Source organism: Phodopus roborovskii, unplaced genomic scaffold (genome assembly GCF_943737965.1).
Source record: "Phodopus roborovskii unplaced genomic scaffold, PHOROB, whole genome shotgun sequence".
Lineage (NCBI taxonomy): Eukaryota > Metazoa > Chordata > Mammalia > Rodentia > Cricetidae > Phodopus > Phodopus roborovskii.
Window position 1 is genome coordinate 15,473,922 of NW_026126571.1, and position 72,089 is coordinate 15,546,010.

The 72,089-nt window shown below is 35.8% G+C and overlaps 1 pseudogene; it reads right to left on the reverse strand.

Moving 5' to 3' along the window:
* Positions 1-6,486: 6,486 nt before the first annotated feature.
* Positions 6,487-29,501, reverse strand: LOC127235875 (E3 ubiquitin-protein ligase Praja-1-like; annotated as a pseudogene).
* Between the last annotated feature and the right edge of the window lie 42,588 nt (positions 29,502-72,089).

Sequence of the window (72,089 nt, forward strand, 5' to 3'; positions counted from 1 at the left end):
AAACAGAAGAGGGGGAAAGGAAAACTGTGGCAAAAATAAATGAAAAAAAAATTAATAAAAACAAAACATGTAAAAAAGTTAATTTCAGAGACATTTACGGTAGTAATTTACTGTGTTAGTTAAATTCTGATATTAATTCTGTGTTCTCATTAAATTCTCTTGAAAAAACAGTTTGAGATATAAAGTACAGAGAAAAGACATTTACTTTGAATAAAATTATTTAATCCATTCACAGAAAAGCTAATCTGCATCCTAGTCATTCGTATTCTTCTTCAAAGGTCCCTTACTCTTTGTTTCTGAAACTGGGTCTCTTAATTTTGAATTAATGAAATAATGCTTCAAGAAACTTGCAAAATACTTATCACCAATTACATCATTACTATAGATTTCAGAATTCCTTCTAAGACCCTTTCAGGCTCTCTAACCCATTGAATTGATATAGAATAGAAGAATTTGATCTTTCAAATTAAATAATTAGTTCACTGTATCTTATAATTACTATAAAATGTTTACATATGTTTACATATTTTTCTTCTGTTTCTTTCAAATCATGACAATTTTTTCTAAGCAAATAGAATTATTTACTACTTTGGTAGCATATTTTGAGAAATAATATTTAACCCCTAATTAATATTTCCAATTACCCTAAATTTACTAGAACACTGTTCTTTTTGAGCAGTTTGTTTTGGTGACATGTAAAGTGTTATTTATTCATTTAAATATTCTTTTCCTCATTAATTATATACTGAGCATTTTTACATTTTCTGATGTTAAATTAGTCATCCACAAATATTGTTAATAATTCCACTTACTCTGAAGGTATCAAAAATGGTTAAAATATATATGTGTATAACTTCATAAATGGAACATGGGTATTAGGATAACACAAATATTGCTTGAATGTATTGGCAGAAATTTTTATGAATCATGAACTTAAAGACTTCTCTAAAGGAGAATACAACTTGTAAAGTGATTTAAGAACAATTGTTTTTATTCCTTTGTTTTTTTTGGGAAATAGTAGAACAAATTAACCATTCCAATGTATAAAAGACTATTAATACCATGCTTAAGTTCATTTAAATAATGGGGATATAAGTGGAGTTTTGCAGTATAGTAAGTCATCTCATCCTTATGTCTGAATTATAGGGAAGGTTAGAGAAAAGAATATAATTACTGCCTTATTGTTTTCTAGTGGTGCTTGATCTCTTTCATATTAGGCATGTATTCTACCATTTAGGCATACTCCCAGCCTAGTTTGACATTATTAATAATGAGTTTGTCATGTTCAGATGTTCACTGTGCAGATGTTAGCTATATCACACAATTATTTTTCTTATTTTACATATTTAGCCTATAATCACAATTTTAAAAGTATCATAACACTCTTTTGTCAATGATGATATTTTAGACTACAATAACTAGTATTTTAATCAAAATAATAAATATTTGATATATTAAAAATTTTGAAGACAATGAAAACTGGAAACATAGTTGAACTGAAGAACATTCAAACAAGTCAAAGTCACATTTTTCTAGTTGTTTTCTTGTGGAACTAATTTTAGTCTTAGAACCCAGGGATCTAGGAACTAAAAAAAAATCATAGTATTAACTTGAAGACAGTATATAGAAGTTAATAATATTCAAGTGTCTATAATGTAGACAAAGCCATAGAACAAAAGATGGACCCCCTAAAAAAGAGGGCTGTCAAACATCCATGTGCAATTTCCATCTAAGCTTGCCTTATTTGTTCTACATGCATCTATATATCCTTGCCCTATGGTTTATTGTGACTAATTATTAGCAGAAAGCATTGGTTAGAATTTGTATGAGACTACTGTTGTGAAATGTCTTTACTAATAAAAATAATACACTTTAGATAAAAATACAAAATACAGATATTACTAATCATATCTTTCACAGAAACTAGTATACAATTAAAATGATTTATTATATAAAAAAGGAAAATCTGTAGTGCTGAAAATTTGCTGTTGATGGATACAGAGCAGGACCTATATTGATTAATGTCATTTTGATTAGAAGTCGTGAGCATTAGTTCAGCTGATAGCCAGAATTGATAAGCTCAGTTCATATAATGTGTTTCCCAGTGATATCTATCACTGATGCTCACAGAAGTCACATAATTGTATTTGGCATCAATGTTTCAGTTAAACATTGGAGCTGTTTTTTGTTTTGTTTTGTTTTTCTGTTGAATAGTATTTTGTCTGGAAATAAAGCTATGCCTCAATTTAAAACAGAAACAATAAAACAAGATATGTAAGAATTCTGTTTAAGACACAGATATCTACACCACAGAAGACTGAGAGGTGATCTGCTGTCCATCCAGAACACACATCCATCAGTCCATGGGTCCCTGGGCAAAACCCCAGGCCCTTCACCCAGCCATATAGGCAGGATATACAAACAGCCCCTTGCAGGACCCTGTAACCTATAAATACCAGTCAGCACCCAATTTCACCCATCCCAGGCGACTTCAGCTGTTCCCTGGGACACAAACATCTACTGTACAAAGAGGGCAAAGAAATGGCGAAATGGGTTGCAAAGAAATGGCTAAATGGGTTGCAAAGAAATAGCTAAATGGGTCGATTCAAGAAGTAAGACAGAGCCTGTACCAAGTGGAAGAATAGATGGGTAGATATCAATACAAGAACAAAATCAACAACCTAAAGAGCAAAATCACAACACCAGAATCTACCTGTATTACATCAGGAAGACCTGAACTTCCCAATGCAGAAGAAGGAGGAGGAGATAGAGAGGAAGAAGGAAAAGGAGTGGGAGGAGAAAAAGAAGAAGAAGAAGAAGAAGAAGAAGAAGAAGAAGAAGAAGAAGAAGAAGAAGAAGAAGAAGAAGAAGAAGAAGAAGAAAAAGAAGAAGAAGAAGAAAATCATCTTAAAAATATTTGGTCAGGATGACAGAGACTTTAAAAAAGAAATAAAGAATTCCCTTAAAGAAATAGAGAAAAAGACAAACAAAAAATTGGAAGAAATCAATAAAGCCCTTAAAGAAAACAAAGAAAAAGAAAACAACAAAGACTTGAAAGTTGAATGGAGGAAATAAAGAAAACACAAATAGAGGGAATTCTATAAATGAAAAATCTGGAGAAATGAACAAGAACTACAGATGCAAACATAACCAACAGATTGCAAAAGATGGAAGAGAAAATATCAGGCAATTAAGATACAATAGAGGAAATAGATTCATCAGTCAAAGAAAACATTAAAGCCAACAAAGTAATAACACAAATCGTCCAGGAAATCTGGAACAATGAAAAGATATATATATATAATATTATAATAAATTATAGTGCAGAAAGAAATGAAGTTAGGAATCCAGAGAAAGAACTGTCAATGGATAATCTTTCTGGCACTGGAATGAAATTTTCCAGTCAGCTTTTATTACTTTTGTTTCATTTTGTTTTGTTTCTAATTTGGCACTGACCTAATTGGGTTAGGATTCTATATGTACACATGATTATGGTCAGGCTAAAACAAAGCTAAATATCATCTGTACTCCCTCCCAAAGTAAAATATTGTGTCTCTTCATTGTTAAAACTCTGCTTAAATTCATGTATAAAGCTTACCTCCCTAGCATCATGTGCCAAATTCAGAATGATCACATTAACCCTTTACATACTATACCTTTTTTTAAAAAAAAAATGATGTTTTAAATGTTGTTAAAGAAATAGTAGTGAAATGCAAGGTTTGTGCTTGTCACATGAGGTGTTAGTGCTTTTCTGAATAATTTCCAGTCTTCTCGATTGATGCTCTGACATCATTTTTCACATGCCAGGAACTTCCTGACATATGTGAGGCCAGAGGAAGCATGTGAAATATTTTTTTGTCCACTTCTTTGTACACTGTCATGAGGACATGAGTGTAAAGCTAGAAGGTTCCCAGTTCTACCAGTACCTACATCAGTGGCACATTCTTTAATGTGGGAGCAAAGTTACCAAAGGTGATGACTATCCTATCTTGTGAGGTAGTTTGTGATAAGGCACAAGTTTCCAAATGTGACAAAAAGGAATTGTGGGTTTCAGCCTAAAGTCTTCTCTGGTTATCTATAGCTTCTGCACCTCATCTCTATATCAGTCCCTTCAGTGTGAACTTCACTGTAATGGTTCTGCTCTCCTCTAAGTTTCTTTGCCTTCTGTTGGAGTAACTTCTTTTCATTACCTAATAGATTCTATTTAATATCCAAGTAATATGCTGATACTGTTTCATTTGGAAATAACTTGCTTACAACAAAGTATAACAACTTTTCATATCTTAATTTGCTTTCCTCCCTGTGCTGTTATCAAACAAATTGCATCTTTGTGTTATATGCCAAATGATATGGAGTTTTGCTTAGCTTGTGAGGTTGGGGTTAGTGTATGTGAACTTGTCCTATAAACCATCTGGGAAATAAAAGTAGTTTCTAATAAAATACAGCAACATTCAATTTCATATTTGTCTATGCATTAACTTAGTAGATAAATCAGTGTCTTCAAACAACTTTGATCATTATCTGGTATCATTTAATTTCAATATGTCAGATTCTTTTTGGAATGTTTTTTTAATTTAAATTAGAAACAATCTTATTTTGTATATCAATTCCAGATTCCTTTTGAAATGTTTGGTCAGAGCTATAGTTAGCAAATACATTCAGACTATGTTTACTTATGACTATATACTTTTTCTTTATCTAAAGAATATTTGTCAGGTGATAACTCATTCTTTGTTAAATGTTGCATCCATTCAAGGTTTGCTCAGATACGCCTACTATTTCAAAACATTGCGGGTAGAGGAAAAACTTCTCTATAAGCTTGAGGCCAACTTGTTCTATTTAGTAAGTTTCAGCAAGACAGGGCTACTGAAAGGAAAGGCATATGTATATTATCTATCAAAATAGTTTATCAGAGACTAATTCAACTCTATTAAATTCTATTCACTGGGAAGGAATAGTTTTGGCTGACTTACCTTCAAATTCCTTGTTCGACCTGCTTAACTCTACTAATAAGCCCCTCTAGTAAATACTTCATTTTAAATGTTCTAATTTTCATCTATAAAATTATGTTTCCTTTTGGGCATTTTTGTTGCTTTCTGTTTGTAATTTTAAAAATACTGGGCTGGCTCAAACTCATAGTTATCCTCCAACATCAGCTACCCAGATCCTGGTGTTTTGAATATACAGTATGCCAATTAGCTAGTATTAATTTTTTGAACAGACAAACTCTGAAGTTCTTGGTTAATGCTGAGGACTTCACAAATCATACACAAAGACACTACTAGAAAAGTTGACTTTTCCCTAAATGTTGAGCCTCAGAAAATTTTAGCAGCATTAACAACCATCCATTTATTTCAAGTGAGAAAATTATTACTAGGTGTGAATGTTGGAAATTTTTTAAGGTCTTTGTTATTAAACAAAGAATGAAGAAGAGGATTTTCAGTTCTAAGCATAAGTGTTTCCTTTTAAGTAAATTTTCAAAGGGTCTGTAATTTTTTTTCATGGATTTTATTTCTCCTTGGTTATAATCAGTTCTTTAATTCTATGTAATGAATGCTAGTTAGTTACATAAAGGATTTGCTTAGTAAGAATAGTGTCTGTGCTTTACTCAAGCCAGTGTCTATTTACTTTTATAAAAGTATTTCTTTTCTCTTTGCAAATTTAGTACAATAACTTTTTCATCACTGGGAGAAGTAATTAAAACAAGTGGGTGTATGAAAACATGGAAGTATGGGTATCAGAACTATTTCATCATCAGATCAACCGTGTTCTCTTCTAATAAAGTCACATGGACAATTTAAAAAGGAAAGAAGTAAAAATGACAAAGGAAACTGTAACATAACCTAACATATTATGGAGACAAACTAACGTACAACAATGAAAAGCACCAATGAGTGAGAACTGAGAGAAAATATATCTGTTACATCTGATAAGAAAATAAAAACAGTATGATCTTGTGGCATGGCCATTCTATTAAAGACCCTGCAAAAGAGTGGGGAAATGATCTCTGAGGAGCCAGCATCTTAAGCTGCATTCAGTGTTTCCCTTTTCCAGGAAAGAGAAGAATCTAAAGTATTGATAAGGTAAGCTCTGGCATAGATGGCTCATTGTCGCAAATGTGTACTTTTTATTTTTTCAAATCAAAAGAAGAACTTTAATAAGCTTTTACACCATTGAATTCAGGAACATTAACCCATAACATGCAACACAAGTGATTTTTATCTTTCCAACATATTTAACAAATAAACTTGCTTGGCATTAACAAAGAAGAACAACATAGTCTACAGAACAAATACAATTTGTTTCAACTTTCATGTTAGAAAATGTATATTCTTGCTGCAATCTCAAGTAGTATTTGGAAAGTTTAGTTTCCCCTTTCTACCTTCTAAAAGAAAGGATAATTTTTAAATGTAATTGACACAACCATTTTCACATGGAAATAATCATAAGGAATCAACACGTTTAGTCTAATTGACTGAATGATTTCATTGCCAATGTTAATTTTGAAAGAGGGCTCCTGTGGTATTGTGGGTTTCAGATAGGGAAAAAAGCCAGGCTGAGTAAAGAGCCTTGGCCTTTAGAGTGGGGGAGGGAACATGCAGGGGCACACGGGGCAGGTGCCGGACTTCTGCAGCCAGATGGACACACATGGCTTGTGGAAATAGTGGTGGCACGGGAGCTCAGTTGCCACCTCTCCCTTCACATATTCACTGCAGCAGATGGGACAGCACATTTCCTGGCCCACTGATCGGTGACCAGGATCTCGGGAAGCGCATCGATGCTCTCCTTGCTTGCAGGTGGTTTAGCCACCTCGACATCAACAGTGAGAGACTCCAGGTGTGCAAGGGCAGTCTCCATCGCCTGGGCCAGGCGCACTTCGAGAGCCATGTAGGTGTGACTTTTGGTCTCACCACCAGTTCCTCTGCACTCTTTGGGGTGTTTACCACCACCCCCCAACCACCACAAATACTCACAGGAGCCCTGCTAGGACGCGCTGGTAAATTCTGCCTTTTCCTCTCCATGCTGTTGTTGCTGGCCTGCCTTGAGCAGATGATATCTGAGAGGCCATGCCACTTTGCTTCAAAAACTCAGCTCTGCTAGCAGAGCACCTTGTGGCAGGAGGGGGTTCTACCTTGCCAAGCTCCTCTTTCACATCATGGTTAACACTAGAGAAGCGGGTAGATCTTGCCCCCTTCTCTGGATCATCCTTAAACTTGCCAGTTTTTCCTCTTACTGGCAGTCTGTCAACAGGCCCAGCCCCTCCTCCTCACTATCACGTGCCCCCAAAGTGTCCGTATGTCTATAAGCCAATCCTCTTCAGCTCCCGGAGGCCCTGTACTCTCTTGCAGAATACCTGGGATAATCCTCATTCTCAACATTCAGGCTGGTTCCAGAGCTCTCACTGTCATCCCAACGACGACGTGTGCTGGCAAATGGTGACCGGCTCCTCTTGGTTTGACTGGGGGGTGGGGGGGCTGATCTGTGCATCGGGACTTCTGATGTTGTCTTCCTCTGGCTGGCAATCCTTTCCTGCTGGCTCGTGGATGGCCTGAAACTTCCTGGCCAGCCGCGTGCTCAGAGCTGCAGAGCTGTTGGACCTTCGGTCGCCACCACCACCGCTGCTGCTCCGGGTCCGTAAGTGTGTACTTTTATACTGGGAGTTTCCAAACTGCTATCTTCATTACAAGAGCTCTCACACTATGGTGCCAGTATTGGTTTCTGCGAAACTCCACATCCTTATCTCTACATTGAGAGGATCCAAGTGGAACTATTTTTTTTTTAATTCTCTCATATAATACATCCCAGCTGCACTATATCCTCCCCACAATTCTCCCATTTCACCCCAACCTTCCCTCTCCCCATATCCACCACCTCTCCGTTTCTCTCCAGAAAACAGCAGGCTTTCCTGGGATGTCAATCAAATGTGGCATAACAAGTTATAATAAAATTAGACGCACATCCTCATATTAAGACTGGACAAGGCAACCCAGAAGGATGAAAGGGAGTCAGGGACAAGCCCTACTCCCTATAGGAGTCCCACAAGAACACCAAGTCACACAATTATAAGATACACAGAAGACTTAGTATACAGACTCATTCAGGCTTCATGATTATCTCTTGAGTCTGTCTGAGCCCGGACTACAGCTCTGCTTTGTTGATTCTATGGGCCGTGTTCTCCTGACAAGGCTTCCAGTGGTGGGAATGGGACATCAAACCGGCCACAAACGCTTCAACCTACACTATGCACTGCCTGTAAGAAGTGCTAGGGTAGTAGTGCTGAACTTGTGTAAATGGCCAACCCATTACTGATCTAACTTGAGACTTGCAAGATGGAGCTCATGCTTCAAACTGCCTGGAGCAATAAGAGCTGCACCCTTGATAGCCCAGTGACCTAGGATGGAATCAAACACAATACTACTGGGGAAAAAAGTCAATGAATGTATTCTTACTGATGTTCTGATAATACTCATAGATTGGTGCCTAGCCCAGTCCGCATCAGGGAGACTTCATCCAGAAACTAATGGGAACAGATACAGAACCGCACAGCCAAACTGTGTGTACATGGAGCTCAGGGAATGCTATGGAAGAGGAAAGGGAAGTGTAGGAGCCAGGTGAATTGATGACACAGGCCATGTGTCATTCAAAAAGAAGAGGTCTCTGAGCGACACCATTCATGTAGGATTCTGTCTGATGGTTGATAGGTAGGACTATGGTTTATTTAGAGATTTAGAAGTATTTCTCAAGGAGGGTTCTGATACTGAAGAATAAATATCTTTCCAGGATGGCATGATGGACAAATATGTGGGGTACAATAATGCAGTTTTCCCTAAATGTATTTTAACATATAAAATGTTTTCTCTAATGGTGCTTGCCTTCAAGATGCAGTGAAAATGGAGGTCCAAAAACTAGGGGGGGAAATGGAAACTTCCAGCCGATATCGATAGGAAAAAAGCCAGAGATTACATACTCTATATAACTTTATTTAGCCGGAATGTATCATCTCACTTTGTCTCATAGGCATTACTGTTTTGTGAGTTATTTTTTGTTTGTTTGTTTCTTTGTTTCTTAGAATTTAGAATGCACTTCGAACTGACTTTGTGGTTAATTATTCTCTTCTCTGTATGTTAGCAACCACTCTGTATGACCTGTTTTGCTATATTGAAAGGTTTTTGGTGACCTTATAACTCATCAACAACAACACAATGCTCTCAGTGGTAGACAGTGGGGTTTCTGAATTGGTTGATCATTTTTTCACAACAGAGATATGGTTTATGAAACAAGCAATTTTGTTGAATGGAGAATTTTTGTAAAGAAAAGATTATTGGGTTGTTGGGGTTCTTGTAAATGTTCTGCACTGGTATCTTTCTATATATAAAAATTAAATTTTCAATATCAAATGAGGCTATTTGATCTTTGAACTAACTGCTCCCTGAAGTACCATGGGCTATGGAGTATAGTCATCTGTTTGGTGATATCAAAATAACAAAGAAGTAAATAAGCTATTATGTTGGTGGGGATTGTTATTCAAGTTATTATTGTGACATTTCATCTTAACAAATTAGATTATGGAATGAGAAATACTTCCATGCCCAGAGTTTAAATTTATGAAGATAACATAATAATACAGAAATCATCAGTAATTAAATAAAACAAAAGATTGTGAGGATATGACATCAGTTTAGTTAATTTCTGATTAGTAAATACAATGCCCAGAATATATATATATATATATATAAACTTGTAAACTGTGCTATCATGCTGATAGAACTAGAATGAGCTGTTCATATTTTGATCATTTAATTAGTTTAATATTTCTTTACTTTCTTTATTAATTTCCCCATTTCCCACTCTTATATTATTTTTATATGTTTGTTGTACTTGTGAGATACTGGGGACAATTGTGACTAAATACAATCCAGGTGTATGGGATAGGTGATATTTTGGGTCTTAGGAGAAGGTGAGAATACACAATAATTGTTTGTATTGTGCTAGTTGTTAACCACCTGTTGCTATTGAAACTGTTGTTCAGTGTCTATAAGAAAAAAAGTGTACTATACCATGTGGTTGTGGAATAGACATTAACTTGCCTAGCTCATAATTCATTCAACCAACATTGATTCCTACAAGCTCTCAGGGGTTAATTACAGAGGTATAAAAGTACATAATCAACATCTATTCACATCTACTGTATTGAATATAATTTAGTTCATAGAAATCATATACTTTTATTTACTATGTAAAGAGGTAAGATAAAGGCTGGAGTATAGGACATGGATTTTATAGCACATATGTGTGTATTGAACACGCATTTCCCCCCCACCATACCTTGATATGTATCTTTTCCTTTTATTCATTTTAGTACACATTTGTATAAAATATGGATTCATTATTGTTGCTATATGGTATCTTAGAATCATAAATGATTGAGAGAAATTGTAGATATATACAACTGAAGATTTTGTTTCAGCCATGAAGAATAAATATATATCATTTGCAATTAAAATGATGGACTGCAAATGATTGTATTAAAGAGACAAGAAAATCTCAGAAAATTAAACATTACATATTTCCTTGTGAATTTTCTTCTCCTGAAATTTACTTTTGCCTTTTTGTTAAGTATGTGTTACTTTTCCATCTGTAACAACTCTTTGTTGGTCAATCCCAGAAACATCTTGAACCTTCTTAAGTCACCCTCATCTATATCCAACTTCAATTTTTTTCTATTTAAACTACACTTTTGGTGATTTTTACAACTTTTTTTTCTTGGAGAATCCTTTGAAAATGTGAATGAATCTCTGAAGTTTCTTTGCTCAAATGGTATTATTTCACTGACTTTGACATTACTTAATAAAAGGGTCTTACAATGACCCATCAGATTGTAATCTCACTTGAGTTACACCAGTCTCTTTGTATTTTTCTCTGTTGCAAGAGTGGCCTGAGAAACTATTAGGGATGCAGGTAGCTTACATTTGCAGCTATACTTGAAATTTTGCATTTCTAACTGTAGCAGATGACAGAGGTCTTCTATTTGCAGCATGACACACTGCCCACAAATAAGACAATTATCCTGTCCTTAAAGACCTTCGAATTTGCCATTGACTTGGCTTCTTTTTATAAGTGAAAACATTTTAAGGCATCAGTTTCCACAAAAGATAGAATTCTTCTGTGTTATAGATTTGTTCTTGAAAGTGATTTTCTCCTCAAATGGGCTGATCAGAGTTTATTCAATCTCTGTCACATCAGCACTGCAAACTCACAGTACTTTCCCATTATGTGATTATTAAGACCTCCCATGGTTTTATTTCACACAGAAGGGACAGTAAATTCACAAACATGCAAAACCTTTACCTGAGTTTGAGTGTTCAAGTACTAAAAAAGATAGCTAAGTTAACTTCATTCCCATTCACTGGAACTTTTATCATATATAAAACTGGTCTTTCTAGAAATGTTTACCTCCTCACCTTCAGTGAAGCTATTCCTTTGCTTGTGTTTTACAGAATTGTATCTGTTGTAGGATGTGCTGTGCCTCACTCACCATCAATAATCATTATAGCTTTTCCACCTTTATTGTTTTCAATCACTTTTCATTTAATTTCTAGGTTAGTCCCTCAATGTGACATACATACTATTGGCAATTTTCACAGTGCATTTTTATACTTAGAATTCATTCTCATAAATCAACTAAGATTAAATGATACACAATAGGAAATGATAAAATCATGAATGTGATGAGCATAGATGTTAGAGGCCTTTGTGGTTCAACACTTTGGTAAACACTTTTATAAGTACAACTCCGCTCAAAAATAATAAAAGTATTCTGTAGTAAAACCAGTGAAGTCCTGCTTATTGTTGCCATCAAGTACTTCTGAGTGTTCTTTTTATAGATCAAGTTGTGAAGGTGTAACTAGATGTAGAAGAAGTAACATTGCATAACTAGCTCTATCACTTCTAGTCTGATAGGAAAGTGAGATTATGTTCAATTCATCTGAGAATACTCAGTTTATACTACGATTTGATATCCTGCCATTGGAAAAAGTTAATTTTTTTCAGATGGACGATATTAACATTTTTAATACCCCTATATATGATTTACTATTTCCACCATAGTTATATACTTTAATACCATGCAAAGTGAATTCTTTTCATTCATATTATCTAATAATTCATAATATTTAGTTCAGTGATGGAAATAAGAATATGTAGAAAAATGCTCAACAAATTTTGCATTAATTCAATGAGAATGAAAATACACATGTAAGTATGAGGAGAAGATACTTGCAAAATAATTTCAATTACTTAATAAAATTCAGTTTAATTATCTAGTTACATAGATTTTAAATATATATATATATATATATATATTTCAGACACCATTTTAGATTATAAATAAAGTAAGAATACTGTTGTGATTGATTTAAAATTATCTTAATGTCTCGAAATATTGTTTCAAAAGATGTTGAATAAAACATACCATATAGATGCCCTGTATTCTATGTTAATGCTCTGCAGAGCTAAATACAACAAGTGGAAAATGCCTATGTACACAATAAAAGCAAACAGATCTAGAGCTGTACAGAATGCCTTTATCAGGGATGCAGGCCTAGAAAAAGTTGATGGATCCTCAAAATGCATCAAGGGATGGGGCATATGTAGCAGTCCAGACAAAAATAACTTAATCTACATTTCAGTGTCTGGCCTGTATGAGCCAAGTATCAAAGCTTTAAGATGTGTTTCTAGTGTTGATAGCTCTTGGCTGTGGTCAAAATGTCCCATGAACCACAGTAATTTTCATCATTTTGGCCAGGAAAATGTGTGAGGAAAATAAGCTGTGGTAACTCCAGGATGATTATGGTTGTTATGTATCAAGATGCTGCATAAGGCCAAATTCATCTCAGTGGTGTCATCATTAAAGAGACAGGAAGATACAGAGGGACTCTGAAGGCAAGAATGGTAAATCACATACAGTTTGAAGTGTCAGATCTAGCAACTGCAGGTCTTATGTCAAGTACTGTAAAGTCTCTCAATTGGTGATTTGGTGCCCAATTCCCCTCCCAAAGTGTCACATGAGAAATAAAACATGAGAGGTTCAGCATGAAGAACTCTGAGTTTTATACTCAGAAAGGCAAAGTGAAAATGACTGATATGTTAATATAAAGAATCAAGGAATTGATGTTTGATACTACCAACAATTAATTTCTTACAGTAAGTATTAAAAATCACTTTATTTTTCCATTTCGACTTAAAGAGCTCACCAATGCAGTAATTTACATGAATAAAAATAATTGAATGTCCAAAAACAGTAGAAGAATAAATATGGACAGACTACTTATACTTGGATAAAACTAGTAATTTGGATGAACAAAGATCTCATTAATAATAACTAATGAGATAATAAGCCTAAAAAATATGGTCTTAGAGTTGTATAAGAAAGGTCACCAGCATTTTTGTATAAAAAGGCAATAATATGTAAAGCAATGTATTACCTAAACAGACAGTTTTACAGACTGTTATCAGGAAGTGCAGGAAGTAATATTCCAGGAGAAATAGAGAATATGTAATCACTGCAAAAATGTAACAAGAGTGGAAAACCTGGTTGTGAACATGAATTAAATCCAATATGATTTTGTCAGAGATTAACACCAAATTTTCAAGTGGCAAAAGAAAGATTTATTAAGAAAATTTCCAAGTTATAATAATATTAGAAAGTATATCTTGAATGCATCTTATGGAGCTGAACTAATTTTGATTTTCAAAGTCTCTTGTAACTCCAAAATGCAGAAGAAATAAAGTAGTCCATACACTCTATCCTAGCGTTTGTCAACCTTTTTAATGCTATGACAGTTTAATATTGTTCCTTGCGTTGTAGTGACCCTAACCCTAAATTTAGTTTCATTGCTATCTTGTAACATTAATTGTGTTACTGTTGTGAAACAAAATGTAAATAGTTTTGGAGACAGAGGCTTGTCAAAGGGGCTAAAATCTAAAGCTTGAGAAACATTACTTTGTGCAACCATGTCCTCAATGATTTAATTTTACTCCCTAAGTCTCTGTTACAGATTCCAGCCAATAACACTGTGGCATTTAGAGGAGATTCAAGAGATATTCAAAAGGAATTTTAAATATAAAAGCTACTTTCACAGTTTTACTGAATATGATAAGATTGTATGCTAAAATTTTGATTGTGATTTTACTCTTACAGATAATTTTATGTGTCACTTGGCTGAGACACAGAACATTCATCTGATCAAATAGTGTCTCAAGTATGTCTGTGAAAACTGTTCCAGGAAAACCTTGAAATTTAAATTGGTGGCCTTGCATACATCAGTTACTCTCTTGGATGTGAACAGGCACATGCCAGTGCATTATACAAAGCAGAAAGCAGAGCAGTGGTTGGGATACACAATGCCCACCTGACTGGTTTAGCTACGACATTTGGTTCTTCTCATCCCTGCTGTGGTGCACTCCAGTCTTGCAGAGCGATACCCACACCATGAACCCTTAATGTCACAGGGTGTTCATTTACAAAACTTATGTTCCTGTTTGCTGCATATGTCAGACTTAACTTCCATAAGAGTTTGAGTCAATGATTCATCATAAATCTCCATTTCACATGTCTTCTCTTGACTCTGAAGAACTTGAGACTCTACAGTTCCACATTAATAATAATCACTGAGTAAATATAATGAAAAATGCTTAGCAGTCAATAGAATAATATATGTGGGCTCTGAGAATCATTCCAATTATAGATATGTTTCAATTTTAGTAGCACAATTTAGCATTTTTTGTGAAAGAAATAAAAGAAATTCAGTTAAATGGAATAAGTTTTTTGGATAGAAATAGTCAATCCTATAAAGAAGTCAATTTACCAAATTTAATTTATATTGCCAATAAATTTTCAAATTATACTTCCAACCATGTTCATCACAAAATGTACCTATGTGATTTGGTTTGTTCATTTATTTCTCAACTCAGAGTTTCTGTGTGTAGTTCTAGATGTCCAAGAACTTGCTCTGTAGACCAGGTTGGCCTTGTACTCAGAGACCCACCTTTATCTGCCTTCCAAGTGTTGGGATTAAAGGTGTGTGTCACCACTCCCTGGTTAGCAAAGCAATTTTTATGTTAATAAAGAAAACTAAAAGTTTGAGTACACTGTACTTAATTCTAAAGCACATTTAACACTTGTGATGAGACTGTCTTCCAGACACCACAACTTAAAGTCCTCAGGAAACAAGGATCTATGGATTGTGTTGCACATACGTGTACAGTAACATGAAACAATGCCAACACTCTGAACAATACTCATAGGTACATGAAAACTGGGAATACATCAGGGTGGCATTAGCAGAACAGGCAAATTAATGCAGACATAAACACCAAAACAAATAGTTTTCAGAGATTTTATTATACTGATATCAGTATATTGGATCTTACTTTTGACTGTGCAGAAAATGAGTTTCAGATGGGCAGGAACTGATGAAATCTGTGTAACTTCAAAGTAGAGATGTGTGCTTAATTCCAGATGACAGAAATTTTCATTGTAGTATTTTTAATTAATTTTTATTTTATGTAGATGATGTTTTGCCTACAGGTATGTCTGTGTAGCATGTGTATGCACTTCCTACAGAGTCCAGGTCCCCTAAAACTGCAGTAATAGTCAATTGTTAGCTGCCATGTGGATGCTGGGAATTGAACCAGTGTCCTCTGGAAGATAACCAATTCTTTAAGCCATCTCTACAGCCATCCCTCTCACCCCCATTATAGTATTTTATTGAATTGTAGTGCACCACTTACATTTTCATGGATAACATACTGCTATATTATTCATACATAATAACAATTATTGTTATTTTTGGATTGCAGAATAAAGTTAGTATGGGAAATCTATGGACATGCTTGATTTTGACTGACCATCTTTCTGCTTTTTCTGAAAGCTGGCAGCAGTGTTAGGTTTCCCCAGTTTAGAACCATCTTGGACAGATGAATGGGCTCTGCCCATACAATTCCCACCATCTTTAAGTATCCAACAGTTTGTATTCATTGCAAAGGTGGAAAGGTTCTTAGATTCAAAGCCTGATATAGCAAATGACACACTTTTATCTCTCCATAGTAGCTTGTATAAAACAAGTCAAAAAGATAGTCTGATGTGTTCACCCCACCTCCTAGGGAAGCATGAAGCCAAACATAAAACAATAACATTGCCTAAAATATTATGAGATTAATCTTTGGTGGTAATTTCTTTTAACTAGCTGTGCAGTTTTAAGCATGAATTGTGCAAATGGCAATGAGACATACAGCGATGTAAAAAAGTTGAACATGTATGGAGGAGCTGTAATATGAAATCTAATACATGGTGTTAAGCAGAAAAGTAAAAATGCTAAACTGGAAAATTTAAAGAAAGTTGAGAGTTCATTTCTGCAACTCTTTTGTTACTGATGGTAACATTAATTTATTTTAATAGCATTTGCATTTGTTAACATTTACTCTAAAGTAACTGTACAAAGCATTTTTAAAAATATGGTGTCCTTTGTCTTTTCAATATTAGGCAGTAATGCCATTTCTACTTTACTAAAACTCGTATGACCTTTTAACCTAGAAATCCTCACAATTTTTTACTTTAAAGAAATAATTTGTCATGTAGAATTTACTGTGAACAAAACTAAAACATCACAGGAACAGTTTTGTTTATTTTATTGATAATAAATTTTTAGAATATATTATGATTATGGTTTCCCCTCATTTACTACTTTCAATGTCTCTCCTCTTCCCCTCATATCCAGATCTGTCTTTTTTGCCTCTTGACAGGTAGCTAAGGGATAACAATAAGCTAAAATCAGGATGGGCAAAATAAATGCAAGGCATATAAATTAGCCCAATAAAAGGCACAAGAAACATATATTTCCAGAGACCCATTCATTAGTGTACTCCAGAATCACATAGGAGTATAAAACCAGATGCCACAAGATATTTTTAAAAAATGTAAGATAAATTAATTTTTTTAAAAAAGTCTGACAGATGTTGTGGGACAAGGAACCCCCAAAATACCATTGAGTTTCTTTTTTGCTGACCATCTACTGACAACAGGATAATAGTTTCATTCCACAGGGAGACTCTTGGAGAAAGCTATTTTTACTTTTCAAGTGGTTGTACATTGGAGATAGTCTCTAGGTTAGGGACAGGGACATGTGCTTCCTTCTGTTTTCAACTCTAGGACCCCACATGTTAAAGACACTCACAGGCCCTGTGCATGCAGCCTCTAGAAACTCATATATGTTTGGTACTGCAATGCTTAGAGGGCCCTATTTCCTTGGTGTCCTCCATCCTAGCTCTTATTCTCTTCTTTCTCTTCTTCAGCACCCTAAGGAGAGGGATTTGGTGGAGACTTTCTGTTTAGGATTTGGTATTCTGAGGTCTCTCATTATCTGCATGTGGTCTGGCTCTAGGTCTCAGTAATTATTCTCATGTGCTAGAGAAGGAAGCTTATTTGATGATGCCTGAGCAAGGCACTGCTCTGTGACTACAGAAGATTGTAATTACAAGTAAGTTTATTGTCAAGTACCTTTTGTAGAACAGGAATATTTAGTTTTACTCTAGATCTCTGGTCTCTCTAGTCTTGGTCACTCAGGAAGAGTCAGGTATGGAGTTGTCCTTAACTCAAACAATATCTTGGTTGGTTATTTCCATAACCGTTGTGCTACCATTCCAGTAGTGTACTTTCAGGGAGGACACCAATAGTAGATCATAGCACTTATAGTTGGGTTTGTGTTTATGATTTTCCTTTTGTATTGAGTACATTCCAGGACCAAGAACATTAGCCAGTAAGGACAAAGAGAATAGGCACCAGATCAACTTCTCCGTGTTTACAGAGTTGTGTCAGTGATATTTTCAGCAATAGGACTTTGCCATCAGTTTGGAGAGAACAACCTATAAACTTTGCAATAGCCTGGGTTGTTTGAGAGTTCTCTGGGATCCATTTGCCACACAACTTGATTATATGTAACCTAGTCCCTATACTAAACCTTCATGAAGTGATGAGAGATGCCTAGTTGGGGCTCTGTTTACCCCAGTGATTGGCAATTTCATTCAGATTGATATCATTTAGGAAGCATATACTAAACTAGGGCTTCATATTCTTCTTCAAATGACCCATTATTATAGCTGTCCACCCCAAGATTCCCTTCCTCACACCTATTTTTCATTTCCTCCCAGTTTGATTTTCCCATTTTAGCACTCCCACCCCTATCAAATATTCATAACTCTGGGTTGTATTTCCTTTTCCTAGGAATATCTGCCTGCCTTCTTTAATGTTTACTTTATACATAGCTTTGGAGATTCTATAGATTATAACTTGCTTATCAATGCCTTAGCAGCTAACACCAACATGTAAGCATATACATATCACATTTGTCTCTCTTAGTCTTTCTTGATTCACAATGGATGATTTGCTCTCTTAGTTCCATCTATTTATCTGCAAATTTTATGATTTAATTTTTTAACAGAAGAATAATATTCTGTTGTACAAACATCCCATGTTTTTGTTAGCTATTCATCTACTGACAGCCATCTAGGATGTTTCTAATTTCTGGCTATTTTTAATAGATCAATAATGAACGTTATTGAATAAGTGTTTTAGGTATATAAACAATCTTTTGTTATTTTTCTTTGGGTATATGGCTTTGGGTTATTTGAGTGAACTTTGGGTATTTGTCCAAAAGATGTATAGCCATATCTTGAGGTAGATTTATTCTCACCTTCCTGAGGAGTCACCACACTGCGTTCTACAGTGGCTGTACAAGTTTGCAGTCCCGCCAATAATGAATGAGTGTTTCCCCCACTCCATATTCTCTCCTACATGAGCTGCCATTTGTTGTTTTGACGATGGTTGTTCTGATAGGTGTAAGATAAAATATCAAAGAAGTTTATATTTGCATTTCTCTGATGACTAAGGATGTTGAAAATTTCTTAAGTGTTTCTCAGGTGATTGAGTTTCCTCTTTTGAAAATTTTCTGTTTAGATTTATACCCAATATTTTTACTTGAGGATTTGTTTTCATGGCATCCAGTTTTTTGTCCTTTATATATTTTTGTTGTTATTAGCCCTCTATCTATTGTGCGGTATGGAAAAATATTTCCCATTTGTAGGCTGTTACTTTTTTAATGATGGTGTCCTTTGCTGTTTAGAAGTATCTCAGTTTTATGAGGTTCCATTTGTTCTTGTTGTTGTTGATGGTTAGGATTATAATGGCTGTGTACTGTTGATGTTACAGCTAGAAAATCTTTTCCTGTAGAATGAGTTCAAGGCTCTTCCCTATTTTCTGTTCTATTAGGTGAAGTGTACCAGGTGTTGTATTGAGTTCTTTCATACATTTGGAGTTAATTTACATGCAGGGGGATAAGTAAGGATCTATTTGAATTCCTCTACAGCTATCCAGTACCTAGTTTGACCAGCACCATTTGTTTAAGATTTTTTTTTCCTGTATGTACTTTTAGCATTTTTTAAAAATAAAAAGTCAGAATCTCAGGAACATAGTGATGTTATAGCCCTGAAGAAAAAGAACAATTTATACTTTCTCCATTTACACATTCAATTCAATTCAATTGTCAACTTGTCCTTGTCAGTTTTGTGTCAATTAGACACAGCTAGAATCATCTTAAAGCAGGCTACCTCAATTGAGAAAATGCCTCCATAAGATCCAGATGTATGGCATTATTTTAATTGATGATTGATGGGGAAGAGTCAAGCAAATTGTGGATGATGCTATCACTACAGTGGTAGTCCTAGGTTATATAAGATGGATAAGTAATCCATGAGTACAAAGCCAGTAAGCAACACCCCTCCATGGCTTTTGCCTCAGCTCCTGCCCCCAGGTGCTTTCCATGTTTGAGTTCCTTTCATGACTTCCTTCAGTGTCTGCAACCAGTGTGAAAATATGAGCCAAATAGGACCTTTCTTCACCAACTTGCTTTTGGTCATAGTGCAATCACAGCAATAGAAACCTTAAGACAAAACTGTTAGATAATAATAGACATTGTATAAATGTGTGACTCAAGAAAATGTCATAAATGTCTTTAGATTATATATTTTAATAAATGTTTGCTTGATCTCAGCAAAAGAAATTAATAAAAATTAATTTGAGACTCAGTAAAACACTTGTGGTATTGTAAAACCTTAAAACTTAAAAATTGTGTAAAGATAATTTTTTTTAACTGCGAAATCAGGTCTATGATATGTTGTATTATATTAAAAACACTTTGTTTCATTGGGTTATATTATACTTTATTGTAAATTACTTGAGAAGAAAATGCCATTATTAGTTCTCTGTGTGAAACAGACACTATAAACTTCCACATTTTACTATGCTCTTACACAAATTACATAAATCAGCTCAGGCATTTGACAATAGTAGTTGGAAAAAGAGGCAAAGGCAAACCATCTCATGAGCTGCTCAAAAATTAATTGCTTTTTATTACTAACTTCACAATATGTGCCATCCTATGTTAATTTATTTCTCATAAATCTTGTTATGAACTGATAAAAAGCTGTAAAACATTCTTCTTTGGTTATTACTGAAAATCCACACTAGAAAATGGCAAAAAGGGCCAGTGAAAATCTTCCACAGATCAAATCTTTTACAAGCAAACTTGATGAACTCAGTTCAACATCTCTCTCTCCATATATATATATATGTATATATATATATATATATCATATCTCCACATATGTATATATATCATATCATATATCACTATGTTATTAAGAACAATTCATTTAGTCTGTATAGTGTAACTTCTGTTTGTATTTTCAGGGCTGACCATTTAATATTAGAAAACCAGCTGGTATTCTCTTCCCTGGGAAAGACTATTTTTTTAAAAAAAATACCAATTGTAGAATATATATATATATATATATATATATATATATATAATATATATATATATATATATAATATATGCATATATGTGTGTGTATGAGTATGTAATCTATTGAAATAATCTATATTCCAAATTGCAATAACAACCTTATTAAGTTTGACAACTGATAGAAAATTTCATATCTTTTACTAGGATGTCTCAATGTGAATTTTTAAATTGCCTTTTAAAAACTATATTTTTAAGAAAAAGTAATGAACTGTTTTCAGAGTTATACTAGAAACCAAAGTCCAGAAATTAAAATAATATAATTTTAAATATATTAATACTAATAACTTTCATGGGAAAAGAGAAGCATTAGTCATTGATTGTTTTTTTTTATTTTTATTTATTTTTATAACCAAGTCCATTTAAATGAAAACAAACATTTATAGACAATATTTTGGAATTTGGGCATCGTTCTTTCCCAACTACTTCCTGCTGGTAAGGGGCACTGTCATGGGGGATTCTAAGAAGATACAGAAATCCTGGCTGTAGTCTGCAAGGCTGCTTTGTCCAGCTGTTTTGAGTGTAGGATCACCTGGTACTCTGTTTCAGGCAGTATGGCTTGATCAAACCACATTAGTCTGGAAGGAATCCACCGTTTTTCATTTTCTGTGGAAACAAAAATAGAAATCCTTTTCCCCAGTAACTTGTCCTTCAACTTAAATTTTTGAGTCAAATCATTTTTTTTTATTTAATTTATTATTTTACATGTGGATCCGAGTTCCCTCTCCCTCCCTCTCTCTATCCCTCCCTCCCTTTTACCTTCTCTGCCCTCTCACATGCACCCTAACCACCCTCCACTCCCATCCCCCCACCCCAATTCCATATGTAGGGGAATGCCATCCAGTTGGAGTCATGTAGATCTGACAGGTCATGTGAAGTAGGGACTAGGGCTTCTCTCCTGTCTCTAGATTAAGGCAGTTATACATCCATGGGGGATGTGTTCGCAAAGTCCTTTTGTGCACCAGGGATACATCCTGGCTCCACTGTCTGAGGTCCCTTAGACTGCTCAGTCCTTCTGGCTGAGACACAGGGGGGCCTGAGTCAGTCCCATGCTGGCTTCCCAGCTATTAGTCTGGTGGCCCGTTAGCTCCTCCTTGTTCAGGTAAGCTTTCTGTATGTGTTTCTGCAGCCTGGTCTAGTCCTCTCCCTCTGCATCTGAGTTCTACTTCGACTCAGTGTTTATGTATGGGTGTTTGCTCCTGTTTCCAGCAGGTATTAGATGAGGGCTCCATGGATAAGTTAGTTGTTGATCTCACTATCCTGGAAGGACATTTATGACAGCCTTTCCATGGAAGCTCAAATTGTTAGTTGGCAGCAGCTTGTAGTTCTCTAGATCATTCTTTGTGTTCAATTTTATCTTCAAACCAATATTGGCTCCCTCTTTTATGTTCTCTCTCTCTCTCTCTGTGTCTCTGTCTCTGTCTCTGTCTCTGTCTCTCTCTTTCTCTCTCTCTCTCTCTCTCTCTCTCTCTCTCTTGTCTTCTATTCCTAACTGGACTCAATCTTCCTAGTTGCATGTGTTTTCCTTTCCTCCACCTAGTTTTCTCCTACTTCTCTGTCCACTCGCTGCCCCCCACTTCCCCTGTGCTCTGGGGGACTTTTCCCTTCCTGGTTCTGTGAGGGACTTTGTATGAATCTCTTAGAAGTTTGTTGTAATGTAAATTAGTGAGGCCTTTATGGAAATAAATATGTACAATTCTTTACAACTTAAAAAATAGAACTATTATATAACTTGACATTACTACTATTGAGAATTTACCAAGAGGGCTATATACTACTGTAGAGGTATGTATACATTGAAAGTTAATATCACTCTATTTAAAAAAGTAAGTAGAGTTGGCTATAACTCTAACAAGAGATATATTCATAGTGAAAATATGATACATACACATAATACAGTAGATTTTTCTTCAGCCACAAAGAAAAATGAAACTAGGAAGATGGAGAAATCTGGAAATCACCTTAACTTTCAAGATACATTCAGAAAGTCAAGTTCTGTGAGGGATTTTTTAAATATATGTTTGTATATATGTGGATCCTAGCTTTTAATATTCATGGTTTTTAAATATATATTTATTTTTAAAATTAAAATATAAACTGCATTCACCTCTCTCTGATTTTCCATTCAACTACTTGAATTTAACTTCCCCTCTCATTCAAATTCATGGCATTTTTAATTGTTATTGATATATATATATATATATATATATATGCATAAACATATATACAGCCTTCTGAATGCATTTCCTATTACTTGTATAAACAGGATTTCAAGACTACCCTTGACATTGGAAAACCAATAAGGAGCACAGCCCTAGTGTGAATAACTTACCCTGTCTCAGTATTTTCCAGTAGTTCTTTGTCGTAGAAAGGGTCTCAGGAGATTTCCTCTTTCCCCATTAGCTTATCTACCTACCTACCTACCTACCTACCTACCTACCTATCTATCTATCTATCTATCTATCTATCTATCTATTTATCTGTCATCTATCTATCTATCTATCAGTATTGATGCTTTTCAGGTACTATTTAGGCAGCCTTAATTATAGATATAGTATCACTGGTGTATCTTTTTAGTCTTTTCTGGGAGACATGAGCTCACAGCACACTTTCTGAATCTTTGGCACTTAAATTTTTTTCTGCCACTTCTTCCATGATATTCTCTGAGCCTTGATACCGGAGTTATGTTTTTTTGTAGATGTATCCACTGGTCTTAGGCACCCTATAATCATTCTTTTTCTCTTCATTTTGATAAGTTGTGACTTTCTGTAATATTCTGCGTCAATGGCTCTCAACCTTCCTAATGCTATAACTCTTTACTACAGTTCCCCATGTTGCAGTAATGACTTAAGCATAAAATTATTTCATTGTTACTTCATAATTGTAAATTTGTTACTGCTCTGGGTCATAATGTAAATATCTCATATACAGGATATCTGATATTTGACCCTGTGACAGATCATTCCACCCCCAAATGGATCATAGTCCACAGTGCACAGTACACTACTCTACTTCATTCAGTGTTGATATAATTGCAAACTGGTATAGCCACTCTAGAAACCAGTATGGGGATTTCTCACAAAGGTAAAACTAATTCTATCCAATATGACCCAGCCATACCACTCATTGACAAATGCCCATAAGACCCAACATCCTACTCAGCTGTTATTTGCTAAATGTTTTCCAACTGATAAGTGTATTGTGAAGAATATACATAATAGAATACGATTTAGCTGTAAGGAAGAAATAAAATTATGAAATTTGTAGGTAAATAGATGGAATTGGGAAGTAGTACATTGAGTTAGGTAACCCATAAAGAGGAACACAAATGCTACATGTTCTCTCTCATTTGTGGATCCTTGCTCTAAAAATTTCTATGTGAGCATATATGCTGGAATAACTTCAGAAACAATGAAAGCAAAAGGTAGTATGCTTTTATGGGATGAGACTGCTAGAGAAAGTAAATATCAACATACAATAAAACAAAGGTACTAATTGGAAACCTTAGAGAACATTAAATGTAACAGGAGGGAGGAAGAAAACTAAACTCAGGGTTTGTCAGAATGCCATAATATACTGTATTATTTTATTTACATGAAATTATATTGTATTACCTTATATGTACAGACTTTATGAAATTAGGTACACAGGTGTTTGTTGCATATATGTTTATGAGTGTACAATCTTCTTGATTAATAGTTCCCTCTACTAAATGTGATGTCCATCTTTATGTTTTATGCTTAGTTTTAGTTTGAAGTCAATCAAAAGGAAAACCCATCAGAATAATAGAAGATATCTCAGTGAAAACATGGAAATCCAGAAGAACACACAGGAATGTACTACAGGTTTGAAAAGGCCATGACTGTTTACATAGACCACTATACCCAGAAAAATTATCTGCCATTATTGAAGGAAAAATAAAAACATTCATAACAAAAAGCTTAATAACAACAAAAACCTATCTTCCATACAGTCCTAAAAAGAATACTAGAAGGCATATTTCAGACTAAAGAGAAAAATAAACATAGCTCAGAGACTCTAGAAATAAAATAAATGAAGCTATAATTACCAGCACACAAATTATGAGTAAGAACAAAAACATAAAAACGACTATGAAAACATGCATTTTAAAATATCTCTGAATATTAATGGTTTCGACTTTCCAATTAAAACATACAGGGAAGAAGAATGTTTTAAAAAATAAAATATGTCTTTCTGTTGCCTAGAAGAATCTCATTTAAGCAACTATATTTTACTTTTAGATTTCATTTTAGATTCCAACTACAGTTCTCCCTCATACTGCAACTCCAACCACCCCCTGCTTCCCCCCTGCCCACACCCCCTCCCATACCTCCCAAAGAACAAGGGCTCCCATGGAGATTCAACAAAATATGTCAGATTAAGTTGGGGTAGGACCAAGCCCCTACTCCCTTCAATAAGGCTCAGCATGGCATCCCACCATAGGGAATGAATGGGCTCCAATAAATTACCTTATGCCAGGAAGAGATCCTGGTCCTACTGCCCCAGTTCCCCTCACATGGTCAAAGCTTCACTACTGTCTCCCACACACGAGGATCTAGTTTGTTGCCATGGAGGCTCCACAGCTGTTGGTCTAGAGTTGATGAGTTTCCACAGGCCGTGTCCACCTGTATCTGTAGATGTCTCCATCATGATCTTGGCCTCCCTTGCTCATATATTCCATCCTCTCTCTCTGTCCACTGCATTCCTGGAGTTCAGCCAGGTGCTTGGTTGTGAATAGCTGCATTTGGTTCTATCCTTTATTGGAGAAAGGCTCTACGATGATGGTTGCAGTATTGACAGGTCTTATTACAGGGTTAGGCCAATTCAGGAACCCTCTACACTATTGATAGGAGTATTTGCTCTGGAGTCATCCTAGTGGATTTCTGGGAATTTCCCAAGTACCAGGCTTCTCCCTAATCCAATAGTATCTCTCTATATCAAGGTATCTCTTAAAATGCCCTCCAACTTTGTCTGCCCTTTACAAACACCCCATTCCCTCTTGTTTCATCCCCCTTACCCTTCCCTTTACTGTCTTCCCACCATTGCCCCCAATTTACCCAGGAGATTTCTTTAAATACCCTTCATTGAATGATCTTTGTGTTCCATTTAGGGTCCTTCTTGTTACCTAGCTTCTCTGGAGCTGTGGATTATAGTCTGGTTATGCTGTGTTTTACACCTTATGAGTGTAAAACACTTAAGCGTGAGGATATACCACGTTTCTATTTCTGAATCTGGTTTAACTCACTCAGGATGGTCTTTTTTCTAGTTCCATCCATGTGCCTAAAAATATCATGATGTCATGTTTTTTCATAACTGAGAAATACTCCGTTTTATAAATGTACCCCATTTTCTTTAGCCATTCTTTGATTGTGGGGAAATCTATGTTGTTTCCAGGTCTAAGTGTTACAAATAATGCCACTATGAACAAAGTTGAGCAGGTGTTTTTATGGAATGATTGAGTGCCCTTTGGGTATGTATCCAAGAGTGGTATAACTGGGTCTTGAGATAGCATGATTCCCAATTTTCTGAGAAAACACCATACTGGTTTCCAAAGAGGCTGTGCAAAATTTCACTCCCTCTAGAAATGGAGGAGTGTTCACCTGATGTCAAGTCCTCTGCAAAATAAACTGTCCTCAGTAATTTTTTTCTTATCTTAGCCTATTTGACAGGTGAAAGAAGCTATCTCAGAGTCATTTTTACTTGCATTTCCTTGTTGATTAAGAATTTAGAACAATTCCTTAAATGTCCTTTGGCTATTTGAGATTATTCTGATGAGAATTCTATTTAACTCTGTAACCCATTTTTAAATTGAATTGTATTGTATTTTGAGATATATATATATATATAAAATAAGCTTCAGATGTGGGTTGGTGTAAAATGAATAAATGAAAGACCCAGTGACAGATATTGGGGTACAACCTTCAAGCTGAATATCAAGAAAGAAAGAAAGAAAGAAAGAAAGAAAGGAAGGAAGGAAGGAAGGAAGGAAGGAAGGAAGGAAGAAAGAAAGAAAGAAAGAAAGAAAGAAAGAAAGAAAGAAAGAAAGAAAGAGAAAAGCAGCTGGCCACTAGCTCTTTTGTCTAGCTCAGGCTGAATGGGAAGATCCTGTCTCCATGAACTCTCACTAAGCTTCAGAGTGTAAACTCTCCTCAGTGTGGCTGGATAATGAATTCCTTACTGAGACATTGCTTCTGTCTTATATACTTCCCTAATGTTGGGATTAAAGGTGTTAGCCTTAACTCTCTTTTAGACTGAGTCAATCTTGTATAGATCTGGATGGCCTTGGACTCACAGAGGTCCATCTATCTCTTAATCCTAAATCCTAGGATTAAAGGTATATACCACTACCTCCTAGCATCTGCCCACTAGGATTAAAGGTGTGCCTGGCTTCTATGGCTTGTGGTTGAGTTTTTTTTTTCTGAATCCTCAGGTAAGCTTTAAAAGATCATAAATAATATAACACTACAAATGCCTTTACCCATTCTTAAGGCTGTCATTTTTGTTATTTACCATGTCCTTTGTCTTATTAAAGCTTTTCAGTTTCAGGAAGTTCCATATATTGATTGTTGCCCTCGGTGTCCATACTACTAGTATTCTATCATCGAAACTCTGAAAAAGAGGTGTTTTATTAGAATTTCTACTGCTACCCAAAAACACCATGATCAAAAATTCATAACACTCAGGTAGCACTCCATCACTTAGGAAAGTCATTGTCAGAAGTCTAGGCAGGAACCTACATATAGGAATTAAAATTAGCAGAAGTTGTGTTTATGAGGGGAAGCTACTCCCTGACTTGTCCCGTAAGGTTTTCTCAGTCTACATTTTTATGCCACCCATAACAACATCTGCAGACACCCCCCCCCAAGTGACCTGGATTTATGCACATCAATGAAAATCAAGAAAATATGCTATGTACTTACTCTTGCTGTAGCTGGTAACTAATGCAGAGATACACAGTTGGAAAGAGTACAAAGAGTGAGACTTTGGCACACTTAGTGCTACATGGGATGTTTAATTTAACAGTACAGGGCCTGTACAGGTTCAAGCCACAAGGGGCTTCCACTGCTGAGAGAGAGAACTAGACAAGAGCTCCCATCCTAAACGTAGAAGCTCTTTCAAATTGAGAGCTGCTTGCAAAGGAAATGTTTTTGCCAATGGAGTCTAACTGAGTATGCCTATGCCCCGCAGTTGATGATCACACAAAAAGATCTCAAAGGCATTTTTGATTGGGCACATTATTTTTCATCTTCCTGGTCTTTACATTTTACATACTTTCCCATTTGTTATTGCTGGTTTTGATTCTCTGTGTGTCCTTGCACTTTTTTTATTTATTTTCCCTTCCTTCCTTCCTTCTTTCTTTCCTTCCTTCCTTTCTCTTTCTTTTCTGCCTGCCTGTATGTCTGAGAGGTTGTCAGACCCCTCGAACTGGAGCTATAGCCAGTTGTGAGCTGGCATGTGGATGTTGGCAATATCTGTGAGAGGGTGAAGAACTGGTGTGGTAGAGGTATACAGATGATCTAGGAGGAGGTGAGGAAAGAGAAAACCAATCAGAATACAGTGCATAAAGAAGTTAATTTCTTTTTTAATTAAAAAAAATCTTTTAAACATAGTTCTTCCCCCTGTCCCCTCCCAACTCCCACCAACCTAATGTCATCCACTCCTCAGAAAGGAGGAGGCCTCCCATGGGGAGAGAATAAAGCCTAACACATTCAGTTGAGGCAGGACCAAGAAAACCCTCCCATCCCCAACCCTTCCTCACGGTTAAATAAGGCATCCCACCATATGGAATAGGCTTCAAAAAGCCATCCATGTACTACAGATCGATCGTGGTTCCACTGTTAGGAGATCCACAAAGAGACAAGGCTACAAACCTGTGACCCACAGGCAGAATGCCTGGTTCTGGTTCAATCCCATGCAATCTCCCCAGGTGTCATTTCTGAGTGTGGGAACCCAGACCCAGAAAGACAAAGTATCTACTCACTAATAAGGGAACACTGGGTATAAAGCAAAGAATAACCAGATCACAATCCACAGATCCAGAGAAGACAAGTAAGAAGGAAAACATTATTTTTAACAAAAAATTCAGTCCCTTTAAATATACAAAGCCTCTCTAAAACTGCTTTCTATAAAATATCTGAGTCAAATAACTAAGTATTCCTCTACAGTCAAAATAAGCTAAGTAAGTTCTTATTCTAAGAGGGAATAACCAGGGCATAGCAACAATCAAAGCAAAACCAAAATGCAACAGTTGAAAGCAGTCAGACTTCTGAGATTTACTCATTGTTCTTTAGGCAACAAAGGACTTAGGCAGGTCCCCTTCACCAGCTCTGCTCTTCACAGTGTACTCAGCTGGTCTCATAGGTTCAGACTGGCTCCACTATACACAGTCGCCTTCAGTGGTTCTATCATCTTCAAAATGCTAGGGTATCCACTCCCATCTGGCTGCAGCTTCAGCCTTAGCCGCTCCTCAGCTCTTTTCAGGGATACTGGCCCTCTCAGAGTGTCAGGTTTGAGCTTTTCTCCATGACACATTACCAAATTTGGATACCAGCTCAATATAACCATGGTCTCCTCTGAACCACAGCTTCCACATTTCCCTGTGAAAATGCTACCAGAAGATTATGAATGAAACCTGTTCTTTTAAATCATCACAAACTTCTTAACCAGAAACAGATGGTCAGAACCAAATAAAGGTTCCCATATCCAATTAATCACAGCCAACTCTTCAGGCCCAGTACACTAGAAACACAGATTTTTAATCCAAGATATCATTCAGATGGTTGCAACAGAGTCCTTACTTCCCCAGAAACTTTGAAAATCAGGCTTCCATTACATTACAGGCTTCCCTTACATTACAGGTCATTGTTCGCAATGGTTCTTTTCTTCCAAAGTCTCACAGAACAGCCCATTCACATCTGAACACTTGTTTTCCTAGTCCAAATTTCAAATGCCGCGACAAACCTCCCCAAAATATACTGTTTTATCTGTCATGACCTGGTACTAAAATCTGTGTTTCTTTGGGATTCTAATACTGTGATAAAACACCAGGTCACAAAGCTTACAACACTCATGACCTAGACTCCATTGCAGAGGGAATTCTGGGACAGAGCTCGACAGGAACAAAAGCAGAAAGCAGGAAATATTGCTGCTAACTAGCTTAAATCTCAAGGCTTATTTAGTCTTTTTTACACCATCCAGAACCACCTGCCCACAGGTGGCATCACTGCCAGTAAACTTGGTCTATGTACATCAATCATTAATTAAAAAAAAAAACAAAAAAAAACAAATGCACTACAGTCTATAGACTTTCCTATAGGCCAGTGTTATAGAGGCCTTTTTCTTCTTTCTTTCCTTCCTTCCTTTCATTCTTTCATCCTTTCTTTTTGCTCTCTCTCTCTCTCTCTCTCTCTCTCTCTCTCTGTCTCTCTCTCTCTTGTGTACTACTTGAGGCAGGGTTTCTCTGTGATGCCTTGGATGTCCTAGAATCTTTCTCAAAATGACATTAACTTGTGTGAACTTGAAGCTGACATAAATCTAGCATAATAGACATCACCTTGAAGTAGGTGAGTGGGAAAAAATAATCTTGACTGTATGAAACGATGAACAAAGAGGCATTGCTATCCTAATATTTGAAAAATTAGACTTCCAATGAAAACAAAACAGAAGAAATAAAGAAAGGCAATTCATTTTGATCACGTGAACACTTGACCAAGAAGCTATTAAAATCTCAGACTATGTGTACCAAAAAATGTTCTACTAAAATTAAGTCCACAGTGGAACACCAAATCCATAATAGTAAGCTACTCCAATATCCTATTTTCTCTAAGACAAGTCTTCTTGAATAAAAATAAATGTATAAACAGAGAAGTTTCAGAATTAAATGGTAGCATATATCAAATAGATCTAACAGATAACTATAAAATACTCTACCTGAATACCAAATAATATGTACTCTAGTCAGATATCCCTGGAAGCTACTCTAAAAATGACCACATTTTAGACCACAAAACAAATATAAATAAATTCAGGAAAATTAAAATAATTCTGTATCCTATCTCACCACAATGTAACAAAGCTTTAAATTTACAGCAAGAAATTTTTTATCAAGCACACAAACTTGAGAAGTTGGAATAGTTCTTTGCTAAATAATGAATGAAGGAATCATAACTATTTTTTTAAACACAGAGACTAAATGGTATAACACAACCAAACACTTGAGGATATTAGATGATCTCCTACAAAGGAAATGTATACCCCTAAGACCCTACATATAAAATTCAGAAGGAGCACAAATAAGTATATTTAGAAAAATAAATGAAAATTCAATGGTCAACAAAAAATAACTTTTGACACATTAAGTATTGGACCTGTTTACTTATAGGTCACTGTAAAAAAATAACAGATTCATTCTTTAATTTTCCTCTTTCTACTTCTTTTAGTTTTTGCATAATGCAGTAGTTAAAAAAAAGAAAAGTACAAAATAATACTAATTGTAAACATAGCCAGAAATAGAGTGACATTTTTTGCCTTGTCAAACAGATACTGCGGAAACGTAAAATTACTACTGTCTTTTTCTTAATGGACACACATTGAAGAAAACTAATTTCAGGACTTAATATTCCTACTTTATCTAATAGAAAAAATGAACACAGTTAATTTTTTTTTGCTCTAAGGGAAAGGGAATCAGGATAAGGAAGAGAGACTACACACACCAAAGCCTCACTTTCAACTACATTCCTTTTGTAATTTACAATGTGGTTAATGGCGGTGCAAATACATTAGATTCATTTTTCTAAGATGTTATTACTCAGAATGAACTATTGACCAACAATAAAACACCTTTTATTTGTCAAATCACCCGTAACAATTTAAGGGTTGACAGAATTTTGAGTGGTAGGCAAAATAGAAGTACCAGTGAAAGCAAACAACTGAATTATAAGGCAGAATGTTGAGGAGGAACATGGGACAGTTATAGTAAATGTTTGATTCATTCCCATCTTAGAAATATTCCCACTCCAGTCATTCTGTATGGATTGGCTCTTCTCTGTCTGCCCTCTTCACTCTCCTACACAGGTTTTAGTTATCACTCCATTAGATTCTTCGGAATTCTCTTTTGTAATGCCCCTTTGTAAAGTATTGCAGGCATTTAATGTAAGTCCTGCCTTAGGAATCATGGTGCTGTCATGTTGCTTGTTGTCCTGGTTGAAATTTCTGCTAGTACACACCCATAGTTTTTACCTCAGGTTTAATCTGTTCTTTATAACGGTTCCATTCATCTAATATAGTCACTTATACTATACAGATAAGGAAATTGAGATTTAGAACTTGACAATAGCAGTTACTGGTGTACACATTAATGAAGACAAGAATCAAGACAAAAAACAAGTAAATAAATATTGAATATTTTAATTGAATGAAAATAAATTATTCCTAGGGCAACATGGCAGCCTCCTTTGAAGACATCACATTTATCAATAAAATATTCTAGGAATTAAAAATTGGAATCCAATAGTCCCAACTGAGCTTTTCCTTCAACATGTCTCTAAAATTCTTCACTAATGAAGTACAAACTTTCATTATTAATATTTTCATAAGTTATACATATGAAAATTATTTTTATATTGGTTTAGAGCTAAAAGAAACAAGAAAATGATTTGTTAAATTAAAAGACAGACTTTTTTTTTAGTTCTTTAATATCCCTGACATACATTTCTTAGAACTTACAGATTTCCCTTATGGTTTCTTTTAATCAAAAGATATGGCTTTAGTACTCCATGAGGACTTTCATGCATATAATACTGTAATTTTAAGAGATAGACACCAACATTTTATATGTTATTTAATCATTAAATATACACTGATCCTCATGGAAGAAGCAATTTGAATAAAGGCTATGAATAATGCAATATCCAATATGTTCCTTTTGCATTTTAACAAGGTGTGTTTCCAGAATGTTTCTGAATAGTATCCTTACACTTTGACATAACCTACATTGGTTGCTACTTTTCCCTCCATTTATTTTTCTCCATGCGAAGAATGATTGTTGATTGTTGTTTTTGATTCTTGTTGTTGGGTTTTTTTTTTAATTTGAGACCACCAAGTTGTGAAAATGTGTGCTTTTTAATTAATTATTCATTTATTTAACATTCAGGCACGGTTTCCCCCTTCCTCTTCTCCTCCTTGTTCCTTCTCTCCATATCTCTGTGTTCCAAGTTTAACAATTCTTTAAGTGTGTCTCCAGCATTTGAGATGCTTCTATTGAAAATTCTGCTTAGATCTGTACCCCATTTTAAATGGATTGTTTGGCTTGTTGATATATAGTTGTTTGAGTTATTTATATTTTGGAAATCAGCACTCTATTGGGTGTGGGGTTGGAGGAAGATCATTTCCCATTCTGTATGATGTTGTTTTGTCCTATTGATGGTGTAATTTGCTTTACAATAAACTTTTCAGTTTCATGAGGTCCCATTTATTAATTGTTGATCTTAGTGTCTGTGTTCTTGATGTGCTGATCAGAAGTTATCTCCTGTGTCAATTCATTCAAGGCTACTTCCCACTTTCTCCTCTCAAAGGTTCAGTGTGTCTGGATTTATGTTGAGGTCTTTGATCCACTTTGTGCAGGATGATAGATATGGATCTACTTGGTGACATCCAGTTAGACCACAACCATTTCTTGAAGATACTTTCTTTTTTCATTGTATAGTTTTTGACTTCTATGTAGATAATCAGGTATCCATAGGTGCATAGATTTATGTGTGCGCTTTTTATTTTATTCCATTGATTCACCTGTCTTTTTTTTTTTTTTTTTTTTTTTTTTTTTGCCAAAACTGTGGGGGTTTAGTAGAGTTTGAAATCAGGAATGGTAATACCTCTGAATACCTCTGGAAATTCTTTTATTATACAGGATAGTTTTAGCTATGTTGGATATTTTTGTTTTTCCATATGAAATTGAAATTTGTTATTGAATTGTCTTGGGGTTTCTTTGAATCTTGAGATTGCTTGGTAAGATGGCCATTCATCCATATATTCTTTTATAGTCCATATGAAGTCAAAAGTTATCTTTCTCTTTGGAACAGTGTCTACTTCCTTTAAAGCAATCCCTCAAAGTAATAAGTTTTGTGGCTTTGCATGCTTATTTTCAGCAATTACAAATACTTTCTTTTAGCTTCACCAACTTTTTTAACATTTCCAGTAAAAGCATGTGAAATTGTGAAAACCACTCTTGTGTGTGTGTGTGTGTGTGTGTGTGTGTGTGTGTGTGAACAATTTTATTTTCCCCTTATCTGGCTGATAGTTTTGTTGAGTAAACGATTTTCAGTTGTTAATTCTTAGGAGTTTGATATTGCCTTGTTTGTTTGTTTTTATTTTGTCAGCATTTTCATTTTATCTTCCCACTTCCTCCTGGCCTGCAGAATCTCTTCTGTACCTCCTCATAATATAGTTTTCTTCTTTCCTCTTAGTGCTTTTGTAAATATCTTTTGTGTAGTATTTGATATTTTGAATCCTGTATGCCATGGCAAGCTCATCTATGGGTTGAATTGAATTTATACTTTGGATGTCAACATTTATGTTTGACCTAGGAAAATCTTCATTTATCGTTATTTTTAAATTATCTCCCTGGTTCTTCTAATTTTATTCTGATGCAACTCATATATATTTTCAGTAAATATAATCTGTTGTCCATTTAATGTTGTTTGTATGTATGTTTTCAGGGAGGGGTGACTGTTTGTCACTGGATAACCACTTACTATACTCTTTTCTCCTCTCTATTGCCAGTTTTATCCAGGTGCCTGTAGCTCTGTCTGTGCAGTTGAGCCCTTCAAAGCTTTCCCGCTCCCATTTTGACCTGTTAGTTGTTGTCACTTTTATAGAGTTCAGGATTGTGTTGACATGTTAGTGAGACTTCACTGGTATTTCGCTGGTGTAACTTCTCTCTCTCTCTCTCTCTCCCCCCCCCCTTTAAGAGATACAGTTTCACAGCAAACTCCAGATTCTCTGATTCTTAAAATATTTTTGCCTCCTTTTCTTCAGTCTTCCCTAAGCTCTAGGTGTAGGTATGTTTTGTAGTCGTCTCTATTAGGACTGGGCAGAACAACTCTGCATTTTCATTGGTTATGGCTCTCTTCCATGGTCGATACATGTTGCAAAGTAAAGTCTGATGTAGGAAAACAGACCATACATTTTAGGAGGAGCAGATAGTAGTATATGAGAGGATTCAGAGTTAGGAAAGGGAAGGGAGAAATATTGTGATTAAATTAAATTAAATTTCATAAATAGAAACTTAAGAGATGAACATAAACTATGAACACAAATTTAATGTCTTAACAAATTTTTATATTCTAACATGTTTCTTTCTATTGTTTTGCATTTTTTGCATCTCTGGCTGATTAATATAAAAGTTTCATCTTTCTATAATTGATTTCTTAATGAACTACAGTTTAATTTTGATCATTTTATTTTCATCACATATATTATACTATGGATTGAGGTTTTTTGGTTTTGGGTTTTATTTGTTTGTTTGTTTTGTTTTGTTTTTATTTTTCATTAGTTCTGTTCCATTCTCAGGTCAAGTTTCTTACTATGTATGTTTTCTATACTTCAATCAATTTTCTATTACTATATTCTTACAATTCACTAAACAGATTTTTCTGAATTAGAGTCACTCAATGAATCTTCTTTCTATGTAAATTATTGCTGTCTCTTTCTTTCTTTCTTATTTCCTTTAGGTGATATCACAAGTGCTCCATTTTTCATAATGTTATGGCCTTCCATTTTGGTCTGAATGTTTAAGGGAATATTTTCTCTCTGGTGGATATAGAGTTCTGTGTTATGGATGTTTGTCAGCTGTTTAGCCTATGACTATTCTAGAAGAAACAACTTTTGTTATCCTTGAAAGTAAGATCTTGTGGTTGGGTCTATCTTTGAGTAAATATTAAGTTCTGCCTGGTGTTAAACCCTGAAAAGTTAATCCTTAAGATCTGGGAGGCTTGTAACCTGGTGATTTAATTAGCTTTCGGTGGTAGTATAGATTCACTGGCCTGCAAATATGATATTTGAAATCCACTAGTAGATGGAGATGCAGACTATTCACAAAGGTTAGGTGAAGTAATTTCTCAGGACCAAAATGTCCTGAAGCTATAAATGTTTAAATGAATCATTGAGAGGTCCTTTGCCTGAACAGAGCGGTGCTTTTCCATTCAGAGACAGAAGAGTCTTGTCCAGAGACTTAATATCACTGCAAAAAGGTGTACGTTTTTCTAGGTGTGGTAGTTCATTTGTTAGAGTAAAATCAAGGTTTGACTGCCTATGTAAAAATAAAACCCTTAGACTCATATCAAGTCATTTATCTGCTACATGGTATCCTTGACATTGGTATTTAAGGGTGAGTATGGCCACTAGCTGAATCGGATTCAATATGAGTTGAAGTTGTCACTATTATTGTGGAAGAGACTACCTCAGGTTTATGAAAAAGTAATGGGTTTTATTCAGCAACACAGTTGCAGGAGTCAAGAGGCACAAAAATGTCCACATAGTGATCATGCTTATTTTGTTAATTTCTCCACCATGAAGCTTACTTATACTCTTAGTCCTTAGTGAGGAATTGATAGGAGTCAGCTTCTTCCAGTGACTTAAGAATGCTATGGAAGAAGCGTTACTATTTCTTGTTCTCAGTTTTTCATCCTGTAGAAATTATTATTCAGGAAAATCCTCTCTGCCTGTTGCTATGTCAGTTTAGAAAGCGAGGATGGATGAAACTGTTGAAACAACCAGCTTTCTTAACCTTCTAATGCATTTCCACTTTTGCAAAGCATATGGGTACCTCAGGCTTTCTTCCAAATGTGAATATTGAAAAACAGGCTCACATCAGTAGATAACTCTGTCGAGTTTCTGCGTAGGTAGATGAGAAAGTGCAGCTTCGGGCTTCTTAATGAATCAACCTTTTGACAAGAAAATAATCTCAGGATGATCTTGTCTGGATTTAAGTTGATTGCAACCCTAGATTTTGTTGTTTGGAGAAACTCTTTGTTCCATAGAGAGATGGTTCTGCGTCGCCTGCCCTATTACATGATCAAGAAGAGATTAGGAACTATACATGTGAGGGAAAATGCAGTGAAGCAAAAGCAAAGTAAGAATTTGTACTACTGGTCTCATCGGTTCCTGTTGATTCGTTGGACAAGATTTCCTGTATACGACAGCAAACTTCCTCCACAGGCAGGCCTTAATACTGGTATCTTTATTCTAATACATATATAATTTTCCCCAACAAATATTTCAGTGACACATTTTGATCCTTTTTAGGGGACAGAAATGAAGTATTAAGGGTATCTTTTTGCAAATTAATGCTGACATTGAAGGTAAATGACTGTGGGGGAGAACACCCACTTTCCCACAGCGACAGACATAACATTCCTAATGAGGACAAACCTCATGGATGACTAACATAGACAAAACAAAACATAAGCTTGAGAAGAAAAGGGAAAGCTGAAACCGATATGAGTATCATTACAACAGATGGGTTAAGACTTTATCACCCACCAACAAAATAATGTGAAGCAACATACATACCAAAATTCTTCACCAATGCCACAACTCTTTAAAGATAAAAATGAAACACACCTAGATAGGTAAAATGTTACAAAAGGAGTTCAAAGTACTATAGAGAAAATGTCCATGAATAAAATAAGGGATATTTCATATTTACACAAAATCATTAGTAAAATGAATGAGACATTTTTAAGGTTGAAAACATTCACCAAGAAAACTGAAATATTGATTTTTTTGCTTTGCTAGTAGGAATCAACTGTAGCTGTCTTCTTATTTAGGGATGGAACCCCTGTCCACTTCCATTTCCATGTGCTGAGTGCCCTTCTATGTGCTCCACCTGGTTGTAATCAGTTCATGTGTTGTGCTATAGTCTCTGTGAGCCCATAAACCTATCAGTACTATTGTGTCTGAGAGACACTGTACCCTTGGAGTCATGCATCAGCTCCTGTCATCACAGATTTGTCTCTTGCTCTTCAACAAGGATACCTCAGCCTTGAAGAAACAGGTTTGATGGAGACATTCACATTTAGAAGTAATTGCTTTAAGCACTCAGGGGTGGCACACTCCTTTAATCTCAGCATTTGGGAGACAGAAGCAGATGGATCACTATGAGTTCAAGGCCAGCCTGATCTACAGAGCCAGTTCCAGTACAGGAACCCTGCCCTGAAAAAAAAAAATGAGTAAGGGCTTCAGTTTCGGCACCTTAAAATTGTCCCATTGTTAGTCTCTGTGTTAATTCCCATATACAGTACGGAGAGGTTTCCTTCGAGTGAGACACTAATCTCTGGGTAAAGCAATATGTCATTAGGCATCACTTTATGCCTCTGTTCCTTTAGTAGAAAAATAGTAGTAGGTTTATTCCTGGATCTCATAAACTATCTAATCTCATATTCTTAGCCACTGCAGCCGAGTTGGGCATGGGTTCTAAATCATGGAGTAGTCCATAATCTAGTCAAATAGTGGTAGGATATTCCCATAATATTGTGTTACTACTGCATCAGTATATTTTACAGATAGATTACTGTTGTAGGTCACAGCATATTATATATATATATATATATACATATATATATATATATATATATTCATGGTTACATTTATCCTTTTGTAGTATTGTTACAGATGGTTCTTCCTGCTATCCAGGTCCCACAGACATGCTATACCCAAATGGACACATAAATGCTATGTTAGTTATTAAGCTGTTCACTGATCTCTAGAGCTTCTTAATGGCCAATTCTCTCTTAATTATTAACCCATAACTACTAATCTATGATTTTTGTTTGTTAGTTTCTTTGTTTTTTGAGACATAGTTTCTCTGTATTGCTTTGCAGTCTGTCCCGGAACTAGCTCTGTAGAACAGGCTGGCCTCGAACTCACATAGATTCACCTGCCTCTGCCTACCGAGTGTGGGGATTAAAGGAATGTACCACCAACACCCAACTAATCTATGTATTTCTATACAGTCTTATATGCCAGAGAATGTCTGACTCAAGTCATATGGCAACTCTGCCTCTGCCTAAACCTCCCAGAATTTTGCTCATCTCCTAGCCCTGACGATTCTTCCTGCCTGGTCACAAGGTAAACAGTGATATATTCATTAACCAATAAGAGAAACTTATGTACAGAAAGACATCCCCGCCTTCATAGTATACGGTGTCTTCCAGCACCATGAATACTAGTCAGTATGGGTGAAGTTTCTAGTTAGACACCAGCTTGAATTTTTTGTGTTCTGCTCCAATAGAGTATCACTGGATATAATGACGACACTTCAGGGCAGGCTGTATTACTTAGTCCATATGGTTTTGTTTTGGGTAGATTTTAATTTCTTTTCTTTCAGAGATTATACTACATTTTTATCATTGACCTCTTCCCTCCAAACTCTTTTAAGTATCAATATTTACTGTGTCTTTCAAATTAATGGCCACTATTATACTAACTGTTGTTCCATGCACAGATGCATATGTGTATACATATATATATATTACTATATATGACCTGTGATATATATATATGTATACATACATACATACATACATACATACATATATATATATATATAGTGTTAAATGTCTTTATGTCTTCCGCAATGACAATTTTGTATTGGGTAACAATTTAGTGTGTTCTTCCCTCAGTGTTTTCTCCCACTCTCAGAACTCTTTAGGTGCCTGTAGTCTTGGTATAGGATTGAGGCTATATGGACTTTCCCCTATCCACTTAGGCACATCTACTGTTGTTGTGCTTGTAAAACTAGTGTTTAGGAACTCATGTTGGCATGACTTTATGGACATTGCTTCTGACATTACTAGGCTCTTGCAGTCTTGCATTAACCTCGGCACAATGTTCCATGGTACTTAGGTACAAGAGTTGTTTTGCAGATTTATTGGTTATACTTTTTGTAATGGTCCCTATCTGTTGCAAAGAAAAGTTTCTTGGATGAAGGTTTACTATTACACTTACAGTAATATTAAGAAGTCTCTGGGGGATAGGATGGAGGGAAGTTGGGAGGTATGGGAGGATGGGAGGGAAAGAAGACTGGGATTGATATGTAAATAAAAAATTTTAATAATTATGAAGTCTCTGATATTTTTTAGGGAATGTGGGTTTTTTGATATCTTTAATCTTACTGTTCTTTTGGTTTATTGATTAATATTCTTGTGGTTTTGTGGTTTTTTTACTATGTTAGAGAAAGAAAGAACTTAAAGTTAGTTAGCTAGGTAGGTGAGGAGAGGAATTGAGGGAAAGGAAAACATGATCAATATATTTTGTATTAAAATTTGTTTTAAATCCATATATTTTTAACAGACATATATTTAATATATAAATATACATAAATACATACATATATCATATTTAATTCAGAAATAATGAAAAAGATTGCACAAAATTCAACAGTTAAAACATTTGATCAATCAAAGAACATAACATAAATCATCAGACATTACCAATGGGGGATATCAGAGAAAGAATTATAACATATAAGATCATATTAATGGAAAATAAATAACACAAAAAAATGAATCAAACCAAAAAAATGGTTTTTTGAAAATGTAAACAAAATTTGCAATCAGGTAGCCAAACTATGCAAGCAAAGACAAAAATTTATGCTAGAAAGGAAGTGATTATTACAATAACAATGAAATTCAGAAAATTACTACAAATACCTTAAAACTTATATTCAACTAATCTAGAAAATTAAGGGAAATAAGGGTACAATACCTAGATGTCTATGATCTATCAATATCAAATCAAAGTGAAATAAACAATTTGAAAAAATTATATACAGTTAGTAATAAGAAAAATCTCCTACTTCAAAAGATACCAGACACAGATGGAGTAACTGTTTGAATTCTAGTAGATATTAAAGAGGAAGATCGATGCTTCTCAAACTATTCTATATCATAGGAATTTAAGTCCTCCTTATGATGCAACCAAACAATTACAGACCAGTATCCACACACAGAGATGAAAATTTTATCAATACAATATCAGCAAAACAAGTTAAAGATCAGATAAAACTACAATTTAATTTTAGATAGTTGACTTCATTCCAGGGATGCAGGAATGTTTCTACAAATATTAGTGGTGGAACATATTACATCACTCAGATAGACTAGGATGGATACACATAATGACTTTGATAGATACTGATGAGGTTTTTAAAAAGTTGATATTCCTCAATGAAATTCCTGAATGATCTATGAATAGAAGGAACATATGTCAACATAATGAAGACTTGCAATAACAGAATCAATTTCAAAATATTATGCTAAATAGGGTAAATTCATAACATTTCTGCTTCCATCAGTTGCTGGATGAAGGTTCTATGATGATAATTAGGGTAGTCATTAAATCATTAAGGTGAAAGCCAGTCAGGCATCCTCTCTACTAATGTTTAGGGTCTTAGCTAGGATCATCCTTGTGGATTCCTGGGAATTTCCCTAGTGCCAGTTTTATATAAATAAATCATTCCTCTTCAGACTAACATTATGAAACGTTTGGGGCTGTTGTTTCCAAAAATACCTTAATAACAAAATCTTCAACAATTAACAAAGTAGGTTTAATAATTTCTTATGGGAATTCTGAATTTTCCCAACTATGAAAAAATGGATTAGCAACTATTTAAAGTTATCACATATTTATTTACTTTTATAGTATTATATAAATAAAATGTATTTTTGATAGTGGTTATCATCTTAGAATTCAGAAATTGAAAACTGGTGGATCACAAATTCAACTGCCTGTAATACACAAAGAAATCTGGTCTTAAAGACTATAAGAAATAAAGAAAAGAAAATTAAATTCTGAAGTTTTGATAAACACATCTTTAAGACATTTTCAGAATTTTAAATATGTTTTCAATATATATTGAATACAATGTAATGGTTCATAAAGGTTTACATCATGGAATGAATAAAATAAGCTTATTTGCATACCTATTACCAATGCATCTCTTTTTAGTTGAGAACATTTAAAATACAGCCTTCTTGCTATTTTAAGGTATATATTATCATTAATTACAGTCACATGCTGTGCAAAACATTTCTAAAGCTCATTCCTCCTTTCAAACTGAAATTTTTACCCTTTTCAGAGTACCATTCTGTTCCAATTCTGAATTCCCCTAGTATATGCCTCCTTGTTATTTTATATCTCTATCCATTCACTTTGAAATTTCATGCATAATTGTGCACAGTGATTGGGTTATAAAGCACCCATCCACCAAATTTTATATGTTGATGAAACTCTAACAGATCAGTCATTAAGATGTGCCTGGACAGGAAGAATGACAGTGCTTAAGAACATTCATTGTCCTTGTGCAGGATCCGAGTTTAATTCACAGCACCCAAAACTGATGCCTCCAAATGTCCAATAGTTATAGGGTTTGGTGGTTTGACTGCAAATGGTTCCCATAGTCTCACGGGGACTGGCACTCTTAGAGGTGTGGCTTTATTGGAGAAAGTGTGCCACTGGGTGTAGCCTTTGTGGTTTCAGAAACCCAAGCCAGCCTAGTGGCTTACTCCCTCTTTCTGCTGACTGATGATTCAGATATAGAACCCTTGGCTCCCTCTCCAGCCCATGTCTGCCAGGTCACCACCATGTTTTCTGTCATGATGATAATGAACTAAACTTCTGAACCTGTAAGCCTGTTCCAGTGAAATGTTTTCACTTGTAAGAGTTGCCATGGTCATTTCACTGTGTCTCTTCATAGCAATAGAAATTCTAAAACACTGAAGGCACTTGCGATCACACAGACACAAAGAAACAAACATATACTCATAATTAAAAGTAAGTTTTTTTTTTTTTTTTTTTTTTTTTTTTTTTTTTGCTGGAGAAGGAGCTGCAGGTCTACTGCTGGCTTACTTTAGTGCAGACTATGAGCAATTCAAAAGTCTGGTTTACCTGCACTGATTTATCCTTATCCAGGATTCTTGTTGGTAACTTTCCCTTTTAGTTAGGCTCTGATAGCCAACTCACTTATTTATACAAGTACTAAAAGAAATATAGGATTCTGTCTGGAGAGAAAACTGAGCACACAGAAAATGTATTTCCTTAGCAGAGGATCCAGATTCAATTTCCAGCACCACATGGTGGTTCACAACCACCTGTACCTCCAGTTCCAGGTGACTCAATGCTTCTTACCTATGTAGGTGCCAAGAACCTACATGACATACATTCAGGCAAAAGGTTCACATGTACAATAAAATGAACAAATCTAAATGTATCTTAATAAACAGGAATCAAAGCAAGCAAAGGTTTATCTAGATCTTGATAAACTAGATTATTTCTCCTTAGCATGGACTACAACTAGGCAGATCATTTAATTAGTAATTTATTCAGTTTTGCTTGTTGGAACTCTTAATGCAGTTGAGACCATTCTGGAACCCCTAGCCCATTTTCGTCAGCTTCACAAGTGCTGATACTGAAGGTACGTGTCATCAGGTTTGTCATTACTTTATGATCATGTGAGGTGTACTCATTACATTTCAATAGAGAAAGAAGTTCAGTCTGTCTTCATACACGACTTGTAGTTTTTTTTCCTACACTGCTTCCAGTGTTTTCACTTTGTTTATCTAATAATTTAGCCAATGTCAGTTCAACTTCTTTTATTAACAAATGCTCAGATTCATATCATGAAATGAAACCTTATATGATCTAGTCATATACCAGTTATCCCCTGGCTGTGTAGAAAAAGCCAGAGTTACAACCCTACAACAAAGTTGGTTTTGTTTGCTGTGAAATTTATAAATATGATTTATTATAAATAAAAACCCAAATCTTTCAAAATAGAGAGTTGGAGATGGAAATATCTGTAAAACAACTTTTGCATCTAAGGCTTGGAGAACCTTGTGAAAGTGGAGGAAAATAAGTTGTAGGAGCTAGAGGATTAGAAAATTTGCTTTGAGACTGTGTCTCCTTGTAATGTCAGAAGACATATCCATAAAGTGTCATAAAAATAACTTCCTAAATATGAGATAAACAAGGACAACAATAGTCATACCAAAATGTATGAGGGGAAAAAATTACACAAAGAATGACAGACAACTAAAAAATATTATCCTCTCTAAGGAATAGCACAATAATATGGTTATTCAATACTAAATTATTAGCCAGGAAAACATATTTACTGGTAATGTTATAAAGACTGTCCTGCTTATATTTATGAATATATATGTACATATATATGTATATATACTAATGTATCAACAGTTAATGGAAAGAGTTAATGAAAACGGAGGCTATAACTTTGAAAGAGAACAAGTGAACAATAGAGTTATGGGTTATATGGGGGTAGACTGGGGGGTATGAAAAAGAAATTATCTAATTATAATCTCAAAGAGAAAAGAATAAAATAAGAGCAAAAAGCAAATGTATCATAATTAGAGTTATAACTTGGTGGTATTATTAATTAATTATTGTGTTATTATTATTCATTAATATAAAATATTGGTAGACAATAGAGAATCTGTGGGTGGTACCCAGTGGAGAAAGTAGGTCAATAGAAAGATAGATTAGAGGAGTATTTCTTGCCTCAGGAGTCTTTCTGGCTTTACTGTTGATGCTTCTTTGCTGCCATGATGTGAGTAGCTTCCCTGGCCATACACTGCTGCTACAGTGACTTCCTTATATACCATTGGCTCAAAATCAATGAATCCTATTGCGAATGGGCTGCAATGTGTGAAAATGTGAGATAAAATCCTTTCTCACTCACATTGTTCCATTGTAACAAAATCTGACTAGTACACTCTAGCCATACAGTATTCTCTACCTGGCTTACTTGCTTATCACTGTGCAGGTTAGCTTCTGATATTATTAATGATAGTGTATTTGTTTGGAAGCTGCTCAGTACTCTGCTGGGTATGAGTATCATATTTCCTTTATCTACTGCTGTTGGCAGAAGAGTAGGTTTTATGATAAGATAGTAGAAATGTCTCTTCCACAAAACGTCTCTGATGACGGCTCATTTGTGTATGATTTCTCTTGGTGTTGAAGTGATTTGCACAGTGTAAGTGTTGGTGGCACCTCTGCCGTGTATACACCAGATGTCAGAGACGCATATCTTCTCTGCCTCACATGACTTGTTCATTTGCGTCTCTGTTATTCCAATGTTTTGGACCTTATTTCAGATCAGATAGTTGTTATTTACTTGCACAATTTTTGTGCACTCTTGTATCTATGTGCACAAAGGAGGTCACCATATGGTCTTCAGTGACAGGGCATTACCATTAGTTTGTGGTGGTAAACCAATTGTCTTGGCAATAGCCTGTCTTGTTTGGTGTTTTCCATAGAATGCCTTTGGCCAAAACTCATTTTACTTTTGTCTTTACACTATCAGATCAAACAGTATTGGGCTAAGGTTTATCAGCTTGTTGCAAACTCTTATGAAAGTATTATACAAAATTATTAAAATCATCTTTACTAGAGAGTCATCATGATATAAATAAGGAGAAACATGGAAAATCTAAGAATCTGAGAATATGTCTGATATAATAACTGGGAATTAACAAAAAGATGAAAAATAAGTGAAGAATGGAAGGAAATGAATGCCCCCTCCCACACACGCGCATTTAGCTTTGAAACATAAGCTGTTATAAAAATCAGGAAACAGCTATTGTTCAGAGATAAAGAGATTGATAGAGTGTTAGAATGGAGTAAAGAAACAAAAACTTAATAAGAAGTGTGGAAGAATTACAACCTCAGCGAAACTGTCTATCACTGATGAAATTCTAGAAAGAAGTTCTAACAACAGATGGGTCTAGCAGCAATTATTAGTACTGAGTTAAGTGGACTTGCTTTGGTCATGAATAACGGCAGCAAATAAAGACTCTGAAAACAAGGGGCAAAGACTTGACGGGTGACTTACCATCTGTGTGCAAACATAGTTGAAATGCTTCTAATTTTAGTTATTCGTTTTGTACACGAAAATGCCCTTATTAATTTCCCCCTTGAATACTCCTGACAAATTAGGTCAAACAAAATAGAACATATGTCTGTTTTAAATGGTTGCATGGTTTGTCATTTACTGTCTCAATCTGTTGCAGTGTTAAGCACTGAGATAAAAATAATTTGAAAATGTCTTTTCTATACCAACTACACTGTAATTAACATTACTGGTAATATTGTTTCATTTTCTTCTCACTGGCCACACAAAGCTTCCTTTGTTTTATATATCATAATAATTCATTAAAATTTGAAATAGAAATATATACAAAAATTGACAAGCAGATAATATATACTTAATTATTAAATGCACCTATAGAGAGCTATGTTTGTCAAATTCTTGCAGCTGTGACACAGTATCTGAGACAAACATGTAGATAAATACACTTTAATTTGAATTACTGTTGAAGAGGATTCTGTGTGTGGTAGACTTGCTCTCTTCCTGTGAACCCTGTAGTGAAGAAGAACATTAAGACGTCAGGGACGTGTGAGTCAGAGCTGCTCACTTTGGGACAGCCAGTAAGGAGAGTAAATGAATAAATCTCAAAGTAAACCCTGAAAAGTTATACACACTCTCACTTATTTTCTCCAACTAGGTCCCATCTCTTATTTGCCCACCTTGCTATGGATAGGCTTATTAGAAATACTTTATTGATGAGGCAAGCATACTCGTAGTCCCATTATCTGCCAATAGCACCAGTAGCTGAAGAAAAGCATTTTAACATGTGATATGAGCCATCGTGAGATACTTAGATTCAAACCTAATAGACTTTTAAAAGAGCTCAGGAAATTATATAAACTAACTATTGCGGTTCAATTGTAGCATACTGCAATCTATTTTCAGGTCATGTGATTTTATAATATATAATAGAACACTAATCTTAGTAAGTAAGAAAATTTACAAAGCACACTGTCTTAAGATGAATAATAATTTTAAATCCTTGGTAGAAAATAAAACACAGAGGAATACCAATGGAATGTAATCACAATGTGAATTGTTCCAAGAATACATGTTACATGCCTACATTATTCCCCCATCAATATCAGAATTATGATAATCTTTGCCTCTAGAGTAGACAATAAATGCACATGCCAGCATATTACCTAAAGCTGTAGAATACAGTGGGACAAGCCTATGCACCAAGAAAAGAAATCCAAGCTTTAAGAATAGTACTCACTGTGAAATCAGATTGGTAAGGACAAAGCAGCTGTAAATTGGTTTGTCAACATGGAGTACCTATGTAATCCAGGAAACAAAATCAAACAAAAATTAGAAAAGGGATATTTTGAGAGAGTGGGGAGAGTAGAACATAGTAAAAAAGAAATGTGAATGGTTACTACTATACATAGAAAGGTTCAGGTAGAGGAGGAGGAGATGGTATTATGGAGTTGAGGGTACAGGATTGATGGAAGGTTTACTTAGATAAAGAATTGATTTGTAAAGCAAGAACATCACCTAAGCAATTACTCTTTGGTATTTGACCCTGGATGGAGGGTGAGTTGGTAATTAAGAATCCTACATGGGGGACAAAAGAACTAATTCTTGGTACTATAACCCTAGCTAACCACCTAGGTCTTGGGACGTCATAGAATCATGCATGGAGCATATTTCTATAAGTTAACTAACCTGGTATTTTGCATTCTTTTTGGTTATTATACCAAAAGCAACTTTGGTAGAAAATGGTTTATTTCACCTTACAGTTTAAAGTCTGTCATTGAGGAAAGCCAAGAGAGATAACCAAGGCAAAAACTTGAACCAGAAGCCACAGAAAAAAAAATGCTAGATATTGGCTGGCTTCTTCCAGCTTATGTATAGACCTGCCCAGGGGTGACCCCATCCATGGTGGCCTTGCCTATCCCACCTCTTCAGAAGTCATAAAAACAAGCTCCCTGACATGCATACAATACAACCTGATGAAGGCAATTTCTCAGCTGTAGTTCTCTCTTCTCAGGCGTTCTAGTTTGATCAAGTGACTCAGCAATACATTACTTTGAACATAGTACACTTGTATCCATATTTAAGCCTAGCTCCCAGTCTTAACTGGATAAACACCTTTATAAAAGAACAACTGTAATGCAGAGACACATTGTTGTTCAAGACACAGAAAATAAGCAATGAATGTGTGCCCAATCCTAGACAAGTTACTTTTAACACTCCTTGTTATATTGTGATGGTGGGTGTTCTTCTGTATATATGTTTCTCTTATTGGTTGATGTGTGAAAAACAGATTGGCGAGTTTGTCCCTCTGCCTAGGTCACCCTCACCTGCCCATGTAATCTGCTTTGAACAACCTTCATTTGAAAAGAAAGAAAATGTCCTTTAAAAATAAAGAGATATTACCTACCTTGCACAAATTTTGGCAACGCTGGAAGACAATCATTCCTCTCATTAATTTTTTTTTCAGTTACCAGAGTTAGTATCATTATTTCATGAAGTAAAATATCAAATTAGTCCATACCATGCTAATGGTGTTGACTTGATCACTTTTTTTTTAATTTATTTTATATAACCAAGTTCATTTAAATGAAAACAAACATTTATAGACAATATTTGGGAATTTGGGCATTGCTCTTTCCAAACTACTTCCTGCTGGTAAGGGGCACTGTCATGGGGGATTCTAAGAAGATACAGAAATCCTGGCTGTAGTCTGCAAGGCTGCTTTGTCCAGCTGTTTCGAATGTAGGATCACCTGGTACTCTGTTTCAGGCAGTATGGCTTGATCAAACCACATTAGCCTGGAAGGAATCCACCGTTTTTCATTTTCTGTGGAAACAAAAATAGAAATCCTTTTCCCCAGTAACTTGTCCTTGAACTTAAATTTTGGAGTCAAAGCAATTTTTTTATTTAATTTATTATTTTACATGTGGATCCCAGTTCCCTCTCCCTCCCTCTCTCCATCGCTCCCTCCCTTTTACCTTCTCTGCCCTCTCACATTCACCCTAACCACCCTCCACTCCCATCCCCCCACCCCAATTCCATATGTAGGGGAATGCCATCCAGTTGGGGTCATGTAGATCTGACAGGTCATGTGAAGTAGGGACTAGGGCTTCTCTCCTGTCTCTAGATTAAGGCAGTTATCCATCCATGGGGGATGTGTTCGCAAAGTCCTTTTGTGCACCAGGGATACATCCTGGCTCCACTGTCTGAGGTCCCTTAGACTGCTCAGTCCTTCTGGCTGAGACCCATATTCAGGGGGGCCTGAGTCAGTCCCATGCTGGCTTCCCAGCTATCAGTCTGGTGGCCTGTTAGCTCCTCCTTGTTCAGGTAAGCTGATCACTTTAACTGTAATAAGCTATCAGATGTCACTTTATTGTCAGGGAAAGAATTGTGTCATAGTCATTTTTACATATTTTGAAATTGCTGCTTCAGGTACTAAAGCTGCTTGATTACAAACAATTCTTCTCTTATACTTACTGCTGTGAAATTCATATATATATATATAGATAAGTAACTAAATAAAATATGCTGTTAAATTCATTCTAGGTCTATAATAATATATCAGGTCTATAGTACTATTAAAAATATAATTCTTTTATAATAATGATATTAGAAAATTCTGTTAAGTCATGGGCTTTCTTATCTGAATGTGATTGATAAAGAAACATAAAAATCTCATTTCAGTAAGTCTTATGTTTCCTTTCTCATTTTCTGGTTAAGAAATGGTATGGATAGAAAGGTTTTGCTACATTAGTGGATTATGGATTATGACACCATATCACCATTAGTTTCTAAGTGACAGTTTCCTATTTAGCTTATAAATGAATGCTAATTATGTCCTATTTAGTAATTCCTGTTGAGAAAAAATAAATTCTGAGCAAAGATGTACTTCTTAAATTTATAGTTCGGTTATTAAATGTGAACATTGAGTATCACTTTACATGGTCATAGTATATTTTGAAAATAGTGTAATTTATTTAAACTTAGAGCTTGCATAAAACCTTCTTTTGGAAAAAAAATGACTCCTTATAAGGGTCTGTGCAAATTCTTCAGTAAGATAGTTGAAATTTAACAGTAATTCAAAATAAGCACCATATGTTCTATGGCAACTTCTGAGATACTTTTTAAAAGAGATCTGTTCATTATGTAATTTAGATTTGACTCATCCTCTTCTTGTTAAAGTTTTCATGAAACAATTAAATTGGTATTAATTTAAAGTGTCTTAAATTGCATTTTCTTTTATTGTTACAGTCATTGAATAGGAAATATCTGATAGCCAAATTAATTACTTCTTCCTGCAGGGTATGGATCTGTAGTCTCTTCTTCAGGTTGCCTATGGTTTGGAGTAGGCATGTACTTTAATTTTCAGTCCTTGAAATATGGCTATAGATTGTAGATACTAACTCAGTGCTTGATCCACTAAAATTGTGCTTGAGTGTGTTTTTATCTGATGAACTAGAGATGTCCATTAGAAGAAAGGAGCTACAATATAGAAAGAGACTGTCTAACTAAACCACTATTTGGTATATGTTAGTTAGGAGCACATATGTTAGTTTATCTAAATATAGCTATTTCTACTGTTCAAAGCTATGAACTTTGGAATTTAATGCTATAGCACCTAATGGTTCCTGATCTAACGTATGTAACATGAAACATAAAAGATCCAGAGACTGATATTGGGGTTCAAACTTCAAGCTGAAGATCAGAAAAGCAAAGTAGATGGTCACTAGCTCTTACCAATATCTCAGGCTGAGTGGGTTGATCCATGAGCTCTTCTCAGCATGGCTGGAGATTTCAATGTTTTCCTATCCTCAATGTGGCTAGCAAATGAATGCCTGACACTGAGACATTGCTCCTGGGATTAAAGACATGTGATCCCAGCTGTTAAGATCATCTTTGGGTGAGCTGTTTCTCTTTAGAACTGGATCAATCTTGTGTAGATCGGGGTGGCCTCAGACTCACAGAGATTCCTCTACCCCTGAATCTTGAGTCTTAGGAATAAAGGTATTTACCAATACATCCTAGCTCCTGAGTGCTGAGATTAAAGGTATGTATCTGGTTTCTATGGCTTGTTGATGACTTTGCTTTCTGAATCCCCCAGCAAGCATTAATAAACATAAATAATATATCACCACAAATGCACAATAAAATGACAATTCCCTTGTGGCAGGCAAAACTTTGTGCATCCCTGTAAGGAGTAAGGTTTTTCTGCCTGCCACTGGTCTTGTCCCACCGCTACTCCAGCCCCAAATAATGCACAAAGACTCTGTATTTAATATAATTCTGTTGGCCAGGTACTCGTTTCTTATCCGCTAGCTCTGTCATAAGTATTAGCCCATTTTTGTTAATCTATGTATTTCCACGTGGTCTCATTGTACCAGAGAGCTGGCTGGCGTCTTGCTCTCTCCAGACTCTCCATCTTGACTTCTCCTTATTACTTCCTCTTTCCTCCTTGTCTCCTAGTTCTGCCTGTCTTGCTTTCCTATTGGCCAACAGTGCTTTATTCATTAACCAGTATGAGGAACATATTTGCAGAATGACATCTCCCATCATCTCCTTTTTTCTGTCTAAATAAAAAGAAGAGTTTTAATCTTAACATAGCAAAGTATGTAACAAGACATTTATCAAATAAGAACCACAGTTAACAATATTTAGTCCATTAACATTTAGCAAGATTTAAAGAAAATATTCCATCATCTATCCTACCTTTGTGTGTCTAAAGTCCTATATTTAACTTATCTGTAATCCTAACTATCGAAAAAATATAACCATAACTATCTGTCTTCAACCCCTTCAAAGATCATAGAACTGCAACAATACAAAAAAGACCAAATCTAATAATGATAGGAGTAGAGGAAGGAGAAAACCAAAACACTCAAACACACAGAAAGTATTTTGAACAAAATCATAGAAGAAATATTTTCCAACCTAAGAATGGAGATGCCTATCAAGAACAGCAAACAGACTGGCCCAGAAAGGAAAGTACTCTCCACACATAATAATCAAAACATTCAACATTCAGAACAAAGAAAGAATATTAAAATCTACAAGGGAAAAAGAGCAAGTAACATATAAAGGAAGACCCATTAGAATTACATCGGACTTCTCAAAAAGACTCTAAAAGCAAGAGGGCTCTGGACAGATGTTCCACAGACTCTAAGAGATCACAGATGCCAGCTAAGACTACTATACTAAGCAAAATTTCAAATCGCAAAAGCTGAAGGAAAGAAAAAAATATTCCATGTAGGAACAAAATTTAATTAGTGTCTATTTGCTAATCCAGGCTTACAGAAGGTGAGAGAAGGAAAACTTCAACCTGAAGAGTTTATCACACCTAAGAAAACACAAGAAATTACCTCAGACCTGTAAATCAAGGAATCAAGAAGGAAACACACACACACACACACACACACACACACACACACCCCACCACCACCACCACCACAACTATAACAACAAAATAAAAGAAACAGCAAATGGTGTTCATGATAATTCTCAACATCAATGGTTTTTATCCAAGAAACATATCTGAATATCAATAATAGACCTCACTTCAAGGTGAAAGTATGAACATAAAAAGATATTCCAAGAAATTGGATGCAAAAAGCAGGCAGATGTAGCCATTTTAATATCTGTCAAAATAGCCTACAAACCAAAACTAACCATAAGAGACACATATGTAAGGACATTGCCTATTATTCATGAAAGAAAAGAACATCAAGAAGAAACTTCAATTCTTAACAACTATGCCCCGTATACAAGTGCACAACATTTTATGAAAAACACTATCACAGCATAAATCAGATAGATATTGACCCTGACACACTGATACTGGGAAACTTAAATACCCTACTCACCACAGTAGACAAGTCACCCAAAAACTAAATGGAGAAATGTGAGAGTTGACTGAAGTTGTAGCCAAAATGGACCTTAGAGATGTTTATAGAATATTTCACCCAAACACAAAAGAATATACCTCATTCTCAGAACCTCAGGGAATATTCTCCGAAATTGTCCACATACTTGTAGATAAAGCAAATCTCAACAGACACAAGAAAATTGAAATAAAACACTACATCCTATCTGACCACCTGGATTAAAGCTGGACACCACCATCAGCAAAAACAAAATGAGTAATTCTCTCGTGAAGAAAAAAAACAACAAACAAACAAAGAAACAAACAAAAAACCAAGGGTCAAAACAAAAATTAACAAAGAAATCAAAGACTTTCTAGAAATAAATACATATTGTGTCACAAGCTTATGAAGGATACACTAAGAGCCTAAGAGTACTAAGAGGCAGGTTCATATCACTAAGTGCCATATATATATATATATATATATATATATATATATGTGTGTGTGTGTGTGTGTGTGTGTGTGTGTGTGTGTGTGTATGTATGTATATGATCTTATACTAGCAAGTAGCAAGTTAATAGCACACCTAAAGGCTCTATAATACAAAGAACAAATCACTGGCAAAAGGAATATATGGCAAGAAATAATCAAACCTAGGGCTTAAATTAATAACACAGAAACAAACCAAAAAAATATACTGAATCAATGAAACAAAGAACAAGTTCTTTGAGAAAATAAATAAGACTGGCAAATCCTTAGTCAAAATTAAGTGAGAAAAAGAGTAAGAATATACAAATAACCAAAAATACAATTGAAATGGTAGTCATAACAACCAACAATAAGGAAATCTAAATAATCATGGGGTCATACCTTAAAAACCTGCACTTTACTAAATTGGGAAAAAATAATATGGACAAATTTTTTAATATATACCTTTTACCAAAGTTAAACCAAGATTCAATAAGTTATTTAAACAAATCTATTACCCCAATGAAGCAGAAGTAGTCACTGTCTCCCAAAAAAACAAAAGAACCCAGAGCCAGATAATATTAGTGAAGACTTCTAAAATATTTTCAAACGACAGTAAATGCTAATACTCCTGACAGTATTACATAAAAAATAGAAACAACAAGATGTGTGTGTGTGTGTGTGTGTGTGTGTGTGTGTGTGTGTACACATGTTCATGCCAACATTCATTGTTATTATTACTATAGTTTTGTAAAACAACTTGAACTCAAGGAGGTGACACCTCCAGCAATTCTTTTACTATTCAGGGTTGTTTGAACTATTCTGGTATTTTGTTTACATATTAAGCTTAAAATGTGTCCTTGCAAGATCTGGCAAGAATTGGGTTGGAGTTTTATGAGGATTGCACTGAATCCATTAATTTTCTTTTGGTGGGATGGACATTTTTACTATATTAATCCTACATATTCAAATGGGGGATCTTTCCATCTTCTGATACCTTCATCAATTTCTTTTTTCAGCGACTTGAAGTTTTTAATCATATAAGTCTTTCACTTGCTTGATTATAGTTAGCCCAAGATATTTTAAATTCCTCAAGTCTATTTTAAAAGATATTGTTTCCCTGATTGTTTTTTCAATATGTTTTCCATTTGCATGTATGAGGGCTACCAATTTTTGTGCCTTAATTTTGTATCCAGCAATGTTTAATGGTCATGTATATGAGATGCTACATAAAATGTTACTGAAAAATTAGGTCAATTCCATTTAGCAAATCTCTATTTAAAGTTGTATCATATTCTTATATAAAGATCTCACTACATTTGAAACTCATGTTCTTCTTTCTATTCTTGCTTTGTTTGCTTATTGTGATATTACCTTTGTCAACTTGAACTAACCTGGAATCACCTGAAAACCTCTCAATGAGGGATTGTCTACACGGGGCTGACATGTAGGCATGTTTGTGGATGATTATATATATATAAAATCAGTCTATTTAGGGAAGCACCATTCTCTTGGCAGGGTGAATTATGTCAGAGTGGAGAAATTCAGCTAAGTGTAGCCAAGAAAATGGCCTCATATTTATTCATTTTCTGTGCTTTTGACCATGGATATGATATGACTAGATGTTTAAAGTTTCTTGCTTACTTCCTTTCAGTGATAGACTATAAAATAAAATTTTATGCTGAAACAAATCTGTTGTCCTCTAAGCTGTTTTTACCCTCAGGGTATTTTTATCGTGGAAATGAAAATGATAATAGAGCGTTTATCTATTTTCATATAAACATTAAAACTGACTAAAAGAACTTTGATGTCTCTTGCCTTGCTCATTATAATAACATTCATGTTTTAGGGTTTCTATCGCTGTGACAAAACACCATGACTAAAAAGCAACTTGGGGAGGAAAGGGTTAATTAGGCTTATCCTTCCATAGCACTGTCCACCATCAAAGGAAGTTGAAGTTGGCACAGGAACTCTAAAAAGGCAGAAGCAGGGAGACAAGAGCTGATGCAGAGACCATGGAGAGGGGCTACTTACTTCCCATGACTTGCTCAGCCTGCTTTCTCATAAAACAGGACAATCAGCACAGCACAGAAATTACACCACTCACAACAGGTTGGGTCCTCTCCACTTAATCACTAATTGAGAAAACGCTTTACAGCTGGGTCTTATGGAGGTCTTTTTCTCCTTGAAGTTCCCATTTTGAGATAACTGTAGTTTGGATGTCAAGTCCATACAAGAGAAGCTAGCATAACTGACCCTTGGTCAATTTGATAAACAAATACATCACTATTAAGCCACAGCATTCCTTCCTTATTCATCCCAAGACCTCTCCTTAAAACATGAATAATATAACTTTATAAATAATAAATAAATAAGTCTAAGATTCTTTACAAGTTCAAACACATTAAAATTTCAAAAGATTCAATCTCTCTAAAATTTCAAAATCTTATTTGTTTAAAGACTTTCATTTGTGGGCTCATGGAAAAAAATCAAAATTAAATACTTCCTTTAAGAGAGAAGAAACAGGATACAGTTAAATCTGAACCAAGCAAAACCAAACTCCAAGACTATAAATAACTCAATGTTCAGTTATCTGGGATTCATTCACAAACTTCTGGGCTCCTCCTAGGGTTTGAATCACTTCTACAGCTCTTCCCTCTGCAGCAAACACAGCTTGCCTTCTGGCTCTGGCTGGCTTCACTCCACTGCAGCTGCTGTTCTTTGGTGGTCACCTGATGGCACTGGTATCTCTGAATGTTTTGGTCTTCCCCTGCAACTGGGCTGCACTTCCACCAATAGCCTTTATAGACTCTCTTCATGATGTCACCAATTAACTCTTCTGACCTCATGTAATGCCATGCCTCAGCTGGTCTCCATGACTCCTTCATGCCTTTAAAACCAGTACTATCTGAGTGACTAAGCAAATAATGCATTTTCTTCTACAAAAATTTTCTGAGTAATAATGTTTCCAAGAAATTAGTTTTAGAGTTTTTTTTTTTTGATTAAAAACATTTCATACTATAAAGTTGTATCATGTGTTTTCTCTTCCCCTAGCTCCTTTTATAATCTTCCAATGTCCCCATCTACCCAATATCATGTTACTTCTCTCTTTCTAAAAATGGGGAAAAAAGCAAAACAATAAAAATACCCAAAGAACAAAGCAAAAAATAAATAAAAATTAAACAAGCACACACAATAAACAAGTAAAACAAACAAAGCAAAAACAAAAAACCTAGCTAAACAAACAAATAAGCCATGGAATCTGTTTTGAGTTGGCCAACTGGTCTTGAGCATGGGGCCTGCCTTTGAGTATGGTTCATTTCCACAGTGATACCACATTGGAAAAAACTGGTTTTCTTTTTCCCCGTAGGTATAAACTGCAGGTCATTTCTTGGTTAGGGGTAGGAATTTGTATCCACTTCCTTTTCTCTCCATTGAAAACCAATGATTATAGCTAAGGCCGAGCCTAACTTAAATGCATTTTTGTCTTAGTTTTATATAGTAGTGTTGTCATGGAAACTGATAAAAGAGCTAAATTACTTGTTGACTCTGTATATGCTTTATCTACTGTCCTTGTATTCTGATGCTTAAATGAGACACAAAGCAGATAGGATTTCATATAGTCATTTTCTTTAAAAGATTATTCCCTAGTATATTCTAATGTTATAAATAAAGTGTGTTTCTTATTTTTAAATTTGTTTTATAACACATTCTTGTCAATGACCAAGTCTGTGATTTATCATTCCACATTTTTCAGTATCAGAAGCTACCTAATATTAACCAAACTGTTCCAGCTGTCCAGATAACAAACTTACAGTATAACTGCATTCAAACTTGGATGCCCAGAGTGGGTGGATGTGGATGAGAGCCAATAATGATTTCCTCTGCCTGATATTAAGAACAATATGGTAATGGAAATGTAATTAATTTTTCAACCTGGATGGCTATCATTAGCAAAGACTTGAAAAACAGTATTATTAATAATTTTCAGAGGGATGGTGCTGGAATGTAGCAAGGAAATGGGAGGAAGGGCACATGACACAAAGCAGAAAGCTAATATGATGAATTGGAGCTGATTAGTGGCATAAGGAATATTCTAGCAGTATCACTGAAAAAGGCCCCAAATGTATAAAAGGTTTAAGTGTCTACATGCAGGAATCATAGGCTGGATATAAAACTGGTTTCTGAGGGTAGGATAAATAGGTGAGAATGCTTATGACAGAGAGTGTGTTTACTCTTTCTCATGCACATATCCCCAAGGACTCTCTTTAAGGATGTGATTTTTCAGTTCACAAAGTACTGTCTCTAGAGGGAGGAAACTAACCATGCTAAGAAAGGGCATTCTAGGAGAAGAAGTAGTATAAAGAAATGAAAACTTCTTGAGGTAGGAATACAGGGGAAACCCAACAAGTAACAAAGATATAAATAAGCATACACAAATTAGATGTGTTATATACAAATGCATACATATTTTGTATCATTTAGAGTAATAAAAGATATCATTTTATTACATATTAACAATGCAACAGATAATAATACAGCATAAAGATAACACATCTTTGGAAGATGAATACATGTAAATATAATCATAAAGGTTAGAAGGTACAAATAGGACTGGAATTAAAATTTGAAATAAATGGGAATGATATAAGTTCATGGTAATGATACTCTGACAGCATTTGACAGGTACATAATTTTATCCTTATAAATAAATGCATCAATTTTCCAAATTATTTTGAATATTAAAAGAAATGACAACATTTTAGCAAATTCAGAATGTCATGGATCATTCAACTATGAATAACATAAAGAGAACAATAGGAATGGGAATGCGGCATTAACAGAAACAGGTATGGGGTTAACAAGGCTATCTCTTTAGCACCCAGAAAGGAGTTTTTCTAAGTAATGCCCTCTTCTGACTAAAAGAGAATCCATGGAGTTGAAGGTACTAGAAGAAAAATCCCTTAATACCTATATTTTGTCTTCTCTCTCATTCATTGCTTACAGATTTGCTTGGATTTTTCCACTATAACTTAATTCTTCCATACATATTAAAAGCTGAGAACATATACAACTTGGCCGGAAGCTGAGCCACTGTTAGCTCATAATACCTCAGCCCCTAACTCAGGAAGCTGTTTCAAGCAGAGATGGAGATAAGGTGTTCCTCTAGAACATGTGCATAATGTGCCTCTGCCTACACTGGTTTTCCTACGTCATCTTAAGACTCAGACTTCAATGAGACAATACTTATTTGAAGACTTCTCATAAGTGAGTTCCCTTGAAGGGTCCTCAACTCCACAGCTTCTGCAATCCCTTCTGGCCTGTCCAACTTCAGGGTCTGTGGCAACTTTTCTCCTACTGGGTTGCCATGCCTAGCCTTTATATGAGGCTTTGTACTCCATTGTATTGTAACTTGTTATGATCTGTTCAGTTGATAAGAGGCCTTCCTCGGGGCTTTGCTCCTGAACGGCTCATTGACCTGGGATGGATATATGGAGTATGCACAAAGAAGGGATTTTGAACACCTGCTGTTGTTCAAACAAATGATTCCATGTATCTTGAGCCATCTATCAATGGTTTGCATTAACAGTTTTATAACCAGTTTTTGCTTCCTAGGTTTCTAAAAATGGGAACAATAATTACCAGTTTGATCTTTGATTCTTTCTCTTTCCATCTCCCAAGTCTCCCTTGCATAGCTGTTACCTCTTTGATCTACATCTCTTTCATCAGAAACATGAGCAGTTTTGTGTAGAAGAGTGTAAACAGTTGGTAGCACATGCAATTACAACATTATGCAGGGTGAGTGACCGTTTTGTCTCTGGTTGGGTCTGGGTTCTCATGTTCAACTCACCTCTCAGAACTGGATCAGTATATTCTATATTTTGTGGGTTTTATCTCTTCTGAGGGCATACCAAGCTTTCTCACTATAAGCACCATAAGCTGCAGAGTTACTCTTGGAAGTTGGCATTGCTTGTCTCTTGTCCTTTTGTCTATCTCCCTTCCTGGGTCATTGGCACAACTATTCAAAATGAGGGAATTGTAGGTTTCTGTGATTCTGCTTCATTGCCTGTTCACATTATTTAGGATGTTGTAAGTGGTACTGCCATTTATGTGTATGACTTTGGAACTACATTGCTGTTTTTTATTGATAAGAGTCAGTGGTAGTCATCTGCCTATTTCTGGCTGATTGTGAAAGTCAAAAGCTAGGACCTAGAATATTTGAAATGGAGTCAAAGATGGTGGTTCAGGAAGGCTGTTGATGTGTGGTAACTCTATGAGAAGTCTCTGATTTAAGGACCATCAGGTTATTTTTATTTATTCTCCCTTAATAGCATCTGAAAAGAAATAGAGTAATAATTACTAGAAGAAGTATGGATATTAGTATGCCAAAGAGACACAAAATCCCAGAGCCAAAGTAAAGCCAAAAAGGAAAGCTCCACATAGAATTTGGCCCCTGGAGCTCTAGTTTGAGAGCTGACTCATTTAAGTCTTCTCTTCCATCTGGACATATAATTCATTCTTCACTGAGGAAGACACAAGTGCCTCCCTTTTGGCAGTCAGTTAGTTCAGGGGCTCCCCAGTTTTTGCAGAAACATCAACGATACAGAAGTGAGCTGGTTTTGGAGTAGTGGCAGGGATAATGTTGGTTCCTGCGTGGCATGTGCCAGCACTGTGGAAAAGTGCTGGTACAGATATAAACTATGGAGAGAAAGTTAAAGGTAAAGAACTCAGAGGGATCCTTCTTAGTCAATATTCTATTCCTGTGAAGAGATACCATGACCATGACAACTCTTATAAAGAAAAGCACTTATTTGGGGCTTGGTTACAGTTTCAGAGGTTTAGTACATTATGATCACAGCGGGAAGCATAGGACCACGCACACAGATGTGGTGCTGGTGAAGGAGCTGAGAGCTCCACATCTGCATCCCCAGGCAGCAGAAGGAGAGGGAAAGCCACTGGGTCTGCTCTAGGCTTTTCAAATTTCAAAGCCCAGTGAAATACTTCCTCCAACAAAGCCAGACCTAGTCAAAAGAGGCCACACCTCCTAATCCCTCCTAAGCAGTGCCAGTCCCTAATTACCAAGCACTCAAACATGAACTTAATGAGGGCTATTCTTACTCAAAGCCAAACAGGATGTTTACTTGGGCAAATATTTGAAACTTCCAGGGTTGTTTTGCAGTCCTGGTGGTTGAGAGGGTATAAATGAACCCCAAGACCAGGAGAAGGAAAGAATACATCTTCATGGATAGGGCTCAGGTAGGAAAGCTTAAAATGGGAAGTGACAAAAGAACCAGAGCTCCTTGGCTCCTTTGAGCTAAGACAGGTGGATAATTCAAAAGTGGACAATAACAGACAAAAGTTTTAGATGAACCAGCAAGCAAGAACCTTGACTGTTTTTTGTTTTTGTTCTTGTTGTGATTTGTTTTTTGTTTTTTTCCTCCTGCATTGAAATCTTCATTTTAAAGCATGCAGTTAATATGTGTCTGCAAACAGTATGAGCAGACACATGTTTCTGAGCCATGGCAAAAATAAATCCTGATATTGAAAGACCTGCAGAGCATGGACCTACATGTTCCACTTAGGAAAGGCGACACCCCAAATCACTTGCAAGAAGCGGTCTTGATGTAAAAGCATGAGATCTTTTATATTCCAAGTGCACTGAGGTCCACAGTCATGTGCCACACAGGGGTAGAGGACTGAGAACCCTGAGTACAGAATTGGGGCAGCTTTTATAGAGTTACAACAAAGCCCATGCATTTTAAACCAATTATCTCAGCATCAAGAGCCCACATGACACGGACCAATCAATTTAAACCATCCAAGCCCGAGCTTTATAGACCAATCAGTTTTCTATAGCCCTGGAAGTCTGCATTTGTGTGGGCTCCTAGGTGGGGTGACAAATGGCTGTTAGGTTAGGTCACTGGGGCAGGGGTTTCACAAGCTGTTTACAAAGTCAGGTAAGCAGCAAGGAGCTTGACCTTTCACCAATTTACTGGCTGAGGGACGGGTCTGGAATTTAAAGTATTTAGTATTTTTAAGCTTCTAACTTCCTGGGGTCAGTGGAGAGTTAGGCTGTATTTTTCCATCCTTACAATATATCATCAACATAAACATGAACATTGATCTATAATAACACTTAAATTTCCTGGCAGGCAAAAATACACAAGGGAAAAAGAGCATCCAAATGAAATTTAAAGTTTTTGAGACTGTGATTATGATAAGTTTTGTTTTTTAATGTTTTAGTAGTCAGTGCTTATAACTGTTACTGAAAGTACATTAATCACTTATGATAACTCTGTTGATTTAAATAGACACTTAAGATTGATGTGTTAAATTTAAACTTTTGAATTTTAATGTCATGTTATTATCTTTAAGTCTCATTTTTCACTTATCTTAAACTGTTTTCTTAGACCTTCATAACTTGTATAAACATTTTATTTTTTTTCCCATTCTAGAAATTTCCAGCCATCTAAATCTTTAAACATTTACCTTCCCTTTTCATCTGGAAATGTCTATAACTATAAAATGAGATTTTGGTACTTAACATTGAGTATAGTCATTGAAAAATCAAGTCCTTATTAAATCATCATTATAACATAAAGAAATAGTAAAAGTCAATTTTAAAGTCAGTAGAAAGAGCATGATAGTGTTAAGGTGTCATTAAAAAAAAAAAAAAAAAACTGTCAGTTTACCAATCAATGTAGGGAGCCTATAATCTCTAAGGCCTGGTTTTAAAACGGAGACTAACTTATCCTGGGAGGTAACTGGGACTCAGTTTAGGATTTTTTTTTTTCAAAGAGACTCAGTTAATTAAACTTGGAGTTTTCAAATTTGTATCATCAGCAAGGAATATGTCTACCATTTGCACCAAAAATTATTGTAAAGCCAGAGTGTTTTAAGATGAAGGAATACTTTCCTGCCATAGATGAAGTGTTGACCAGGCAATTGTAGCCTCCAGGGTGAAGCTGGTTGAGGCTTGCTTGCTCCTGTAGTAGCAGGTGTCAGGGCTGTAAACTGTCATGTGAAGAGAGAGACTGGTAGGAGATGGAGTTGGCCATCAACACCCACCATAAGAAACTGAAGAATCCTTTTTACTGGAGTATTTGGGGAGTATGGAACAATAGGTTTCTTGCTGAGCTTAAATGACAGAGACTCACTTATCTGAAAAGTTACACTGGACTCCATGTCCTTGTTAATGATGCAGTTGGGGCTGAGGTCCCAGGGAATGTCAGAATTCTGCTCAGGCCCAGAAGATCAAAGACATTTTCCTGCTTAGAGGAACTTGGGGGACTGACCCAAATGAGTGAGGCCTCATAGCTCTAGCATCCTGTCTGTTCAGTTCCACAAGGCCTGAAGGCCAGCCAAGTATGGGGTGGGTCTTTGCCCAGTGACCATGGTTGCTACATTGGAAGCAGGCTCCAAGTGGAGTCTGTTGATGCCCCATCCTCTTCAGTGGTGACCTTAGGACTGCTGTCAGAAGCTGGCTTTGTTTTTCCCAATCCTCTCCCAATTACACACCCTAGTGCCATATTCAGCAGATCTCTCTGAGTCAGTTGTTCTCAGTCTTCCTAATGCTTTGACACTTTAATACAGTTCCTCCTATGGTAGTGACCACCAACCAAAAAATTATTTTTGTTGTTGTAATATTATTTCATATCCAGATTATCTTTTCGAAAGCATCATTTGACCCTGAAGGCATTGGTGTTGTGACTTTAAGCACCACTGTATGGGGTTTGAAGACAACCATCTAAAGCAAAAAAAATAAATAAATAAATAAAATCAAAACCAACAAACAAAAAACACTTGATTTTTGAATACTATTTCACCTTAAACTTTTACATGTTTTCAATTATTTGCTTCATAAATTATGTATAAAATGTACAGATGACTAACCAATGGAAGATATAAATTGTTCTTTCCCTCTATGCTTGTCCCTAAAAATGAATTTTATTTTTACTTAGAATAACTATAAACATAGTTCTGAGCATATTAATGAATTTGTGCATTTATAAAGCAGCTGACAATTAACTTGTATATCTTTGTTTTGTTATCTTTTTTTTATTTAGAAACAATCTTATTTTACATACCAATCCCAGTTTGCGCTCTCTCCCATCCTTCTGTGCCCCCTCCAAACCCCCATCCCACTCCACATTCACTCCCCAGAAAGGGTGAAGCCTGTTTTAATTATCCTTAATAGTTTATGACAAGTTGGTACCTTTATATGATTAAAATTTTAAAATTTTAATCTTTGTTATAATATTTGATCCTCAAAAATTATAATATTGAACTGAAGATCTTTCAACATAAAAACAAACTTTAAACCATCAATACAGCTCAAGAAGATACTGTGTTCCAAGCAGAGATCTCTCCAGACAACAAATTTCTGAAGCACATGAAGCACTCTGACCCTGTAGACATACCACCTTCCTTGCAACTGCTGAAGCTTGATGACAGTACCACAGCCAGAGGCATATGAGGCCCCAGGTACTTGTACAAAGAGAAGCAAACCCGGCTCAATTTCCTTTTAGTACATAAGGTGAACATTACTTTCACACACATTTCACTGACGAAAATTTAACTTTGTCACCAGACCTGCCGCAAAAGAAAATACAGTCTGCTAAGTATGGAACATGATAAAATGCAGAGCTGAGCTTTTCATTAACAAAAATACACATAATTATACGGAAAACTACTTATCACAACTGCAAATATGTTAGCAGTGCAGAGCAAAACCTAACCTACTGGCAAAATGCGGGTAAACAAAAAGGGAGGTGTGTGAGAAGGAGAAATGGTAAAAAAAAAAAAAAAAAAAAAAAAAAAAATACAAAGGTAGATAAATGATGGTGTAAGGGAAACAGAAATGACACATCCACTTGTGTAAACAAGACCCAGGTGTATCCACAAAAGTTAGATTTTTCTCATCCGGACTACGCATCAGTCTGTGGGATCCTCAGTTGAGTGTGCACCCTTGATGGTCGAGTGGCTCCGGGTGTCTAACTTTCCTGTAGTGTGGCACATGGAGGATTTCCAACAGAACATCTTCCCCTCTCTGAACAGCTGCTTGTTTCTAAGGGGAAACTTTAAAAACCTGTGTGCACATGCTGTGTTGTCTCCCATTTAAGTAATTATCTTCCTAAATTCCCATTTCTGTTGTCATTAAAGAAAACATTAGTTTCTTAACTATGTCTGTTTTACTGCATAAGCATAGTCCTGTCCTGTTGTGACATTAAATAAATACTGAAATAAAGAAAAGAAAAGAAAAGTAAAAAAACTCTTAGAAATAACTACACTAACACACCAATCCCGAGAAGGGCACATTGAAGAGCACAGAGGAAAGGAAATTATAAACTTCTGGGATGATGGTAAAAATGTAGCTAAGTATGTGGAAGAGATTAAAAAAAATAGAAAATTATTTTAAAAGAGTAACTGCATACTGAGAAAACAGAAGACAAGAAAGACCAAATGGCGGTTATTTTAGCATGTTGTGATTGCATTGACTGCAAGTCAAGGAACTGTACATCATGACAAGTGTGACCATCGTATTAGAGAACATGAAAACAAAAGAAAGTGGAGCCAACATCACCTACCACTAGAAAACAGACAAGTGCTGTTCATTATAATTTTCATGTTTTGGTATTTTAATATAATTACATTATGTCCCCAATTTGCTCTTTCCCTTGAACCCCTCCAACCCACCTTTGCTCTCTTTCACATTTATGACCTCTTTTCCTTTCATTGTTGTTAGATATAAATGTCCAAACAAGGCCTGCACAATGATGATACCAATGGACATTAAAGCACAGACGGCAGAATGCTCAAAAAAAAAAAAAAAAAAAAAAAACAAAAAACAAAAACAAAAAAACTCAAACCTTGACAATGGCATGCAAATGGGGAATATTAAAAGTAGGAGAAATGGCTACCCTGTAGGAGAAACTTCAGCCAGTCTACCCCAGCCGCAATCGCCTTGCCTGTAGTGCCCAGGCCAGCCTGCATGCACATGCACATGTCAGGCAGGCACTTCCTCCCTGAGCCAAGCCGCCAAGCGGCCAAGTCTGGCTCAACGCCCAGACTGCTGATGGAGAGATGTCTGACTTAGAGACACCAATGAGAAAACCACATACAGCAGAATCAGCCACCTGAGCCAATGAAACCTTGCGAGAGGGTATAAAGGCGGGCCTAACCTCCTTAATAAACGAGTCTGTCTGCGGAAAGCTCTGCTACTCACTGACTCCAGATGCCTGGGTCTTGGTGCTGCTTCTTTCTACCCCCTTCACCGAGGGGTGACTGAGTAGGGTAACCTGCAGCACTGTCCCAGAGAAGAACCCTACGATTCATTAACCAGTTCCACATTCTTTCTGACCCAGAGTCTTACCAAGAATTTCAGTCTGTCCTTGAACGTACAAATCCCCTGCAGTGGACCCTAGATTGCTGAGATTGCAAGAATCGAATCGATGACACCATTAAGCTTGGACAAACTCTGAATTGTATGTTAATATGCAATAATATTCATTAAGTTTTAAAATATTCATGCTTTACACAGACTTTTAAAGAAAGCACTAGGAAGGATACTTCTAAAAAGCTAAATAATGTTGCAGCATCTATATAGGTAAAAAGTAGAAAGAGTTGATGTCCTGGTTAATTTTGTCAACATGACACATGCTATCATTATCTGAAAGAAGATAATCTCAGCAGAGAAAATGACTCTATAAGTTCAGGACATAGAAATCTTAAATAATGTTTAATGTGAGGGTGTCTAGTCCATTGTGGGTGGTACAACCCTGGGGTAGTGTCCTGCATTGTATGAGGAAGCAGACTGCACTAGCCAGGAAGTGTAAGTCAATACTCAGCACTCCTCCATGGCCATTGCATCAGCTCCTGCCTCCAGGTCCCTGCCCTGGCCCTTCCTTCCTTGGCTTCCCTCAACAGATTGTTAATACAAGACACCATACTTCATCACAGAAATTGTAAACCTAAATAATACAGATAATTATTAAATAAAACTTAGATTTATGCTAAAAACATTAAATGACAGACAAGTAATTATTAAAAACAACAAACCCATATCCACCAAAGATTAGGATACACTTAGGTATCCTAGAAAATAAATAACCCAAAAATTAATTCCTATTTTTTATCTGAGAGAGAATGGAGATTATTACAAAACCTTACATTCCACTGTAGTTTGAAAGTTGATAGCCTAGGCTAGGGTATTTGCAGGTTGATCCTAATAAGAGACAGGTAGGTCTTGTAGACACAATATATCTGAATGTAGTTTGCTGTTGTTGAAGGCAAGGGTTTGAAAATATAGATATGGATATATCTAAATTAGGCTAGTTTCTTTCTGGGCTTGTCATATGTTTCCTGATTTGATTTTGTTGTTGTTGTTGTTGTTGTTGTTTTTTCCTGCCAAGAAAAGATGTAACCAAAGCTGTCCAGATGCTGACACCAAGAGTTTTGAAATTCCATATCCAGGAAATGTCAAAATCTTTTAGTTACTATTAAATCCTGACCCTTTTGCATCCTGTTAGAGCATCAAAAAAGTTAACTCTGCTAACCAAGAATAAGTTATTAGTTTTCTCAAAGTTATAGGTAACTTTATGAAAGAAGAAAGATTGAATTACATATTTATTTAATTAAATTTCTTTATTTTCATTTCATTCAGTAAAAATACATACTTTTTATATTTTAGAAAGTGAATAAAATCATTACTGAAAGAGGATATATGTAGATAGGCAGGAAGTAGAAGGCATAAAGGTTCACAGATTTGTGAGACATAAATGTGAGGTAGGTGTCACCACCTACCTCAGTGCAAAACTGAGTAGTCAATTCTTCTATCATTTGAATGGACCTCTCAGCACATTGGAACAAAATGGCCATGCTTCTGTGTCAATAGCCTTCCCTAATATCTTCAGACACCTCCTTGCTTTCTTTCTTTCTCACTGGCTGCTTTCTTAGTATATTTTAGTAGTTTACTTATTTGTACCTTAATATACTAATTTGGAAAACCCAAGAAGTCAAAGATGATTTGCATCATTTGTGTCTACCTCATTAACTTATTGTTCTCATCTAGTCTATATTTTATTTTCTATCCAGAAGTAATTTTCATAGTCATAATGTCTGTCTTGACATGATCCAGGCTTGTACATCATCTTGCCTTTTCTGAAATTTATTTATTTATTTATTTATTTTGTCAAACATAATAATTTCAATGAGTATTTGGGAATTTCCACACAGTGTGCCCGGATCACATTCTATACCCATTCCTCCCAGGTCTACCCTCTTGCCCTGTGCAGTTCTACAAAAAGGAGAAAAAAGTACATAAACTTATTGCTTATAAACTCACTGGAGCATCGTGTGTCCATCCCCTTATAACTGAGTCCTTTCCCTCACCCCACCAGAATCCATCAGTTGTGAAGAACTGCACTTCAATATCCCTATACAGTTTTTAAGGATTATCTTCAATGGCTTCCAGTGTTTGGAGTGGGAGGATGTTGTCAAGGAATCATTCAACAATATCTCTAATTTTCTACTATGAGTCTGCAGTCATTAATACCACTCCAAAAGAAGCTTCCTTGCCCATAACAACCAGTGTCTGCATGGATCAGGGAGTTCCATATGGTTTTCCATGTATCCTGTGGTTGGTCAGAGTCAGGGAAACCGTTTGGCTGGGTAGGGCATCTAGTGGCAAATTCCTCTCTCCCTCTAGGCCCCTTTACTCCTCTCTCAGGCCTACATGCTGGGCAGCCTCTCTTAGCCTGTGGCCAGCCTTGTAGCCCTGTGCTCTCCAACCCTCAACAGCAGAGGCTCCATGCTGTCATCTGGACCTTGTGGCCTGCAGCTCCCAGCAGGTGGAGGACTAGCCTTACTCATCAGCTGAAATTTCCCTTTGTCCCCTTTGTGGTCAAGGTAGGCACAACCATCACCCCTGCTCCCCTAGTCACACCACACGCTGAAAACTCTTCTCTGTTACTTTTCACTCTGGTTTCATGGGTCCACACTTTAGAATCATTCATATGACCTACTTTTTTCAGTCCTTCCTGAAACACTGCAGGGTCTGCACACCCCTCCGCATCTATGCTCAGCACACACAGATGCATGGTGAAGCACTTGTACAAATCAGAAAATGAACTTGCAGCAACTAGTTCTCTCATTCCAGGGAGGTACCCAGGAATGGATCATCAGGCCCCACTACCCACTGACCCATCTAAAAGTTCTGAAATCCTATCTCCATAACAGGTATTAATCAAAGACCACAGACAGATACTGTGGTTCAAACTGAAGATCAGGGAAGCAAAGCAGACAAGATACCAGAGAGGGCTGAGGGCTTTCCGTTCCTATTCTCAATGTGGCTAGAGAATGAATGCCTGATATTCACTTCATTCCTGTGTTGTGTACCTAGATAATGCTGGGGTTTAAGGTGTGTGATCTCAGGTGCTAAGATCATCTTTGTGTGAGCCATTTCTCTTTAGGATTGGATTAATCTTCTATAAATCTGGTTGGTCTTGGACTCACAGAGATTCCTCTACCTCTTAATCCTGAGTCCTAGAATTAATTGTGTGTACCATCCCCTCCTAGCTTCTGGCTGCAGGGATTAAAGATGTGTGCCTGGATTCTATGGCTCGTAGCAAACTTTGGTTTCTGAATCCTCAGGTGATCTTTAATAAATAATATGTCACTACATGTCTCTAAGGAAACAATAGGTTTCTTTTACAAACAAAAATATTTTGGTCACAGCTTTCCTTTTTATTAATGATAGCGCTCTCATATCAGGTTCTCAAGTCAATGACTCATTCTTTATTAGTAGAAACTGCCAAGAAATTTCATTCCTGCCAATACTGGATACATGAAGAATTAAACCTACTCTGACACCTTGTACTTTTTATACCTGTAGGTTAAGCCAGCAAAAACTCTCTCTCTCTCTCTCTCTGTGTGTGTGTGTGTGTGTGTGTGTGTGTGTGTGTGTGTGTGTGTGTATGTATGTATGTATTAAACAAAGTTATACTCACCCCATGTGGAATAGCCTAGATAACAAAATACCAAGTACCTTGCATCAGAAAACCTCCTTTGAGTTGTTGGTCAAGGTAGGCCTAGTGACAGCTAAACCAATACAGGGTATTGTCATTGCCCTTGGTTGCCTACCAGAGGTTGGAGGTAAATCACTATTAATGAAGGCATCATATATTTTGGACAATAGACTTGGATGAATCCAGCTGGATCTAGCCAGAAACCACCCTTTCTGAGGTCTAGTTTGAACAGTACCAGGAAAAAGTATGCAAGATGCCAAAGGAGAAAGCAATAAATAGCCTTATAAAGCTGTGACATATGTGAACCACAGTAATGACATTGCCAGTATGGTGAAATATGCCTATTGACAATGAGTGGCTTATGAGAGAGGTAGAGTTAGCCTCTCCAAAAGATTATACCCCCAAATTGGTTATCTAACACAAAGTGATCAGACCTGAAATAATATACACACAACCAACAAACATATACTTTTATGTTTCAACTGAGTTTCCATATCTTCTCTGATATCTGTTCTTTCATTCACTCCCCAGCTCTCCACAAAGTGCTGTACTAGATTCGAGACATAATTTGGAATTAACCAAGTGAATTGCCATCTTGAAGATGTCTTTTTGCCTGGGAGTCTTCTTGCTACATATCTGGCAATGTTCCAAACCCCCTTTACACCATTGTTTGAGCCTTATTTTTTTCTATGACAGCTACCCTTAGCATACCATTTGTAAAACATTTGACTTGTTCTGCCTGTCCTATTGTCAGAGTGATAAACCAGCCTACATTCTGTTTTTACTCATTTTTTTTTACCATGGAATTTAAAATTTACAAGAATTTCCTTATTTGTTACATTTATTTGTTATTGTTTATAGCCCATAAAATATAATGTAATTTTCACAGAATAGATATATTATCTGAGTTCTCTGTTACATCCTTGATTTATATAACAGTGCCTGATACATATCAGAAATGAGATTATTTTGGAAAAATGGGTGGTTGGATAGATGGATGATGGATGAATAAATGCATGGATGGATGGATGGAAGGTTGGACTGATGAAAAGAACAAAGACAATGTAAGGGATTGTTTAGTTGCAATCATGAATAGATTCAAGCTTCTTGCTAAATGAAAAGTTTCTGAAATGATACACTATTTTCATAAGGGATTCATAAACTAATAGTACTATTAAATATTTACAAAAACAAAAGGACTCAGAATAGATTAGGAGCACTGCTTGTAGTCAAGGATATGAAGAAGATACTCTAAAATAATTTTACCCAAGTCCCAAACTGAAATTTTCCCTCATTTTATAAAGGACATTTATGTCTATACTCTAGACAACATTCTTTCATACTTCCTTTAACATTATTAATGATGATTTGGAACAAATATATTTCTATGTATGTCTTCGAGTGTGCCCTTCTCCATATTTTTGATATAAAAAGAAAACAAATGGCATACTGATTTTTCATAAAGGCAGCATAACATAAATTAATTATTTTACAGTCATTCCTATGTTTGATACTTTAAGTGAAATATTATGTTCCTCATCTAGGATATTAATCTGTAACAACTAATAGACTGTTGGCTTAGCATATAATGAACTGTATGAATAATGCAACAGAAATGATCTCACATCTGATTAAATTCACATGTGCTTGGTTCGTGATTTCTACATACAAAAATAGTAAACCTATGATTTTAGGTAGATTAAATCATCAAATGACATGGCAATATCATCTCTACCTATCGACAACAAATTCAAAATTTAGCATACTTAATTTGCCCATGTTGTTATTTCTATAAACTCAATCATACTAATAAGAATTCAACCACACAAGAATTCTAACATACCTTCTTGAGGAAGGTGAAAAAGTTGACAATGCATAGAGGACACTCCAGAACAAACAACTTTGGAATCAATTTTCTGTTTTCCTAATGTTTATCAACCACCATTTAGATACTTCCCTATCACCAAATAGTCTAAATTATCCCTGTTCCAAAGTATTATTTCAATGCATAATCAGCATTTACCAGTGCATATTCATGCCTACAACTCATTTTCTATTGCTGTGATAAAACAATACCATCAAAATCTACTTGGGGATGATGGAGTTATTTGGCTGTCAGGTAGCAGTTCCTCATCAGGGAAGCCAAGGTAGGAAATAAAGGCAAGAACCAAGAGGCAAGAACAGAAACAGACACCAGAGTACTACTGCTCTGTAGCTTGCTCACCTTCCTTCCTTCCTTCCTTCCTTCCTTCCTTCCTTCCTTCCTTCCTTCCTTTCTTCCTTTCCTTCCTTCTTCTCCCTCTTTCCTATTTTTCTTTTGAAAATTTGACTTCATTATTGATTCTATGAGAATTTTATGTCCTGTACCCCAATTCTTCTCAGCTCTTGGTGCCTCCATATCCACCCTGAACCCTGCAGCCACCCCCTAAGACAATTTTACAACAACAAACAAAATAGAGCAAAAAGAGCAAGCAAACTAACAAAGAAAAGCAAGAACAAAACGAAAAAGAAAGAACGAATGAAAGAACGGAAAAAAAAACTGTCACTTATTCTTCCTAGCTTCCTCAACAACTTCTGGTAGCATTTGGAACCTTGATGTGTCATACAATATGTTCTTTTGAACAATCAGCTTTACAAGCAAATGTTCAATGCAATGATTTACTGGTCTGGTTCTAGAACTCTGGTTTCTGGTACACCATCATTACTGGATCCCCACCTGAAATCCTCTGGGATATCTGTGGCCAAACTGAATGGTGGAGATCCTGTGGGTATTGTTCCACAAGACTAGTCCCTTTCAGAGCACCAGCAGGTCCTAACTGTGGTATATGCTTGAGTGGGCAACCACAATGCCAGCAGCTGTGGTCCTGGGAGGTAGCTGAGATGG